The sequence below is a fragment of the Magnolia sinica genome, chromosome 18 (assembly GCF_029962835.1).
Source record: "Magnolia sinica isolate HGM2019 chromosome 18, MsV1, whole genome shotgun sequence".
Classification (NCBI taxonomy): Eukaryota; Viridiplantae; Streptophyta; class Magnoliopsida; order Magnoliales; family Magnoliaceae; genus Magnolia; species Magnolia sinica.
In genome coordinates this window covers 52,369,129-52,441,217 of record NC_080590.1, presented here as the reverse complement: position 1 = coordinate 52,441,217, position 72,089 = coordinate 52,369,129, and the positions used below count along the sequence as shown (strand labels likewise).

At 37.5% G+C, this 72,089-nt stretch overlaps 3 protein-coding genes across 4 annotated transcripts; 2 read left to right on the top strand and 1 right to left on the bottom strand.

Annotated features, from left to right (window-relative positions):
* Positions 1 to 1,627: 1,627 nt before the first annotated feature.
* Positions 1,628 to 7,874, top strand: LOC131233867 (protein tesmin/TSO1-like CXC 2). Of its 2 annotated transcripts, none has more exons than XM_058230691.1 (4): positions 1,628 to 2,555; positions 6,654 to 7,112; positions 7,206 to 7,373; positions 7,479 to 7,874. In XM_058230691.1, exons 1-4 carry the CDS (start codon positions 2,061 to 2,063, stop codon positions 7,569 to 7,571), a joined length of 1,215 nt encoding a protein of 404 aa, XP_058086674.1. In that variant the 5' UTR covers positions 1,628 to 2,060; the 3' UTR covers positions 7,572 to 7,874. The 2 variants fall into 2 exon arrangements, with proteins under 2 accessions (XP_058086674.1, XP_058086676.1); XM_058230693.1 differs by having other exon boundaries at positions 1,629 to 2,555; positions 6,669 to 7,112.
* A 4,909-nt stretch (positions 7,875 to 12,783) lies between these two features.
* On the bottom strand, positions 12,784 to 16,053 carry LOC131232399 (uncharacterized). The gene is made up of 2 exons (XM_058228624.1): positions 15,877 to 16,053; positions 12,784 to 13,233 (listed from the first exon to the last, which is right to left on the bottom strand). The coding sequence occupies exons 1-2, from the start codon at positions 16,051 to 16,053 to the stop codon at positions 12,784 to 12,786; spliced, it is 627 nt and encodes a 208-aa protein (XP_058084607.1).
* Positions 16,054 to 29,126: 13,073 nt separating this feature from the next.
* Positions 29,127 to 54,677, top strand: LOC131232974 (kinesin-like protein KIN-12G). Its single transcript, XM_058229516.1, has 21 exons — positions 29,127 to 29,608; positions 37,152 to 37,307; positions 37,407 to 37,490; positions 37,964 to 38,083; positions 38,958 to 39,071; positions 39,459 to 39,551; positions 40,351 to 40,440; positions 40,649 to 40,719; positions 41,346 to 41,420; positions 41,581 to 41,668; positions 43,523 to 43,581; positions 43,742 to 43,805; positions 43,922 to 43,987; positions 44,603 to 44,761; positions 45,310 to 45,414; positions 47,204 to 47,439; positions 47,628 to 47,697; positions 49,338 to 49,394; positions 50,685 to 50,744; positions 50,847 to 50,926; positions 52,414 to 54,677. The coding sequence occupies exons 1-21, from the start codon at positions 29,342 to 29,344 to the stop codon at positions 54,512 to 54,514; spliced, it is 4,215 nt and encodes a 1,404-aa protein (XP_058085499.1). The 5' UTR covers positions 29,127 to 29,341; the 3' UTR covers positions 54,515 to 54,677.
* The last annotated feature ends 17,412 nt before the right edge of the window (positions 54,678 to 72,089 follow it).

Here is a 72,089-nt window from a genome sequence, read left to right as displayed (position 1 = left end):
AGCAGGCGTAGCTGATTATATTTCTTTTTTGAGAGATCTCATCATGATTTTCACCAATCAACTTATTTTCGGATGTTCCATGTATCTCTTTTAATCACCATCTTAACTAGTCGTGCATTATCAAAGCTCTACTTATGGCGTTATTTATCATGAGAAGCATTATCATCAACTAAAACAATGGTTGTGACTTCTTTCTTAAGTCATTAGGGAGAATATGACATCTCCTGAGGTACCATGTGATGTGCAACAACTTCTACAACAACTTGGATGACGTGTCTCATAGCTACAACATTCCTTACACTTCACAATCTCAATCTCTTCTTGATATTTCCTTGTGTAAACACCAACATGGCACACTTCCATAAGATGCAAACCGCTCATCGGTCTTCGATGATCCATCTCAAAATATCACAAAATCTTCTCGTCAGGTGTACACGCCCAAAATAAACAGACGGTTAGAATAAATCAACCAATAATCTAAAATAACTGTACATATACATAGATTCTTTATTAAAATTTTATAATTTACATATTATTAAGTAATAATAATAAGTCCTACATGATGAACGGGTAGGATCCTACATCCGTACTCCAATATCTCACATGTGATCATCGAGTACATGAAAAGCACACGCGCACTTGCGTTGTACAATACGTTTTTCTATTCCCGCCCATTTCCCTTGCTTAAACAGATCATCGAAGCCTCTCTCTCTCTCTCTCTCTCTCTCACACACACACACACACACACAACTTGCATCATCTTCTACGGATTTCAGTCCGAAATGAAAGAAGACTAGGGTTTGGGTTAGGGTTTAAAGCATGGATTCTCGTCCACCTAATAAAACCGAAAAGAAAGAGAAAGAAAATGAAGTCATTCGGATCCATGGATCCTCGTCTGAGGTCTCTGTTTTCGATTTTTTCTTGTTTCCATTCTTTTAATTGGATTGATTTTTTTTTTCCTTTTTTCCTTTTCTTTTCTTTTTGAGGTTGATTTGATGCCTTTGTGTGGAATCTCTTGATTTTTGTCTGTTTATTTTTATTTCTTTATAGATTGGTAGATTGGAATATGGTGGATATGAGAATCGATTCCTGTTTTAGGGTTTATCATTTGGAATTTGATTTGGGGGATTGGATGATCCGTATTCAGAGAGAATTGTACAATGCACAGTCCACTTTCAGTGATCCAGACCGTTCATCTGGTGAACCGTACTACAGATGGGCGATGCTGTGTAGCACTCCCCAGAGATGCAATCCCAGCCATCTGATTGTTGGTTGGAAAATGGTGGATGGAAAACGGGTGTTACAGATAGAATGCTGTGGACTGTACTATCATCATTGGGCTAACCAGATGAATTGGCTGGATCACTCGGATGTTGGAATGTAAAATGGATTTGCAGAGTAATTGGGTTTGAAGTAAGCATGGAGTAGTCGATTCGCAGGAAACTGTGCTGCTGCTCTCATTTCTCATCTTGTTTCGGCTCTTGTCATTTATATGGCCATGCTGAAGTAGTGGATTTTAGATCTTGGTCACCGTTCTTGGGCATTGAAATGAAGCGGTCATCATATTGTCAGTCGCTTCTTGTTCTTCTCTCTCTCTCTCTCTCTCTCTCTCTCTCTCTCTCTCTCTCTCTCTCTTCATTTAATTTCCTTCGATTTCAAATGAACCAGTGGTAGTCTTGTGGATCCGTTTTAGTTTGTTTTGGGTATTTCATTTGGTACTGATTTCTGTCTACCATTCTGAAAAGAATTATGATCCAAGTTTTTTGCATTCAATTCCATTATTTCATAGGACTTTTTTTTCTCCAATTTACCTTAACCGTTCATTTCCTTGCCTTTCTAGAATTCTTTCCAAAATCACCATTTTGTGTCTGTGAAATCCATATAATCTTTTACAGAGTGTTGAGTCTCCAAGAGAATTAAGTCCCCTTGACAGATTACTGTTTGATCCCCCTACGCCGTCTGTTAGTTCTGCTGGGTCGCCTGAATTATGTCACACTGGTCCACCTCAAGCTTTTCTAGTAGAGCCGCTTTTTGATGATGATGATGATGTTTGGAGAGATATGAAGACTGAAGTGCCTGCAACTGTAACCTCTCCAGAGAAAGCAGAAGAAGATCCACTGAGCGAAAACTCACGTGTCCTCATAAAACCCGTTACTGATGGCTATGGGAAATTGGTCAATGGAGCAGCAGAAAAGAATGATGAAATGACACCCTATGAGCTGCCGGATTTGCCTCTTGGTCTTGAGTCTATTGATGCTCTTCTTGATGCCTATTTTAAATCTCCTTTGGGTGAGCAAGGTGACCAGCATTTAACAGATCAGGCTGCTACTGATTTTGCCCCTTCAGTGCTAAGCAGTGAGGAGTGCCGCATTCGAAAATGTGGGAAGGAAATGCCTGTCTCTTCACCGGGTCTTTATCAGCATGGAACACCAGATAAGCTTGAAGCTGAAGGAATGATGCAACATGGCAATTGTGATCACACCCCACTTCATTTGAATGACTTTAGCAATGATTACAACCAAACAATTGAGGACCAGATGCCATATGATTTCAAGGTACAAAGTAACATGTTGGACAGTTGCTGTGTTATGTTGATTTGTTTGTGTAGAAAGATGAGTACTATGTGCTTTTTTGTGATCCAAAAAAAGACAGATAAATTGGTAGGAAGAGGCATTGTTGATTATTTTATTTTTTTGGCTTTTTTAACTGTTTTCTTATTCTTGCGAGTTATCCCATGTGAAAAATGCATCTGGTGTTGCAAAGTTTTCATTCCTAAGCTACTGGATATAACTCATTAAAAATCATGGTCATTAATGTTTCTATTTCTTAGCATTAGCTAACTTGTCAAGATTTATGAACACCTTGCACATTTTGCAGAACACTTGCTATGTTACTTTGTAAAATGTAGTCTATCAAGATGATAAAATTGACAGTTTCTCATAGAAAATAATCCCTGGGCGCCTAAAAATGAGTTTATCTCATTTTAGATAACAGTAATTATGTCTCTAATGCATAATTACCGTTAAAATTAACTCATTATGTATTAGAGATCAAGATCCCTAATACATAATTACTGTTAACTAAAATGAGATCAACTCATTACTATGAAACAGGACCTTAGAGTTTTATAATTTAGAAGAAACCAATAAATATTAACTTTCAATTTGAGTTTAAAGCTGAATGTAAAATAATTGAAAATTGTTCTGAAGGAAAAAATGAGCTTTCATGGACTTAACAGACATAAGTCACTTATGGTTCTTGAGAAATATGGTATGATTCTTCTTGAAAGAAAAAATGAAAGAAAGGAAAAGAAAAGAAAAGAAAATAATAAGAGAAATATGGTATGATTCTCTCAGATTCTTCTAGATCTTATGTTCTTGTATTATGTGAGTCCTGGACACACGTAATTGAGAACAGGCCTGTATAGTGTACTTACTCTTTTTCTCTCTTTTCATTAGGGTTGAAAATGGGCAGGCCGGTGCCTACCATCTAATACTCAGTCCACCACTGTTAAGAAAGTTGGGCTGGTGCAGGCCTACTTGTTGGATCTCTAGGTAGATGCAAGCCCAGATCCTGCCCAATTAAATGTCTAGCCTAAACTCAGGCAGGGGTCTAGCCCATAAACCTCGTAGCTCCGCCCAAATCTGGCCCAAAGTGGGCTGGATTCAGTCCCAGATGGCCCGACCAGCCCATTTGCTACCCTACTTCTAGTAAACTGTTTTTGTTATAAAAGAAGTTTGGATTATTGACCAGATTGTGTGCTATTTTCCGTTTATCTTGTTTCTTTTTTTTGCTCTTCTTGATGACTTGAATTAGGGCCTCCTGTTTGTCAGAATCTACTTCTCTTTATGCCTCTATAAGAGAATTCACTATTCCATCCTCCTGCTAAGGAATTGGTTGTGGTTGGGCCTTTGTCAAAATAGGAATCTGTCTAGGGCATTGTTCTTTTGATTGAGTGTAGTATAGGTCTGAAAGTTGGCAATGTTCCTTGAGGTCTGATTATTCAATTTTGCAAATGCTCCTCCACGTTTTGATGAAAAGATCATGTGGTCTCTTGAGTATTGTTTCTAAGTACATGTCTAATTACCTGTGAATGTTTTTGTGTATGGATCTTGTATTATCGCTGTAGAGTTACATTTTCCAGAACATGGTTATCCTTAATGGTTCTATTCCTAATTTCTCGGGTATATTCTTCAAGAGATCTTATGAGATACATAATTCAATTAATATCCTGTCTCTATTCGTTTACTGAAACATTGAATCAGATGGAGCTCAATAACACGGTAATAATATTAATTTTAAAAGGAAGTCAATGAACACACCAGATCACCTTGTGTATGTTAGTCATTTCAATGTGTTGTATTCGTTTTGAATGATTCCAATACAAAGGATACGCTCTAATTTTATGAACCTGAAATTTTAGTGTTCCAAATGCTGTCTCATGTCATCGATACTTGTAAGCTGTAACTTTCTAGTCATCCGCTTAATATTCATTTGCAAGAGTTTTTCTTCTTCGTCTTCTTCTTCTTCTTCTTCTTCTTCTTCTTTTTTCCCTTACTAGTTATTTGGTTTTGTTACTTAGTACAATAACAGTGGGTGTACGGCCCAGACCATTACCATTACGCATAACCGCTGTAGGTTATGGCTGTTAGACCCTTGTAATGGTCAATTTATTTTAACAAAAAGTCCGAAAAATATCAGAAAATTTTAGGATATCAATAGGATTCCAAATATGTATTCTTTTGTGGTTTTAAACATGTTTATGATGGTGTAACGGTCAACTCTTTGGTAAGAATGTTGTCTTGGCCTGTATGATGATTTTATTAACCTGACATGCTTAGATTAACTCCAAATTGGCTCAAAATTCATGCAAGCTATAGAACCTATCCCACTAATGTATATCCTAAGTGATTGACATCATTACCCTCAAGTAATTTTAAGAAAAAAATGGAATTAAAATTCAGATCAATAGTGTCGTTGATTTGAGGGACCACTTGAATGCCTCCAAATTGACCCAAAATTCATGCAATCTATGGCACCCATCCCACTATTGCATATCCTTAAGGATTTGACATCATTCCCCCATTATAAGAAAAAAAATTTAAAAAAAAAACGAGATTAAATTTGGATGAATAGTGTCACCAATTTAATGGATCACTCGAATGCCCCCAAATCTGCCTGAAATTCATGCAATTTATGCCATTCATCCATTAATGCATATTCTTTAGGATCTTTAACATCATTTCTCTTAAGTAATTATAAGAAAAAATTGAAATTAAATTCGGATGAATAATGTTGCCAATTTGGGGGACCATTTGAATGCTCCCAAATTGGCTCCAAATTCATGCAATTTATGGCACTCATCCCACTAATGTACATCCTTAAGCATTTGAAATCATTCCCCCAAAAAATTTTAAGAAAATTTTGAAATTAAATCTGGATGAATGTTGTCGCTGATTTGAGGACTACTCAAATGCTCCTGAATCAGCCCGAAATTCATGCAATATATGGCATCCATCCCAATAATGCAATCAGTCCCAAATTATGCTAAGTCATCAACCACTATCAGATTGGTGACATTTATTTGACAATGGAGAATATTAAAAAAAAAAAATCCAGTGGTCATATTTCAACAAAGAAGTGTCCGCAAATCAACAATTAGGATAATTCGAACAATCTGGTTTTGGGATTATGACTTAGCAACAGTGGGTCCCACAATTTACGCAGGTATTTTGAGTTAATATATTTCAAGTGTACAATTTGTATGTGCAGGTGTATCAAGAATCATACACCACCAAAGTAACATATGGTCGACATCACTTTCCTTTTCTAAGAGGGGCTTTTCGCTCACCTTTCCAATGACTTTTCATTCACCTTTATTTTGAAAAGAAGAGAGAGAGAGAGAGAGAGAGAGAGAGAGAGATGTTGCACTTGCACATGAGAAAAAGAAGTTTGGAACCTTGGGCCTGTTTGGATAGCAAATTACGACTATAATGAGTTATAAAAGTGCAATGATTACAAATTACAACACCTCTCCTGTTCAACATGTAATTTGACTGAAAATTCCCTTGTTTAGATAGGCATGGTAAAATCATAATTATGATACTTTTACATTGTTGAGATGTCAAAGCAAGAGGAAAAATACATTGATTCATGTGTTTGGATATGAGATTTCTACTGCATTGTAGTGCAAATTTGTAATGATTACAAATTCTTTGACTTGTCTCCTGTTATATCTGCTTAAACAAATGTTGTAAAATTGTAATGATGGCGCTTTTACATTATAATGCTGTTGTAATTCCTAGCTTGAATGGCTGACATATCCCCATAACTGATTACTTTTAGAATCATGTTTCAAAATGGACAGTTTTTGTTTCCCCCTAGTAATCAGCTATCAAGAAGTATTTCCATATCAGAAGCCTTCTTTTCTGTTCCCTACAACCCTCATATTCAACATTCATAACAATAATACTGCTTGGGACCCATCCCTACTACATTGTGGAGCTGGTAGAGATCATTCTTTCTATCTTGAGAACGTCAAGGGCAGGAATACAGGCTAACATTTGATTTGATTTTATTACTACTACTATTATTTGGTTATCAATTTCTTTTTAAGATTCCTTGAAGTAGAATAATCTCAATTGACGATGTAGGAGGCCAATCAACAGCAACATTGCATATCTAGACGTCATCTTCAATTTGAAGCTTCAGAAGCTGTAGTGGACTCCAACACTTCAAGTACATCCCATGTGGAATCAACCAAGACCTCCAACAACAAGCAAGTGGTCAACTCCTTCCAGCCCGGTATTGGGTTACACTTGAACAGAATTGGTAATGCTGCTGCAGTCAACTGGCGTCCAAGTGCGCAAATAGCTAGAAATGATTATTTGAGTGCTCAAGGAGACAAGTCACTGTCTGAGAGTGATCCTCATTCACCAAAAGATTCCAGGGGTAAGTCAGTTCCTTCGATTGTAGTTTGCAACTTGTCAGCCAAGTTAAGTGAACTGGATCAGCTGGAATATCAAGCTTCAGTGCCAACCTCTGGAAGCTGTAAAAGAGGATGTAATTGCAAGGTTTCTGCATGCCTGTTGAAGTTCTGTACATGCTATCAGGTTTCTATCTTCAAACCCTTGCATGGTGTTTTTCCATGCCTACATTTTAATTGGGTTCTGATTTGAGATTGTTTTTTCTTCCCCATCTTGAAGGCTGGTGTTGGATGCTCTGAAGCATGCCAATGCAAGGGGTGTCAAAATTCTTTTGGGACTGCTGGTCAATTTGTTCCTTTCCAAACAAAGCCAGACTCAGGCAAGAATAAAAGATCATGCAGGTGCAAGATAGCAAGGTGTACCCTGAGGAGCTGTATGTGCTGTAAGGTTGTAAATTATATCCTTTGCATGGTTCTCTTTCATGCCTATATTTTTAATTTTGCTTTTTTCCAATGTATTCTGACTGGAGATTCTGTCTTCCCTTTCTTGAAGACTGGTTATGGATGCACTGATGAATGCCGATGTGAGGGATGTCAAAATATCTATGGAAGGCGGCCACCATACAATGCCAGCCTCATGCAATAGCATGTCTCCATGATGAGCAGCAGCAGACCTTTTGGCCTATGAAAAGTTGCTTGCAGGAATGAAGATAAACTGCAGACCTGAATTCTGCTGTTGAACATTTATATAATCATGGCTGTCCATATATACAGTTGTGACAAATTCTGTTGTTGCATATGTTGTAACTGTTTCAGGTGGTCTTTTCTGCTGTTGTATATGGTGATGATTGTCAAGAAGAAGCCTTTGTAATTGTTGCATTTGTTGTGATTACTGTATCAGTTCTTCATGAAAGACCAAATGTGAAATAAAATGGGTCGACCTATGCATCAATAATGGAGATTACACAAACGGAATCTTAAATGTGTACCTGGGTGAGAAGACATTCTCAATGCCACCAAGATGAGATGCTTGATCTTCCACACCTTGCAACCTTCTGAAAAGCTCTCAATGGTATGATGAGGGTTTTCTTTGTGTATAGGAGAGGGGATCAGGACCTATATTTATAGAAAGATGGGATGGAGTGACTTACCCATCACACTTCTCTCCATATTCATTTTAATTACCATGCATTGGGACCATTGTCCAAGCGCACCACCCAAACTTATTTGTATTGGTCATAACTTTAGTGGGCTGTTACGCTCAATCTGAATTCCAATGGTCAGATCAAAACCAATGATCATGTGTGGCCCACCCAATAGAAGTCTTACACTTCATACTTGGAACTGAATTTGCAAGTGGAAACTGTAAACTGTGAAGCCAAAAAGGTTTTCTGTATTTGAGACAACCCAATGAGGTTGAATATATAGAGATTACAACCATTTATACAAGGAAAACAATAAACTCAGAATCCTCTACCTATGGAAATAAACTATACAAGGTATACTAGTTATACAAGGTATGTGAGCTATCTAACATCCCCCCTCAAACTAATGCTGGTCATCGACAAGTAATAGTTTGCCAACCAAAAAGAGTGACGTGCAGAAGTGAGGGACTTGGTGAGAATGTCAGCAATCTGATCATGGGATGCAACATGTGGAAGAGAAATGAGCCCAGGCTGAAATTTCTCGCGAATAAAGTGACAGTCAACTTCAATATGCTTCGTCCGTTCATGAAAAACCGGGTTAGAGACAATCTGAATGGCACTGAAATTATCGACATGAAGTGGAGTAGGATTTTTTAGATGAATGCCCAAGTTTGAAAGAAGTCCACGTAATCAGATGAGCTCACTACACGTAGCGGACATCGCCCGATACTCGACTTCTGTGCTTGATTTGGAAATAGTGGCCTGCTTCTTACACTTCCAAGAGATGAGAGAAGTGCTGAGAAAGATACAATAGCCAGTGGTAGATCTTCGTGTGAGAGCGCAACCGGCCCAATCAGCATCCGAATAAGTACGAAGGTCCAGAGTCGCCGTGGAGGAGAAGAACAGGGATCGATTTAGAGTTCCATGAAGATACTATAGGATGCGCAACACCGCAGTCATATGAAGAGTCCGAGGAGTAGAAACAAATTGACTGACGACTTGGACAGCGTAGGCAATATCAGGGCGAGTCATAGTTAAGTAAACCAGATTCCCAACCAAACGGCGGTATAAGTCGGGCTGTGCAAGTAGATCACCATTGTCACGGCCATAGTGAACGTTAAGTTCTAAGGGAGTCTGAACTGTCTTCTGATCCGTCAATGATGCCAAGGCGAGAAGATCCTTGGTATATTTACGCTGGTTGACCAGGATCCCACGGTTGGAACGTGAAAATTTAAGTCCAAGAAAGTATGTTAGATAGCCGAGGTCTTTTATCTTGAAGGATGATTGCAGAACTTCCTTTAAAGCCGAAATGCCGGTAGCATCGCTACCAGTCAGGAGGAGGTCGTCAACATAGACCAGAACAATGACAATTCCGTGAGCAGTGGTGCGCAAAAATAAGGATGGGTCATGACCACTTTTAGTAAAGCCAGCACCCGTAACAACATCGTGAAAGCATTGGAACCATGCCTGAGGTGCTTGTTTGAGGCTATACAAGGCTTTCTTTAAGCGACATACCTTATCGTCAGGGATTAAAGAGCCAGGAGGAGGTTTTAAATATACGGTTTCTTGGAGGTCTACATGAAGAAAGGCATTTTTCACATTCATCTGAGCAAGTGGCCATGAGCGAACAGAAGATATAGCTAGAAGAGTACGAACAGTTTTTATCTTGGCCACGGGAGCGAAAGTCTCATCATAATTAATTCCGTATTCCTGTTTGTATCCCTGAGCGACAAGTAGAGCCTTATATCGATCCAATGATCCATCAGACTTGAGCTTGACAGAATAAATCCATTTGCTACCAATTAGCTATTGGTCAGCAGGTCGAGTGACAATGTCCCACGTATGATTATTATCCAATGCCGCAAGTTCTTCTACCATAGCCTTCTTCCAACAATCATGAGTGGCTGCCTGAGAGTATGAAGTGGGAATGGAAACAGTATCCAGAGTAGCATTCATGTCAGACATAGAGCATATCAAGCGATCAGGCGCTCGATGTTCACGAGCGGAACAACGTATTGAGGTAGGTTCGGGATCTGCAACAGGTACAGTAGGTTCGGGTTGAGTAATAGGTGGTGGATCTGTACATGGTTGACATGAGTAAACTTGCAATGGACGAGGGAGAGTACTTGAGGCAAATGGAATTTCTGGAAAGGCTGTTAGACCAGGAGAGTTTGGAGTGTGCGGAGGAGGAAGAGATGAATGAAAGGCAATGTGTTCAAGAAAAACAACATGTCGTGAAACACGAACACGACGAGAAACCGGATCATGACATCGAAAACCCTTCTGAGTTTCCCCAAATCTCAAGTACATACATTTGACTGATTTTGGAGATAGTTTGTTACGTTCACGTGAAGCCAGGTGAACATAACAGATACAACCAAAAACATGAAATGTGGAATATGTAGGAGGTAAGCCGGTGAGAAAAAAGTAGGGAGATTTACTGTTCAGAACCTTGGTTGGCATCCGGTTAATCAAGTAGACGGAATGTAACATTGCTTTCCCCCAGAAAGAGCGAGGAACACTCATAGTTGTCATCAGGGTGTTGGCAGTTTCAATAATATGACGATTTTTTTATTCAGCCACCCCGTTCTGTTGTGGAGTATCAGAACAGGTGGTCTGATGAATAATCCCATGACCTTGAAGAAATGTACGAAAATCGGTTGAGAGATATTCCCCCCCTGAGTCAGAGCGGAGAGTTTGAACTGGAACCCGAAATTGAGTCTCCACCATAGAGTGAAATAACTTGAATTTTTCAAAAACTTGTGACTTCGATTATAGAAAGTAAATCCAAGTGTGACGTGTGAAATCATTAATGAATATAACATAGTATCGTAACCCAGAGAGACATAATTGGTGAAGGACCTTAGACATCCGTATGCACAAGTTCATACATAAAAGATGATTTTGTAGTACTTAAGGAAAATGGAACACACTTACTTTTTGAAAGACAACAGGAAGAACAAGAATAATTCAAATCATTTTTATTAAGAGAAATATTCCCTAACATGCTAGACGAAATTAACTGAAGTAACCGATCGGAATGTGGATGACTCAGTCGAAAGTGTCATAGTTTCCACAATTTATTTGTCGAATAAATATCTGATGAAGATGGAAAAAAGAAACAACGAGCCGGAGTGACAGATGGATCAAAATCCAGCACGTACAGACGACCATGCCGCCTACCCCTCCCAAGTACCTTCCCTGTTGCCAGATCCTGCACAAAACAACAGTTGGAAAGAAATATAACTAAGTAGTTATTGGATGTAAGTTGACCAACTGAAATTAAATTAAATGAGAGGTTAGGGACATGAAACGCATCATGAAGAGTGAACTGGCGATGAGCAGAAGGAGAGAAAGTCAATGATCCAACAGACTGAATAGGTAGTCTAGTGCCATCCGCAGTAGAAATAGCCTGATTGCCGGTGTAGGGACAAATGTCACGAAGATAGGATACAACACCGGTCATATGATTAGAAGCACCCGAATCGAAGAACCATATAGAAGATGGGGATATACCTGACATACCGGCCGCAGAAAGGGCCTGAACGATTTGCTGGAGCATCGTAGGAGTCAACGGAGATGAAAGACCTTCAGTAGAAGTAGATGTAGAATCACTAACAGACGGCTCGGAAGAAATAGTAACAGCAGTAGCAGAAAGAGCACGACCACGACCACCACGTCCACAGCCGAAAGAAGATGCATAGGCACGTGTACGGCAGTCCTGAATACCATGACCAGTCCGTCGACAATAAGCGCACCATTCTTTGCATTAAGCGACAACATGACCCACCTTGTTGCAACCGCGACAAGTTAAAGGAGTGGAACCACGTGTTGGTGTAGTAGTGGACACAACAAGCACCATATCAGATGATCCCGGAGTTGAGGAAGGAAGAGAGAGAACTTTCAGTTGCTGTTCCTTTGCTAGTAAATCATTAATAACCGAATTCAATGAAGGAGTAGGGCTACGGTTCAAGAGAGCAGCCCGATAATGCTCAAATTCCGGACGCAGCTTCATAAGAAACTGTTGAACTTGCGCACTCTCACGCATAGTTTGGAATATCTTAAAGTCATGAGGAAATGTTAGATCCATCATAGTCATCTCAGTCCAAATTGTGACAATTTTGGAGTAAAATGATTGAATATTGTCGTCACCCTGAGTAAGGTTAATGAGATCCTGTTCCAGGCGGTATAACCGGGCTACATTACTCTGTTGATAAATTGTCTATAGATGATCCCATATTGCCTTAGCAGTGCGATGAGGTGTGAGGCCAACAGCAATGGACCGATCGATGGAATCGAGAATCTAAGTAATAATTCGTCCATTGTTCATTTCCTAATCAACTAATTTGTTGGCATCTGTGGAAGTGGGGATAGTAACAGATTCATCAATTAGTCCCCACAAACCACGACCCTTGAGGTAGTTCTGAAAATGGATGGCCCATAGAGAATAGTTGGTACCATCAAAACTACAACGTGGGGCCTTTGTACGTGATGAGTTCTTGTCCATTGATCTGAAGTAATGTAAAGCACGCAAGGAGTTGCAGCATAAGAAGGTCGTAGAAGTACCGTACAGCAGGAGATATCCAAGGGATTGCAGTTTCTGGATCTGGTGGAGGAGCTCTGGATCTGGAAAAGAGAGATGGGAAACAATCAGCAACAGAGGCAACAAGGGCGTTGGATCTTGACCTGGATCTGGAAAATCGAGCAGGGGCGCTAGATCTGGATCTGGAAAATTGAAAAATCGAGTAGGGGCACTGGATCTAGATTCAGAAAATCGAGCAGGGGCGTTGGATCTGGATCTAGAGTAGGAAAATCGAGTAGGGGCGCTAGATCTGGAGCAGGAAAAGCGAACAGGGGCGTCAGATCTTGATCTGGAGCAGGAAAACCGAGCAGGAGCGCTGGATCTGGAGCAGGAAAATCGAGCAGGGGCGCTGGATCTGGATCAGGAATATTGGAAAATCGAGCAGGGGGTGGCCGGACGACGCAGAATGGAGAAGGGATGGGGCCGGACGCAGCAGGGATGGTGGTCGGATGCAGTAGGGATGATGACCGGACGCAGGGATGGTCGGATCTGACAGGTGGTGGTGCCGGTGATGATGGGGTGGCCGGATTTGGCTCAGTAGGGCTCTGATACCATGTAAACTGTGAAGCCAAAAAGGTTTTCTGTATTTGAGACAACCCAATGAGGTTGAATATATAGAGATTACAACCATCTATACAAGGAAAACAATAAACTCAGAATCCTCTACCTATGAAAATAAACTATACAAGGTATACTAGTTATACAAGGTATGTGAGCTATCTAACAGAAACATGTTATTTCAGTTCTTAATGCTTGGATGCCATGCATTGAATCTGTATTTGAAAACATGCTGCAAGAGAAGTGTCAGGGTAATACCTTAGTCAATGAATCTGATCATTTGAGGACCCATTGTAAGGTTTTCGTGATGTTTATTTTCCATCCAACGTATTGATAATGTCGAGAAGACTTGGATGAAGGTAAAATATAAATATCAGCTTGATCGAAAACTTTTGTAGCCCTTAAAAAGTTTTTACTGATTATTCATCACTATTTCTTGTGGTGTGGTCCACCTGAGATTTGGATCTTGTTAAGGTTTGAGATCGCACACTAAGATGAGATGGAAAAACAGATGGACAACATGGATATATTAAAAAAATGCATCAAGGTGGGCCCACACGGTAAGGGTAACACCCACTAAGGTGTTCAGCTAATCCGCTTCCCTAGGGTGAGGCCCTGCACCTAATCCACTCTTGGGATGCGGATGGTCTCCATAAGGCTTGTGCATTATGTTTTTTTTAATTTTTTGGAAGGTAAACTTAGAATTTATTACTTACCAGAGGCAAAAAGCCTAAAAATACATAGAGGAGCTACTAGCACCAAGAAAAAAAGCAATGTAAAGATTTCTCCTAAAACACTGGGAGAGCAAGAAAGAAAAAGTGAAAGGCACCACATCCTGGGGAGGAGAACAACACTAGTAAAGGCCCACATCCCGGGTCAGGAGAAAGATCAAAACGAGATATAAACACCTAAAACACTGGAACAAAAGGGGAGCTCACAACAAAGCACCCTGCATACCTAAAGTCAAGCAGTTGCTGAAGATATGGTGACAATCTCAATGTCAGAATGAAGTTGAGCAATTGGTCCAAGACGATGCAATCTGATAAGGTTGGTGATAAGGCACCGATGACGCCACGAGGCAATGCAAACAGAAAAACATAGGCCAGTAAGGCGAGTGGAAATATATCTCGCGTATTGCCTCACTCTCCAAGAAGAGGCAGAAGAGTCTTCAATGTCTTTAAAAGCTTGAGCGTTATGCAATTCGTGGAAAATACCTAAAATATTTGTAGATGTCAATTTAGAAAGGTCAATATATAAAATTTTTAGACATTTATCAGGGGGATCAGGGTCCAAATGGGAAGAGGGGTGGAAACAAAGGAACCCTATGACACTGCCAATGAATAGACAAGCCAACACTTCCCAACCCAAGGAGGTTGGGATGAGATGAGGTAGGAGGAGCGAAATGCCTGGGACCCCTACAGAAGGTAGTAAGGAAATCCCAAAGGGCCGAAATAGAGTTAGGGGTCATTTGGCATCGTGGATTAGAGGGGATTGGAGGGGGTTTCGAATCCCCTTGGTTGTTTGGCAGCATAAAGTAACTGGGAGTTTCAAATCCAAGAGGCTTCTAATCTCCTCTTTGAGGGAGTTTGCAATCCATGGTGAGAGCTTGGATTACACCTAAAATCATTTCAATAGTTGTCGGTGTAACATGTGTGTCACTATACACTATCATTCTATTGGGCACATGACCCACTAATGATGATCAACATTGTCCAAACATTGTCCATGTAAATCAGCACCATCCAAACATTGTCCAGCACCGTCCAAACATTGTTCACATTAATCAACGATTAAAAATCGTTGTTTAGTCACTCAGACATGATCTTGTGCTTGCAGTCTATCCGAGACTTGGAATTTCATCATTTGCAGGCAAAGCATATATTTCAGTGGGCTTATCACAACCATAGTGTCAGAAATTATATATCTCACTAATTAGGGATATTAAAGTTGATTTAGTAATTAAATTCAAACCCCTATAAATATACCATGCATAGGTATTTTTGAATTAAAGTTGATTCACACTCCAGGGTGCCAAACACATAGAGAGGATTGCCAATCTAGGGGGTTTCCAATCTTGGGGGTTCCAAATCCATACTTCCAAACAGGCCCTTAAGTATACCTGAAATAATGGAAGAACCCATGATATATATAACTCTAACTCTAATATCCCCAAGAATAGAATGGAGGATGAACTCCTTAAAGGAAGACTCGCCTGGAAAAATATTTGAATTCCTCTCTTTCCAAATGCGTCAAACAAGGGTTAAGAACAAAAGGTTGGTTAACAAGTAACTTTCAAGTAAGCTAGGTGGAGCCTACCATAATGTTAATAGTAAATATTGGACGTAGACCAGTGGGGCCCACTGGTGAGCAATCACTAGTGGGTGCGTCTCATGTTTTAAGGTCTCTTCTGGCCTCTTCCTTTCAGTTAGTTTTCAAATTTAATTTTGAATTTGATTTTAGATGGGAGATATAGAGAAGACCGAATACTCTGGGCTCATCCATATTCCATCTTTTCCTATGTAAAGGAATGAGCTTCTCTCGTAAAGGCATCAATCATATGAAATACCGAGGGTATACAGAGATATATAGTGTGCACAGTAATCTGTTCATTTTGGCTTGTCCTTGGGACGATCTAATCCATAAATCGTGACCGGGGCCATCTGTACCATTGAATCAGAGGGGTGAATAGACCCATCTGCTCCAGTAGTAAATAGGCGGGCCGCTGGATCTGGAGTATTAATCTTCGGCTTCGTGAAAGTTTCAAAATTTGTGTACACCGTCAGATCTTGAGGACTCACACTTCTACGCTTCCCAAGAGTGGTATCAAAGCGACTCAAAGGCATATCTCCGATCTATTATTTTCATCACGAAAGGTAAGTGGCCCTTTTCTTTTTTCTTTTTTTCTTTTTTTTTAAGGAGAGAATTCCTTCCAGAAAATCTGCTTTGGATTGCTTTTGAATGTATCAGATCAGTGTGTGCACTGAGATTGTCGATGTGTACAAACGCACCGAGTTTCGACTCTTAGACGTGCATGTTGTGGACAGTACCCACTGACACGGCCTAAGAATTTGAATAATTCTGATGTTGTGTATATTTGAATAATTCTTGGTGTCGTAAGAATTTGAATAATAAGAATACACGTCAGTTCGAACCATTTGAATAACTCAGAATTATTCTATACACGTGAGCTATGAGTGGTTGAATAATCCTGAGAAATCCACTGTAGATGTCCACTGTAGATGTTTTGGAAAGTTTGGATTGAAGTACCGTACCATCTTCCCCCAACATGCCACTTGTTTACCACATCATTACCGGAAGATCATGAGTAGGGGAAAGCTATTGAGAACCACGTGATCCGCTTACTAAGATGGGCCACACCCATATCTTGAGCGGGACCATTGATTGTCCATTGATTCTAATAATGTGGCCCACCAATAGGATAGATTTGAGATACTTCAGATCTTTCTCCTAAAATAGAGATTGTTGGAATAGATTTTTTAAATTCATTTTTTTGGAAAGATTCTTCCAAATCTAGTTATAGATGCAATCTGGGCCTTTTCAATAAGTGTGGTCCACTTATCCTTGGAATGATCTCAACCGTTCATGTTCTCATTACTACCGTATGGAAGCTACGTCTTATTATCATGCTTCACTGAAGCATTGATGATCCTAACCTTTGAATCTTGAATTTGAATCCAAGCCATTTGATCAATTTCTTTTTACCGGTTCATTTCATATCAATGGTCAGGATCATTCTTACAAATTGATTATTGGACCATACCATCATATAACTGTCGTGAACGGTAGTTTGGTCATTGTACGAATGAAAGGATTATATTGTAGGGCAAGTTAAGGGGTAGATTAGACTCATCAACAGTACGTGGCATTGATTTGTAGTGATCCTCACCGTCTGAATTGTAGGGACGATTATGTATTAAAATCCATACTATTGTAATACATACGTCCAAGTTCAAAATTCATACACGGTCAACAACATCCCAAAAACATCTAATTGACATGTGAGATTGCCAATTCATCAATCTTGATTGTCCATTTATTTTTGTAAATCGAGACGATTCATATCCTGGATCTTGCTGTGGATGGGCCATATCTCAAATATCTAATCGATCCGACCATCCTGACCATCTGATCAGACGCCATTTATTTTTGTAAATCGAGACGATTCATATCCTGGATCTTGCTGTGGATGGGCCATATCTCAAATATCTAATCGATCGGACCATCCTGACCATCTGATCAGACGAACATCAAATGTGTGGTTAAGAAAGAGCTTTTATGGCTAAGTTCTTCATTTAAGCATTTGTAATGTGTCCCATGCACAGCCGTGTCCACATTTTGACGGTTTGGATTGATTTAAATGATCTCTCATCTGTCAAGGTAAATTGGGGGAAGTGTGGTCAACCGTCCTAATGGAAACCATCGGTTTAATGAGGTGGACCCACACTTTCCATCAACAGGAGATCGGCTGGAGAAGTACCGATCCGTACTTCAAACAGCCTATATGACCTTGGGATCCACTGGAATTAATTACTAAAGAGCCTCCTAAAGTGAGTGGTCTAAATTCAAAGTAAAAAATAATAAGGGTCATATTATCTTTTTAGTGCAAATTTTTGTTTTACAACATGTGATGATGTGAATAACTGGTATAATAAGCTTATTCTTCGAGGAACCGAGCTATGTATCTCTACCTCCAGGATGATTGTCCAGGTGACAGAGTTATTACTATCTAAATAGGAAGTGACTTAGACTGACTTATTTGATCTTGAGTTAAGTCATGACTCGGCCGAATTGGGTGAGTCCGAGCAAGGCCTGTATTGACACTCTAGCTTTTGATATACTTCAATCTTGGGCTCATGCCTATAATAAGCTAGCAACAATGATGGATGGTGTAAATAAAATCTACTTTGAGAATTAGTGATCTAGAAATCATTAGTAATCGAAACAATAATCAATCATGATGATAAATGTTGACGAAAGGATCTATCATCAACAATGATCATTAATGGTGATGATCGGATCTATCGCTAATGGACATGATCACTAGTGAAAATAGAACTCTCTTCATATCTTAGCACTTTTTTTTTTTTTTTTTTTTTCTGATGATGATGTTTATTTGTGTGATACAATTTGGCTTAATGTAATTAGATATAAGCCCATTTTTTATTTAAAAATAGAAAACTTAGTGCTTATGCTCCCTATAAATAAAGGTTGTGCATAACCTGAGTGAGAGTTTATTCTCTCCTATCAAATGATGTATGCAACTAAGTAATAGAAGGTTGCACGTTATACAAATTTATGCTTATAGAAGCATTAAACTCATCTTAAATAGAGAACTTGATTGATCTATACTGCTCATTTGGGTATGTGAACTTTCAGTTCTCGTTAAAATGTGTTGACTACTTTTATACTTTGAAAATTTGAATAACACGTAGAAATGCTGAAGATAAGAATTAATACCTTAGATCATATCTAAGTAGTGATACTTATGCAATGTAGAGATGACCACCAAAGCGTTAATCGCTGAACGGCTGAAAGGACAACATTTCGATGGTAACAACTACGAAGACCGGTCCCGCGCGGTACGAAGCCTTTTGGACGAGGACGACATATAGCACATACTCGATGAGGTTCAAGAAGAACCCATATTGGCTGAAAACGAAAATTTAGGAGAACATAGGGCTGCAATGACCTGCTACAATAAGTGGCGTAAATAGAATCGTTCAGCCCATAATGTCCTTATTAGCACTGTGCACAAAGAACACATACCTACGTATGAAGTGCATGACACTGCTAAGGGAATCTGGGAAGCACTGACAAATGCCTATGCGCAGAATTCAGATGCGAAAGTTCGGACAATGGAATTAGAATTCTAGGAGTATAGGATGCTAGTCGGCTGCCCTATCAAAGATCATATCCATAAGATGGAGCAGATGATAGGTGCCCTTATAAATGTTGGGTGTAAATTAACTGAAAATCAAAATATAATAGCAATGTATCATTCCTTGCCTGAATCTTGGGCCCCAATCAAACGAATTTTGAATCATACTGATTCCATCACTACGTTCAGAGACTTTTGTAACCACTTGGTATGTGAGGTTGAAATGAATACAATTCAGCCAGGTTCAGCCAAGGCCTTTATAGTAGAGACCCATAAGCGGAAAGCTAACAAGAAACGGTTCAAATCTCGCAAGAAGGCGAAAAAGAATAACCAAGAACAGAAGACCACAACACCTCCTCCAAATCTCAAGAAGGGGAATGGAAAGAAGAAGCAGAAAAAGACAAATATAGTCTTCTTTATTTGCGGAAATTTCGGTCACTATACTTGGCAGTGTGCCCATAAAAAGATGGTAATTCCTAAGTCACTAGATACTTTGTATGTAGGCGTTTGTTCTAAAATATTTTTCGTTGATACTATATCTAATGAGTAGATTTTGAATTCAGGCGTAACAAAGCACGTGACATGAAGTTGTCGAGGACTCGAGGAATTTCGGCCTGTAGCCAAAGAAAGTTACAAGGTGTATATGAGAAATAATGTTGTCGAAGACATATTAGAGATTGGTGTTTCCCATCTCCCTACGCGCATAGGGCGAACAATAATCCTCCGTGATACTCTTTATGCACCGGGGATGCGTCGGAATTTAATTTCTGTTTTTAGGTTATTATTTGATGGTTTTGATATTCGATTTTCCGGGACAAGAGTTTCTTTTTAAGTAAATAACTTCATCTTTGGATGGAAAATTTTAATTTCAGATTTATTTATTTTGGACATAAATAGTGATGATGCACCTCTTACTTTATCTGCTATATTGAATGAAACTATAGTATCTAAATCTCAAAAATGGCACACAAGATTAGGTCACATCGAAAAGGATCGTGTGACAAGACTAGTACGTTCTGGTCTGTTAGACTCCTTATCTAAAGTTGATTTGTCATTTTGTGAACATTGTGTGTTCGGGAAGACTTTAAAGAAACCATTTCCTAAAGCGGCTAGGTCTAAAGGCACACTAGAGATAATCCATTCAGATATCTGTAGACCCTTCAATGTACATGCTAGAAATGGATTTCAATACTTTCTCACTTTCATTGATGATTACTTGCGCTATGGATATGTGTATCTCATCTCACACAAATCTGAGGCTTTTGATTATTTTCTTAAATATAAAGCTGAGGTGGAAAATCAACTTGAGAAAAAAATTTAAAATTCTTCAATCTGATAGAGGTGGCGAGTATACATCTGAAACGTTTAAATCATATTGTGAAAACGTTGGCATAGTTTGGCAGTACACAATGACTTACACTCCACAACAAAAAGGTGTTGCAGAGAGAAGGAATAAGACACTATTGGACATGGTTAGATTGATAATGACACAAGCCAATCTCTCTACCACATTCCGAGGAGACGCACTGTTATCAGCCGTCTATATCTTTAATAGAGTCTCATCCAAATTCATTCCTAAGACTCCATATGAGATGTAGTCTGGGAGGATTCCTTCTCTAGCCAACCTACGCCCTTGGAGATCTTTGAGATATATTTTGCTGCTTACTCTGCATAGAGGTAAACTTGATAATAAAACCATTGAATATGTATTCGTAAGGTACCACATGCATTCAAGGGATACGTTCTAGTTTATGAGGACCATGGACGTTGGATTAAGATAAAATCTCGAGACGTGACCTTCGTTGAAGATAGATACTCCAGTTGAATGAAGCAAAAGTTTCTAATAATACTTTTTGAAATACCCGATGTATTTCAGTAGAGTGAAAGTTCTGCTTCTCAAAATGATGATGCTCCTATAGTTCGTCAGGACAATGGGAGGACATCTCAGCAGGCTCCTGAGTTACGTCGAAGTGAAAGTGGATTGATTCCCAAGGGTTTCAGATTTATCCCTTAAGAAGACTACCCAAGTGAATCTGGTAAAGTCATCAACTATTACCAAGATATACTTTTTCCCACCACGACTTTCTGTTCTGGTAGGTCCTATCAGATCCATGTGGAGAAGTTCGAGTGGTCTTGATGTGGTATTTGAATTCACCTTTTTGTGTGAGTTCTTTGTTTGTTTGCCTATCTGGCACTCACCACATATTTTATCTAATTTCTGAAGTTTGGGTAAACCTCTTACAAGTTCTCGTTTGCTCAATCTATATAAATTTCGATAATGTACATGTCCAAGACGTTTATGCCATAAATCAGTCTCGTCTGTATGGACCATGTAACATGTTTGATTAGATGAGCTGGATTCGCTAATAATATAGCAATTTTCAGACGTTCTACGTCCAGTTAATATTACAGAACCCTTATTGTTTAGAATCTCACAACTTTGATTAGAAAACCGAACATTATGGTTATTATCACATATTTGAGATATACTAAGCAAGTTATGTTTTAAGCCTTCAACGTATAAAACATTTTTAAATACAGGAAGATTAAAAAGTTGAACCGTACCTTGGCCTATAATCTTGCAGTTGCTACCATCACCAAATGTGACTGAACCATTAATCATATCTTTCAGATCCGTGAATAAAGCTTTGTCACCAGTCATATGCCTGGAGCATCCACTGTCTAGGTACCACTTTGAATGACTTGTTGCTTTGAAAGCAGTGTGAGCAACCAAGCAGGTGACTTTAGGACCCATTTCATAACTGTTTTAGGTTTAGGAACATAGTTGGTCTTCTTTTGTGTATATTTGTAGAAATGACCTGTAGAGTTAGATTTTAAGAGCTCCTTGAGTAAATCAACTATCTTCTCAGCTAGTGGATTTCGTTTCTGATTAAAGTTGACATGACTATTTCTAGGTTTTTGAAAAGTTTTTGAATTTCTAGAAAAATCTTGATAAGTACTTTTCCCTTTTGAGTTTGAGGACTCTCCTTGAACAAACATAGGAGGAGTATACTTTTGTTTAGGAGGTAGATATTTATCATAGCCCAACCCGGATCGATCGCCACATTTTTTTGATCCGGATGAAAGTTTCTCTAACTTTGGATCACCTTGGGCATATTTCCATGTGTCCTTTAAACTCAGAAGAGAAGATACTTCAGTTTTAAGTTTCTCAATTTCAGATTTTAAATCAATAATTAGGGAGTTTTTGAATTCCAAATCGTATTTTGATTTTTGAAAATAATCTGAAATTTGTGATTTTTCTAAGACAAGTGATTCAAAACAATTTTTGAGTTTAGAAAACTTTTCTTTTTGAAATTTAAGTTTGACGGCAATTTTACAACTTTCCTTATATAGGGCATTGTAAGCGTCTTGAAGATCATCTTCATTTTCACATTCACTATTCAGATTTTCTTCACTTGTAGAGTCATTATCTGAAAATGTGAATTTGGCTAGAGTCATGAGAGCTTTAACCTCATTGCCCGACTCAGTTTCAGAATCTTCTGATTCAGAAGAACCTTCAGAATCAGATGATTCATCCCATGTAGCCAACATACCCTTCTTCTTGGGTTTGTCCCTTTTAGGATATCTATTTGCTAAGTGCCCATATTCTTGACAGTTGTAACATTGACTATCTTTTAAAGATTTTCGAGATTTGGGTCTAAATTTCTTTTTATCATTTGACTTTTGAAAATCAACCCTTTTCTTGCTTTTGAAAATCTTGTAAAATTTCTTAGCTAAAAGAGCCATATCATCTTCTGAATCAGAATTTTCTTCTGAATTATATTTAGAAGATTTTAGTGCGATAGATTTACCTTTAGGAGCTTTAAAGTTTAACTCGTAGGTTTATAGTGAACCAACTAGTTCTTCTACCCTCATATTATCCGTATCACGAAGTTCCTGGATCGTGGTTACTTTAGAATTGAACCGTTCAGGAAGTGAGCGTAATATTTTTGCACACACTCTACTTTCTGGGATTTTATCGCCAAGACCCCACATTGAGTTTACAATGTCATTCAATCTAGTGTAAAAGTCCATAAACATTTCATTTTCCTCTATATGAATTTCTTCAAATTTAGTTGTGAGGAGTTGGACTTTAGAATTTTTGACAATTGTAGTACCCTCGTGTGTCATTTCTAATATATCCCAAACTTACTTTGCAGTATCACAGGAAATGATTCTTTTGAACTCATCCGGTGATAGTGCGCAAGTAATTGCATTTAGTGCTTTAGCATTTGCACTACTCTCACTTTTCTGAAGAGTGGTCCATTAATAATATGGTGTAACTTTCATAGATTTTGAATCATCAACCCCAGTAACTTCCATGATAGGAGGATTTCATTCAGTCACTGTGGCTTGCCACACATTTTTATCCATTGATTTGAGGAAGATCCTCATTCTGGCTTTCTAATAGGCATAGTTGGAGCCATCAAAGGGTGGAGGCCTTGTGACTAAAAGGCTATCAAAATTTGACATCTTAAATAGCTTAAATCGTTAGCTCAGGAATTAAATCCAAGAATTAAAAAAGAGCTATTAGGCTCTGATACCACTTGAAAAGGCCTAGCTATATGTCCTAGAGGGGGGGTGAATAGGACAATGCCAAATAAAACTTAAAACAACGGAATTAAAAAGAATATGATAGCCAAAGTAAATCACAATGTAGGAAAGTAAAATAACCTCAAAATTCAGATCTTGAGAGGTTGATACAAATGTTGTTCTAAGGACAACCTTACACCAAAAACCAGAGTTTATGGTAGGACAACCTTATTTCTAGAAAGATCTTTGTATCAAATCTCAAATCGAAGAGGAATGTAGAATTAAATACAAACTGAATTGAAATAACTTGTAATTACAAATGTATTGTTCTAGGGACAGGCATACACCATAAAAATGGCAGGGCAACTTTGCTGGAACAACTTTCAAAAGAAATTAAAATATCAAGCAATAAAGGAATAGCAGAAAATAAATTCTAAACTATTACAACATTCTCACAATGCTTGAATTAAATGATTACAACATTCACCACCATACATATATCCCACAAAAGAATAATTAAAGATCAGAAGAATAAATCATTCAACCACAACATAAGGGATTATAGTGGTTCGCCTGTGTGTTCACCAACTGTTAAACAACAGCCACACAAAATGCTACTCCACTCCTAATATCCTCACACAGGGGATATTAGCGTTCACTAAAAATAGGCTTTCCCAGGTTCACCCAAAACCTTTACAATTGTGTCTTTGTATGTGGGCTTACACAATTAAAAAAACCCCACTTCTGAGTTTTCCTGGCTCTCCTCAGATAACCAATACAACAAGATTTTTATGGCAAATCTTGAAAGAAACCAAAACAAAAAGGAATTTACAATTAAATGTAAAATACCTGATTATCTCCTTCGTTGTAGCAGCCCGGTAGAACCAAATCAGAGTAGATGATTGAATGTCCAAGTTCAATGTCCAATACTCAATTACAATGGTTCTAATTCTAATAGATTTTAAATTAAACCGAATAGGGCTTGCCTTAATTGATTTTGATTCCAAAGAAAGGGAATCATAATTCCTCTTATCAAATCAGATTGGACTAGCAGAAACAAAATCAATTAAATAAAGCTAAGGAAAGAGAATATTAAATAAGCACACGTAGCTTAGATGGAGCACAGAATTATCTCTCAGAAGTTCGACGAAGATTGGCTTGAATAGATTAATTAATTCGATAATTTCTTCTGAGATTCGTGCACTATTTATAGGTGAGCAGATCGTGTCTTCGACTGGTCTAGGGAGCTCTTCGACTAGTTGAAGCACTAACAGATATTTGAAAGATCCGGTGGGATAAGCTCTGACCGTTCTACGACTGGTCGAAGAACCTATAATACATCGCTGTATTTTGAGTCGAAGATTTATGACTGGTCGAAGATGCAGTCGATACTGTTCCTTCGACTGGTTGAACAGATTCCTGGACTAGTCGAAGCCTAATAGATTTCATCCGGAATTTGTAACAAACTCACTACTGATCGAGAAATTTCTTAGATTGGTCGAAGCAAGTCTAGGACTAGTCGAAGAAGGCCTAGGACTAGTCAAAGAACAGACCAAACTCATGTAAAATAAACATTCGACTTATGTATCCAAAATGACCTACTTATAAGGTCAACCTAAGGTCAGTCAAACCTCAACCATGAAGTAAGGACATTGAAACATTAGGAACAAGTGACCTTGAAGTCTTGATGTAGTTGAAATCTTGATATAGCTCAATTTTGAAAGAGTCTTGAGTTCTTTACAAACTGCCTTGTACTCTTCTTGAAGTCTTGCAGCTTGAGTCTTGTTTTGTGAGCAGTTCTTGCATTCAAAATTGATCCTTGTACTTGTGAGCTTTGCTTGTTGTGAGCTTTAGCTGATTATGAATGTTGATCCTTGAGAGAGCTTCACTTATGCAAGTTATATATAACAGAGTATAATAGTGATTTTGGCACCACAAATTTGACAACAAACAGGGATATAAACTATATCACTTACAATTGTTCGTGGGTTATGCTTTTGGTTATGCTCATTATGAATCAGACTGATGATTATAGATCCTCCTTGTAGTATCCTAGGATCGGAACCTGGTGAATGGGTGCCGGGAGCCGAGAATGGAGTTCTACGGAGGCTGTCGGTGTCGGATTCGGGGATTGGGAATTTTGTGAGCTCGGTTTCCGAGTTCGGGGCTTGACAATAAAGTAATTGGGAGTTTCAAATCCAAGGAGCTTCTAATCTTCTCTTTGAGGGAGTTTGCAATCCACGGTAAGAGCTTGGATTACACCTAAAATTATTTCAATAGTTGCAGGTGTAACATGTGTGTCACTGTACACTATATTCTATTGGGCGTATGACCCACTAATGATGATTAACACCGTCCAAACATTGTCCATGTAAATCAGCACCGTCCAAACATTGTCCATATTAATCAACGATTAAAAATTGTTGGTTAGTCACTCAAACATGATCTTGTGCTTGCGGTCTATCCGAGACTTGGAATTTCATCATTTTCAGGCAAAACATATATTTCAACGGGCTTAGCACAACTATAATGTCAAAAATTATATATCTCACTAATTAGGGATATTAAAGTTGATTTAGTAATTGAATTCAAACCCTTGTAAATATACCATGCATATGTATTTTTGAATTAAAGTTGATTCACACTCCAGGGTGCCAAACACATTGAGAGGATTGCCAATCCAGGGGGTTTCCAATCCTTGGGGTTCTAAATCCATGCCTCCAAACAGTCCCTTAGGTATATTTGAAATAATGGAAGAACCCATGATATATATAACTCTAACTCTAATATCTCCAAGAATAGAATGGAGGATGAACTCCTTAAAGGAAAGACTTGCCTGAAAAATATTTGAATTCCTCTCTTTTCAAATAGGCCAAACAAGGGTTGAGAACCAAAGGTTGGTTAGCAAGTAACTTGCAAGTAAGCTAGGTGGAGCCTACCATAATGTTAGTAATAAATCCACTCCGTTCATCTGTTTTTCCAGCTCATTTTGGACATGAATAAAAAATTGAGTGCATCCAAAACTCAAAGACGCCACACAAGAAGCAAAAGTAGGGAAATCAATGCCTACGGTTGAAACATTACTGGGATCTACCTTATGTTTATATACCATCCAAACTATAAGCTGATTTCCACTGGAACAGAAAATACAAAAGAACTTGTCTTTAAACAGAACTTTCACGGCCATACAAATATTTCAATGTGACTGTTCAATCCCCACAGTTTCCTCCCACGTGGCCCACTTTGAGTTTTGGATTCACTTCATTTTCAGTCTGATGTCCTAAAATAATCTGCAAGAATGGATGGACTGGATAAATTTCTCAAAAATATCACATGGGTTTGACGTAGCTTCCCATCACTAGTGTTGCAGACGGTTCCGGTCGGAATAAGACTATCAATCGAGTGAAGCGGGTTGCATTAATAAGAGAGCAGATTAGCTGTTACCGTGTAATAACTTAGTGTGCGTTACGCTAACTTTGTAGGGCCCACCTTGATTTATTTTTTGTATATCCCTATCGTTAATCTATTTTTCCATTTCATTTAAAGACACGATCTCAGACATTAATAAGATGCAAATCTCAAGTCGACCATAATACTAAAAACATTGATGAATGACCATTAAAAACTTTTTATGGGCCAAGAAGTTTGGATAAAGCTAGTTTTTATATTTTCCCTTCATCCAGATCTTATTGATATTATTAACAGGTTGGATTACCAACAGAAATTATGAAAACCTTACTATCGGCCCTTTGGAATTTTTAATGGTGAAGCAGTGAATAACCACTGTTTCCTTTGGTGTTTTGCCCCTGAGATTTGGATCTACATAATATTTGAGACATTGTCCTAACACGGTCTGGAGAAACGGATGGATGGTGTGGATATACAAAATATCATCAAGGTAGGCCCCACAGTAGGGATAACACCGACTAAGCGGTTACCCGGGCCACACCTAATCCACTGCATACTGACGCTAGAGATTGCTAGCAGCGACCTCGCTACCGAACGGTGCTACGTGGACCTTAACATGATGTATGTGTCTTATACGCACCGTCCATTCATTTTGCATATTATTTAACGGTTCTGTGAGCCTTACCATGATGTATATGTTTTACCACATGGTCCATTCATTTTGGATATTATTTCAGACCATGAGAAAGTAATAGGCAGATGCAAGTTTTAAATTTGCCACACCATAAAATTTAGTTATGATTGAACGGCCACCATTAAAAACTTCCTAAGACCCACTATAATGTTTATTTGCCATCCAACCAGTTGATTAAGTCTAAAGAACTGGATGACAGGAAAACGCAAATATCATCTTGATCCAAAACTTTTGTGCCCTCAAGAAGATTTTAATGTTGGGCTTTTAATCACCACTGTTACCTGTTGTGTAGTCGAACTGAGATTTGGATCTTTATAATTTACGATATCATGCCATAAAACAATCTTTAAACTGAATGGACGGTGTGGATAAAGCAGATGCATCATGGTGGGGGCCCACATAGCACCGTACAGTAGCAGTTTGTAGCGAGTCGCGACTGACGGTGACAGTAGGCAATGCGCGTACTTTGTAAACAAAGGCTATTTTTGTAATTTCAACTGTACATTCAAATTCTGACTGTTAAGTTCACTCACGCGTGTGCACTTTTTATCATCGCCACTCACATACTGCGAACACGATCATATTTTTAATAAATCCAATCCGTTAAATAAAAAAATAAAAACCATAATATATTAAAAAATTGGATAATCTAGTAAATAATTTTCTAGAAAAGCTAATGAGAATAGGAAATACCAGAATAAAATCACCAGCGGTTCAAAATCAATATATAATTACGGCCCACCATATGATCCTACTAGTCATATATAATTACCAAAACAATAAAATGATATAGGCCCGCATTATTATCGGAATAGATTTTCTCACTTCTAATAATTTGAAACGATACATATGCGTGTGGAAATAGTTGCACTCGTGAGAATGGGTGGCAATGCTCAACGTGTAAAAAAGGTCAACTTAATATATTAATTAAAAAGAAAAGTTGTTTGATACACTGGCTGCGTTTGAATCTTCATATACGGGCACTTAGAAATTGTATACATGGAAAATAATAACTCAAATAAAACCGACTACATTTTGGAATCCAATGCATTTAGTTTAAATTCTAAAATTCAGATTGTTTGATCATTGTTAACCTCCGATTTTTGGACACTTTTTTTCTGAAATAAGACTGTTGGAGTTTTCATTGTAACCGTCCAAAAAATAAATCTAACTTTTAGATAACCAAATAAGGTTAATTTTTTAGTATATGATAAATCTAAAATGATAAGCATAATTTGGACGGTCTATTTTGAATTATTTATATGAAAGATATGCAATTTCTCAATAATTTATAACGGCCTGCGTATCATCCGTCACACTGTCCGAGTATCATAAAGTATATTTCTCTATACCCAGCGAAAGTCCATAGCCAAAACGGTCTGCAAATTTGAATTGAAACGACCGTTCATCCCCAGAGACTCTCCACCGTCCGATCATTTCCATCTCAAATCCTCTTTTCAACCAAAACCCAAACGGCTCCTCTGTTTCTCTCTCCAAACACATTTCATTTCATCTTCATCTAACCCTAACTTCAGCTGCATTTCCCTGTCAGATTTACACACAGTCTGCCACTCTAGGGTTTCTCTTCTTCCAAAAAATGCCGACTTTCGCTGAGACAGCAAGCGCTTTCCGGAACAGATTCCGCTTTCAAGAACCGTCGGATCCTGCTTCCGATAGCGTGCGGAGTTCTCCCGCTCTGTTCAAATCAGCATCGAAGGATAACCTCGTGCAGTCTTCTGCTGCGGCAGTGGCGGCGATAGGGAGTCTTGGACAGAGCGATGATGTTGAGGTTTCGGGTGGGCCGTCGGATCGGACCTTCGAGTTGCAAGAAGATCCTTCGTTCTGGAAAGATCATAACGTTCAGGTAATTTCAGTGGAGATCGTCTCCTTTTTCATCTTTCAGTGGAGATCTGTTTAGTGCTGGCCTTTTGTTTGTTTTCTTCAGAAACTTTAGGGTTTGTCACTAGGGATTTTCGTTTTTTTTTCTTGATGGTTGCGGCTTTATTAAGAGGTGGATTAGATTTTGCAATAGACAAGCAATAGACTGCGGACTGTTCTCTTTTTTACCATCCATCCATTTGATCGATATTGATTGGATGGCTCAAATCATCTTGATATGTGTGATTTTTGGTGTTGCGTCGCATCCGCAATGGGGCCCACGATTTCGATGGTCTATATTGAGGTGCAATTTTTGCCCTCTACGGTAGATAAATTGCTCGATTATGGATGGAGTGTAGCCAGAAATCACACTGACTGGAGAATCTTAACCGTCTGATTTCACCCATTAAAATTGGATCTTTTGATTAGTGTGTGTTTCTTTTCTCTATCTGTAATGGGCTGTCATCTTCAAAATCTGGATTGATGCATATTCTTGTACATGTATGTGGATCAGTTGCTGAGATGTAGTAGTTGGTTGACAACACACGTTATACACTAGCCCTTAGAACATGTAAGGTTAAGAATTCTCATGGCTAGCTTTTGTAGTGTTGGATCCCTCCTAGTCGAGAGTCAACTCCATACATAGACCACCAATCAGTTGTGCAAATAAGTTTAAATTAGACATTTTTTCACTTAGACTTCTTATATTGTAAGTTGTAGGGTTTCATAGAATTGCATACTTGGCAATTTCATACTTTTATGCCTGATAACAATCTCTCTTAATCAAATCCCTACACTCTTCAGATAGAAGTCCAACTCCCTAGAAATTTTATCGTGTTCTTTGTTTGGAACCATTCTTTCTAAGGCGTCTAGAAATCCGACCATATGGAACACGACTGACATAGTTCGATCGGTGGACATAAAGAATACGACCGGATTTATGATGTAGGTAGCCGAATACAAAGGGGTGGACAATTGGTTGCCCCATCTACCATCTATAATATTTAGGATGAGGATAATCACATTCTTTATAGTTGACGTGTTCAATTATTTTGTTTCTAGCCCTTTCCATCGCATCATAGATATAACCCGTGGGTGGCTTTTCATCACCGTCCACCAATCACAACACACTTACTAAGAGTTCCAATGATTTTATGGCCTTTACCATTTGAGTCCAAAATTGAGCGGAAGGAATGGTTTGTTTGGACTAACTTTCCTTCAGTCTTCTTTAACCATGGTCCATTATGCCAATCGGCCGACACTACGAAGGACCTAAGTTCAGCTTTCTTTTGATGTAATCTTTGTAACGTTAAGAAAGTTGTTGCGAATCAGGTCACAGCTGGACGAAGCAAGTTGCACCCAAGGTGGCTTCTCATGTGATGGAAAAGAAGAGCATACTTGTACATAAAAACCATGATTCTCTTAACTCTAGCAATTACTTTAAGATATAACCTACGTATATCTTCTAACAGTAAATTGATACAATGTGTTGCCCATGGTGTTCAAAATAAACGTCGCCTCTTCTCCACAAGTTGGAGACCGGCAACTGCATAATTAGTTGTGTTGTCCGTGATAACTTGGACAACATATTCCTCTCCTAACTTTTCAACTACACTATTTTACAATTTAAATAAATAATCGGCCATGTGGGAATGGGCCGATGCATCCAAAGACTTTAAAAACAATGTCCCAGTTAGACAATTTACAATGAAGTTTATCAATGTACGGCCGAATCTATCGGTCCATCCATCGGCCATTAAAGAACAATCATATATTTTCCAACTTTCTTTATATTAAGAGATAAAGCTTCCAGTAAACTCCACATCCTTTTTAAGGCAATTCTCCCTCACTTCATGATAGGAATGGGGTTTCAACCAGGTCCAAATTGACCTATAGCTTCAATCATTACTTTAAAACTCTTCATCTTCAAAGTGTTAAAAGCTACACTAACTTGATACAACCACTTTGCAATGTATGGAATCATGATTTTTCTATCCTTCTTATACTGGTTTTCTAAAGTGGTTTGGGCAGGTCCTTTGCCCCTTTGGTCAATCATATCTTCCGGATGTGGTGTACACCACCTATCCATAGGCCCATGCCCACGGGCCCTTTTGACAGCCGGTCTAGATTGTGGATGTAGGTGGTGTAGATCATCCAAATTTACTACATTTATATCTTCATAAGCTTCTCTCTCCATAAATTCTTCTTATAAGGCCGATGTGTCGTGTCTTTTTCAAGCATGCTTGTCCATATACTCCATGATTTCCCTGCAAATTTCTGGAGTAACATTGGCACATGCTCCTGCATTTGCTCCCGATGCATGCACAAGGTGTTGTTTATGCCCGCGAATACCACGGAAACTTATGTATCCACATAAGTCGCACACTACATGGGATTTATCATTGGTATTTCGATAGTACCGTACATGGGACTTATCATTGGTATTTACTACATTTATATCTTCATAAGCTTCTCTCTCCATAAATTCTTCTTATAAGGCCGATGTGTCATGTCTTTTTCGAGCATGCTTGTCCATATACTCCATGATTTCCCTACGAATTTCTGGAGTAACATTGGCACATGCTCTTGCATTTGCTCCTGATGCATGCATATGGTGTTGTTTATGCCTGCCAATACCACCAAAACTTACGTATCCACATAAGTCGCACACTACATGGAACTTATCATTGGTATTTCAATAGTACCGTACATGGGACTTATCATTGGTATTTAGTACATTTATATCTTCATAAGCTTCTCTCTACATAAATTCTTCTTATAAGGCGGCCGATGTGTCATGTCTTTTTCGAGCATGCTTGTCCATATACTCCATGATTTCCCTACGAATTTCTGGAGTAACATTGGAACATGCTCCTGCATTTGCTCCCGATGCATGCACAAGGTGTTGTTTATGCCCGCCAATACCACCGAAACTTGTGTATCCACATAAGTCGCACACTACATGGGACTTATCATTGGTATTTCGTTAGTACCGTACTTCCAACCTGGGTCGTTTGACTTTGGCCCTCAAAGTAGAAGATTGGGAAGAAGACATGATGGCACTATGTAGTAGCCTAGTGGGGTAGAGTAGTTGACCATAGTGTGTATGAGACTACGAGTGTGTAATGTATTAGAGTCTAAGTACTAAACAAAGTAACTAAGTAGTATGTATTGCTAAGTACTATTTAGTATAGTAAGCAAGTAACCACTAAGTACTAAGTAAATACTATTAAATAAAGCAAATAGTAAAAATACTAGAGAGAGGGGGGGAGAGAGTGTCACTTGTTGGTTATGGAGTTACAATGGGAGAGAGTCTCTTGAGTCTTGACTCTTCTTTAGCCCTTTGAAGTTGAAACTTGAAAGTTGAAAACATTTCTTCTCTTGAAGTTGAAAGTTGAAAGTTGAAAACATTTCTTCTCTTGAACTTGAAAGTTAAACTTGAAACATGAGAGTTAAATATTAGAAACTTGAAATAAACTAGAAACTAAAAATAAACTAGAAATAAGCTAGAAAAAAATAGAAATAAACTAGAAATAAGCTAGAAAAAAAGACTCTTCTTTAGCCCTTTGAAGTTGAAACTTGAAAGTTGAAAACATTTCTTCTCTTGAAGTTGAAACTTGAAAGTTGAAAACATTTCTTCTCTTGAACTTGAAAGTTAAACTTGAAACATGAGAGTTAAATATTAGAAACTTGAAATAAACTAGAAACTAAAAATAAATTAGAAATAAGCTAGAAAAAAATAGAAAAAAATTAGAAAAAAGCTAGAAATAAACTAGAATTTAGAAACTAGAAACTACAAAGTACAAACTAGAAACTACTACTAGTCTACAATTACAATTTAGAAATTACAATGAGACACAAAATAGAAGACTTTATTGTTGGTTGACTGAATCTTGAGCACTTGAGAGTTGAGAGACTTGACTTGACTCTTGAGTTGTTGAGTCTCTTGAGTTGAGTCTTGATTCTTGACTCTTAATAAATGATAATCTAATGAAAGAAATCAAGAATAGATAACACAACACAAGTTAAAAACTTATAATAGAAATTAGAAATTAAAATTTTAAAATAAGATATTAGAATGGAGATTAGAATAAGAGAATAGAAGAGGGAAAGAGATACAATGAATAGTATAGAGTATTACAGTGATTCTTCTTCTTGTTTCTTGATCTTGAATCCTTGATTCTTGCCTTCAACTTGTTGAAAATAGTAAAAAAAGAATAAAAATAAGAGAAATTATGAAAGAGATTAAGAGAGAGAACGATGACTTTAGAATGATGTATGACAGCAAGAGAGTATGTATTGAGAGTTTTAGCGAGCATGTGTTGCAAATGGAGGGGGAAGTGCCTTTTTATAGGCAAAACTTTTGATTTTTATTTATTTATTTATTTTTAGTTTCAACGGTTAGACTTCTGACCATTGGAATGTATGCATGGCATGTGGCATATACGACCATCGCATATGCCATATGCATGGATTTATGCGATTATGCGATCGCATATGACCAGTGTTCGTATTGTCGGCGAAAAATCCATATTATCGCCGATAATTTCGGTATCACTGGACTTGTGATACCGAAAACCCAAAAAATCATTTCTCTTCCAAATATCGGTGATATATTGGCGATATATTGTCGATAACGTTGATGACAACGAAAATATCGACAATTCGACGATTATGTCTATATATAGCCTTAAATTCAAAAAAGAAAAAAGAAAAAAAGTGAGAGATATTAGATTAGATAGAGTAGGTAATCAAATTAGCCATACCTGTGCAAAGAGAATCGAACGGAGCTACCTGTGTTGCCGCAGCCGATTCAGAGGGAAAATGTGCGTCGACTTTTAGGGTTTTGAAGGAGGGGTCGAAGCTCTTTGCTTTTTTAACTTTACCTTTTTAAGTTTTTCTAAAATGTGCTTTTTCCACCATTTAAAAGCATATGTCACCATTGTTTTGAATGGAAATAAAACGAATAGTTTAAGTAACTTTTAAGTTACTTTTAGAGTGTGAGTTTCACATCATGTAATAAAAGTGGTTCACTACAACTTTAAGAACAAAAAAATGCAATTAAAAAAAAAACTAAAAAATTAAGTAGAATGGGATATTTAGGGTAGCCGATTAGGTGTGCTCGAGCCTACGCCTCACCCAAGATGGTGAGGCCCTTACTATGGGGCCCACCATGATCTATGTATTCTATATCCACGTTGTCCATCCATTTTGCCAAAACATTTTATGGCATGAGCCCAAAAATGAAGATCCAAATCTCATGTCACCACTGTTTTGAATGGAAATAAAACTAATAGTTTAAGTAACTTTTAGGTTACTTTTAGAGTGTGAGTTTCACATCATTAATAAAAGTGGTTCACTACAACTTTAAGAACAAAAAAAAATGCACTTAAAAAAAAAAAACTAAAAAACTAAATAGAATTGGGATATTTAGGGTAGCTGGTTAGGTGCGCTCTAGCCTACACCTCACCCAAGATGGTGAGGCCCTTACTATGGGGCCCACCATGATCTATGTATTCTATATCCACGTTGTCCATCCATTTTGCCAAAACATTTTATGGCATGAGCCCAAAAATGAAGACCCAAATCTCGTGGACCATACAACAATGGTGATTGAATGCCATACCATTAAAAACTTCCTAGGGCTCACCTTAATCTTTCCATAATATGTTATTTGTCATCCAACCTGATGCTAAGGTCACATTAACGTGGATGAAGGGAGAAAGGAAATATCAGCTTGATCCAAAACTTTTGTGGCCCATTTATGGTCAATCACCATTGTTTCCTATGATAAGGTTCACTTGAGAATTGGATCCACTTCATTTTTAGGTTCATGCCCTAAAAGGATCTTGTAAAATAGATGGATATAGAATACATAATTCAAGGTGGGGGCCACCCTCTTAGGTGAGGCCGAGGCCACACATCATCCACTCCCGATGGTTAGATGGTTGGATGCATGGATGGGATGGTTGGATGGATGTTTGGATTGATAGATGGGATGGTTGGATGGATGTTTGGATTGATAGATGGGATGGATGGATGGATGGATGTTTGGATGATTGAATGGGTTGGTTGGATAGATGTTTGGATGGATGGATGTATGGATGTTTGAATGATTGGATGGGATGGATGGATGGATGATTGGATGGGTTGATATGATGGATGGATGGATGGGATGGGATGGGATGGATGTTTGGATGATTGGATTGGATGGATGTGTGGATGTTTGGATGATTTGATGGCATGGATGGATGGGATGGTTGGGTGGTTGGATTATTGGATAGATGGGATGGATAGGGATGGATGGATAAATGTTTGGATGATTGGATGATTTGATGGGATGGATGGATGGTTAGATGGATAGATGGGATGGATGGATGGGATGGTTGGGTGGTTGGATGGTTGGATCATCATGCATATGTATTTTGTTTAATTTATATGCTTATTTATGCATGGTTGTAAAATGTATGAATGCATTATGCTTGTTAATTGGTTTAATGAGATTTGAGTGATTGTTGTGCTACTATTGGACTGATTTCTTATGACAGCATATGCTTTTAGGCCCTAATTAAATAGAAACTTATTATGTATGCATTCTTTTTATAATTTTTTTATTCCTAAACATATAAATATGTGTATTTAGACCTCTTCTGAAGTTTCATTGAAAAATTACATCGTTTTACCATGTTTTCCCCACATTTCCGGTTATTGGCGATATTATCAACGATAATGATATTATATCGTTATCTCCAACCAGCAAAACTTGTAGCGATACCGACAACTCGAACACTGCATATGACAACATTGGTGTAGCCTACACTACACGATAACTTGCATACTACACACTATGTAGTTATTTTTCACTACAATATTAAAATCAATCAATGTTTTCAATGATTTATTATATTTTTCTATTTTCAATAAAAGTTAAGAGTTAGATTATTTTACTAGATTCAATAATTCTATTTCATGACAATACTTCTAGTAAAATAATCTAAGTAATAGTTGTAAATTAGTTTTGTTGCTCTTTCTTTACCTTTATACTAAATCATTGCCCTTTCCTATCACTTTAGGTTGTGTTTGCTTGCACCAAATATCATGAAATTTCATTATTAATCAGTCTAATTTGATGCAAAATGTCTTGAAATTTGCATTAAATAAGCACAACCTTGATTGAAAAACTAGAAGTAGCGTGTAGCTTACACCTCATGCTTCAAAGGGGGGAATGCTATGCTACATGCTATTTGCTATGTTGTGTACTAACTATAAAATTCTATTCTATTATTTATATATATATATATATATATATATATATAAAATCTTTTCTTTATTATCAACTTATTTGAACTAATATCTTATAAAAGTGTGGATGTGCAGTGTTTCAACTTTTATCCTGTGTTATGGGTTCCATCATATGAATCCTTAAAGAACTGTCATAACACCACTTTCTTAATGGTTCTATAAAATTTATGTTCCAACACTGTTAACTGCCTGAAATCGTTCTTAGGTTCTATTGTTTCAATATGCAGGTTGTGATCCGCATCCGTCCCCTTAGCAATTCAGAGATATCCCTTAAAGGTTACAACAAATGTGTTAGGCAGGAAAGTTGTCAAACAATTACTTGGACTGGGCACCCAGAATCCCGCTTCACCTTTGATCTTGTTGCTGATGAGAATGTCAGCCAGGTACTTCAGTTTTCTTATGTTTATTTTTTTATTTTTTATTTTTTTTCTTTCTCTTTGCAATATCCATTCTATTGTGTACTCATTCTAGTTACTTGACAGGAAAAGCTGTTTAAATTGGCTGGATTACCAATGGTAGATAATTGCATGGGAGGCTATAATAGTTGTATGTTTGCATATGGCCAGGTGACTTTCAATTATACTCATTTTTCTTGGATCTTTTGTGTTGTTTTCTGTCAGATGTACTTCAAAAATAAAGTCATATATTTAGTTCAATGAACATTTCTAGACATATTCCTAGAATTAGTTGGAACTTTTGATTTATCTGATGGAAAATTTGTGAAGAATAGAGCCAGTTTGGTAATGGGTGCAAATACACATTATTCCCTATTTAAATGCTTTGACTTGCATGCAAAAAAATGCTTTTGTCTGGAAAGTGCGGAAACCCCTTATGAGAAATGGGGGATGCCTATCAAACTGGCTCAAAATGGCAAGTGAATTTGAGTGGCTCTATTTTTTTTGCATTTGGAACAGAGTATTGGCAAATTGAGATCAGAATTTGGAACTTAGTATTAGCAAGTTGAGATTAGAGTTTGATTTGAATTTGAATTTTGTTTCTTCTTTTAATCAAATTCATAAAAATTATGTGGTTTTTGTAGACTGGCAGTGGAAAGACCCATACAATGTTGGGGGACATTGAGGGAGGCACTCGAAGACATAGTGTTAATTGTGGGATAACCCCTCGAGTATTTGAATATTTGTTTTCAAGGATCCAAAAGGTAATCATCTTGTGATCTTTGGTTTAATGAGTGAATTAAGATCCCTTTGTAATTTATTGTGAAATAGGAGAACACCTTATAATTTGAAATGATCATAGTTCTTATAGTTTTTAATTGGTCAAATTAACCCTCATATTTTCTACATAATCTAAGAAAGCCTTCAAACAAGTCAATGTGTTACTTTTATTTTCTTGGAATGTGCAAGTTTTTATCGTGCTTCACTCATCATCATTATCTAATCCTTATGCCAATTGCTTGGGGTCGGCTACATGAATCTTGTTATGCAATTCCACTCTATCAAGAGCCATAACTTCAATTAGACCATATGTCATCAAATCTTTTCTTACTACCTCCATCATTTTGTTGTGCTTCATTATAATGTAAAATTATTATCTATTTTTTTTTTAGAGAGTAGTAAGCAAAGAAATTTTAGTTGTTTACACAATGTAAAAGGTTATATTCAAACTAGTATTGGTATATAAGGATCTCAATTTTGCAATTTGCAAAGAAGACTATCAAGACTTCTGTCAATTCTTACATTTTGATTCACTACGAATCATAGGACCAATCATATACTATAAAAATATTATGCAACTTGAAATTTTCTTTAGTTATTTATTTTTTGCCGTCTTGTAGCTTTCTTCTACTTCTGTGTTCGCTACAACAGCTTTTGGTCTTGTACAAAACTGTTTCCATTTATAGAAAAGACATGCACAATGTGTTTGTGGAGAACCTCCAATGTGTAAATGGCGGAAATTTGGGATTCTCATTTTAATGTCTTTTGCCATACCAGTGAGATGAGCTAGATATTCTTGTGGTTCGGACTTAATTTTTTGTTGAATCTCAAGTTGGTTAGGTAATTGTGGTGTGACAGGAAAAAGAGTCTCGTAGAGACGAAAAGCTGAAATATACTTGTAAATGCTCATTCTTGGAAATTTACAATGAACAAATTCTTGATCTTCTCGAGCCATCTTCGGTCAATTTACAAGTAAGTAATCATCAACTTGTTGAAAATCTGCTTTCTTGTCATTCAAGAGAATTTATACTCATTTCCCCACATCTAGATTTGACCTGTTTTTTAGCCTCTTTAAATTTTATTATTATTATTATTATTATTATTATTATTATTTTCCAATTAATAGAATGGAAGCACTCACTTTTAAAATTTTTATTAGTACATTATCATGGTGATTGTAAATTGACTTGACAAGAGTTTTTTTTTTTTTTTTGAAACTTAGGACTTGACGAAAGTTAATGGTTTGAAATTGTGTTTTCAATCATCCCTTGAATGTTCTGCTCATTTTTGTAATTTCCTTTTCTTCATTACTTTTTCACTTTCAATTGTGACCTAAAGGTTTTTGTTCGGGTTTGGCAGATCAGAGAAGATGCAAAGAAAGGTGTCCATGTGGAGAATCTAACAGAGTTTGAGGTGTCAAGTGCCCGGGATGTCATTCAACAACTTGTTCAGGTATATGGTATAGTCAATTATCCTAAAGTAGTCATTTATTAGGAAGATTGTTGGTCATTTGCATATCATGCTGTGCTGTCCATGCATCTGATAAGTTGGATGTTTCAAGGAGCCTGATATGGTGTAGACACAAATACATAGTAATCATATCCGTGATTCCACCATTGGCACCATTGGATTTAAGAGATCCAACTCTTAAAAGAACAATTAGAGTTAAATTTTTTCTTGTTCTTGTTCTTCTTTTTTTTGTATGTTTAAGAGTCGGTCTCTTCAAAATCCAACAGTTTATGGAATCCATGTTTCAACTTTTGTTGAGGTATATGGTATAGTCAATTACCCCAAATGAGTTGTTTATTAGGAAGATTGTTGGTCATTGGTATATCATGCTGTGCTGTACATGCATTTTATGAGATGGATGTTTCGAAGAGTCCACTATGGTGTAGACACAAATACATAGTAAATATGTCCCTGATTCCACCATCAGTACCATTGATTTACTAGATCCAACTCTTTAAAGAACAATTAGAGTAACCATTTTTTCTGCGTGGAAGTTTAAGAATTGGTCTCTTCCAAATCCAACAGTTGGTCATGAAATCACTAACACTGTTTTCCATATTTGTGTTTCATGTGGAATCCATGTTTCAAGTTGTTATTTATTTGATAGTTCTATTGGACAAATTTACTTCTGTTTCCATCAAAACTAACTTTTTTTAACCAATGGTCCTCGTTTATGATGAATAATGTTTGCCATTTTAGTTGGCCACTGTAGTGGCGAGTCTAAACCTTTCTAACCCTGCAGGGAGCAGCAAACAGAAAAGTGGCCGCCACCAATATGAATCGTGCTAGCAGCCGTTCTCATAGTGTTTTTACTTGTGTTATTGAGAGTAAGGTGGGTCTTATTTGCAAAACCTATTAAATTTATGTATGGAATTCCTCACATCTTTAACTATTTTCTGAGAAGATACTTTTTAATAGCTTGTTATTTGAGCGTTGGGAATTATGAGGTGATTGATGATAAACCTGAACATTTTTCTGTTATCACTTGTTAACTTGTTATAGAAGTTTTAGAATGACTTTAATTTTGGAATCCTTTTCAGTGGGAATGCCAAGGTGTAACTCATCACAGGTTTGCACGGCTAAATCTTGTAGATCTCGCTGGTTCAGAGAGGTATGATCTTGAGTTTTAGTTCCTTGTGATTTGTAATAAGAATTAAATCTTATCCAACAATGTCTCTAGTTTTTTTTCATTATTAATCCACAAAACTCAAGGGTTGATTTCACTTTTTTTTTAAAAAAAAATGCTAGGTCTCATATCTTGAAAATCTAAGTATCAAATGCCTTTATAATACAAGCAAATAATTTTTCCACATTGTACTCAAGTTGATCCTGTTTCGGTCACTAATTGAGTGTCTTGTATCAAGTGCCAAGTCATGAAAGTACACAAGTGTGATCTTGAGTTTTAGTTCCTTGTGATTTGTAATAAGAATTAAATCTTATCCAACAATGTCTCTAGTTTTTTTTCATTATTAATCCACAAAACTCAAGGGTTGATTTCACTTTTTTTTTAAAATGCTAGGTCTCATATCTTGAAAATCTAAGTATCACATGCCTTTATAATACAAGCAAATAATTTTTCCACATTGTACTCAAGTTGATCCTGTTGCGGTCACTAATTGAGTGTCTTGTATCAAGTGCCAAGTCATGAAAGTACACAAGTGCATTTGTTACTTGCTTTCAACTTTACCAATTTTTTCTTTTTAAATCATAGCTAGCAAATATAATTTTGAACAACAGGCAAAAGAGCTCTGGTGCTGAAGGTGAACGCCTTAAGGAAGCTACCAACATCAACAAGTCGCTTTCGACATTGGGGTTATTTCTCGAAATTTTGCACCTTTTTTTTTTTTAAAAAAAAAGTTGTCTATTTATTATTTTAAATATTAATTAATTTATTGCTTCTTAAGAACTTGTAAGTTTTTCATGTTCTTTTCAGGTGCAAATATTTCATTCATTTATTTTTTGAATTTTGCAGACTTGTTATCATGAATCTTGTAAATATTTCCAATGGAAAATCACAGCACGTTCCTTATCGTGATTCAAAGCTGACATTTCTACTTCAGGTAGAGACCTCCGTTTCTAGTTGTGGTGTTACAAATTGGTGTTTGGTTTTCTAGTGGATATAACTTGATATTACTTTCAGCGAAATCAACAAATTTCATGTGTATTCAAAAGTTGCAAATTATTGGGAAAGACATCAGGAACTGCCAAAAATAAGTGTGAAGACTCCAAAGGAAAACTATTGAGTTCTTTGTGCTAGATCAAAATACTAATGTTTCATGAAATAACAAAATACTAATGGCTTGTTTGAAAATCCAGGTCAGGATGAGAACTATTGAGCGAAATCTATATGAAAATAGCTTAACAACTTACAATAGCACCTTGCATAGGATAACTTTGCTGTATCCAGTGTTTTAAGTATCGACGATATTGGCTGATATATCCCACGATATATCTTGTATCCCGCGATTCGAAACACACTAGTGGGATATATCCCACATGTTCGATTTGGCAAGCATTTTCAAATTTTGATCCTTTTTTTTTTTCCTGTAAATCATGTTAAATCGGTGTTAAATTGTTACAAATTTACATGAAAAATCATGGATCGGTAGCTGCGATTTCAAAATTTGGAGGAAATGGGCCGAGTTGCGGAAAATTGGAAAAAATCAAAAATTCCAATTTCTCGCAAATCGGTTGCAATGTGTCCAAACATAAAATCAAACATGTATGTAACGTGATCTAGTGATTCTTCTATTGCTTTTGAATGTATTGCTTGTGTTTGTTTCCACACGTTGCCTTACATTTATAAATTATATGAATAGACTTTGAATATACTTGCATCAATTCAATTAGACAACGTATAGATTAGGATTCCATACAAAGAAAACCTATTATGTGCACTTGTTTTTTGTAATGTTTTGATTTATAAGTGTGTATTGATGTTTTTTTTAACAATCACTGAAGTTTCATTGAAAAATTCGACCAATTTCCCAATGTTTCCAACAACAACGATACATTTCACGATACAACCGATATATCCCATGCGATAACCGATAAGTATCTATATCCCAAGGGTGCGATATGTAATGCGATACTGATATTTCGAACACTGGCTGTATCTTGTTGTTTCGATCAAATATCAAAATATGGCACTTCCAGTGTTGTATGGAGAAAGGAACCATTTTGTCTGAAATAGAAATTGGAATCATAAAAGATAAAGAGTTATTGATGCCGGTGGAATTATTAACAAATTTTCTTGCATGCTGCTCATTCATCTGCTGGGAAGAAATATCTGCACACCTATTGAGAGTTTGCTATGCCCACACTGGCACACACACCTATGCCCACATGGCCACATGTGCCAGCCTGGCGGTTGTGTGGGATATCCAAGACATGCATCTGGTGGGCCCTGCCATACAAATGAACTTGGCTGAAAAAAAAATCAAGCCAGTTAACTATTTAGGCAGACAATTATGAAAACAATAGGTGGTGGCAGCAGTCTAGACACATACTTGTGTGAAGTTCCTGAAGAGTGGACCAGCCTTTTTCTAGGGCTATTCATTTGTGGTTCTCCACCTAATAAACTGTAATAAACTGTGGGGCAACCTGATGTGTGGTTCTGATGTCCATGCATCTTCCGAGTGTCCAGTGTAGACTGTAGAGGTGTGTTGCGAATAGTAAAAATCTTTTCTCAAAGCATGAAGTGTACATTACCATTAGTACCAGATTTCTTTATTTTTCTGGTATAGTTGCAAATCAAGTAACTAGCACAAGGTATTCATGAAATGTAGATCAAAGCCGAGTGAGTGGCTGTTCTTTGGATTATGCTCCTGAAAGTTATGGTCGCTTTTGCTTCCGTGTTCAAAAGTTTAACTTCTTGCTTGTTAAGATGACAATCATTTCTTTTTCTTATTCAGGACTCACTGGGAGGGAATTCAAAAACGACTATAATTGCAAATATAACCCCATCTAGTTGGTCAGTAATTCATTATAATCTGTGCTTCTTGCTTTAAATTCTGTTTTAACAGGTTTGAGGCTAAAAGGAGAGCTCCAAGCTCACTTTTTGTTAGGCATGTTTTCTTTCCTTGGCTCTATCTGATTTATCTGTTTAACATAATTTCTTTGGCTTCTCGCAGTTGTGCACTTGAAACACTTAGTACATTGAAATTTGCACAGCGTGCCAAGTTCATTAGGAACAATGTATGCCAATTGTACAGAGTTATTCTCCATATATCTTTATTTGTGGTTCCACTGGTTTTCCTTATATATCTGGATCTGTATTAAGTAGTGCCTTTTTTTAATCATTTGACTGTTAGGCAATTGTAAATGAAGATGCTTTAGGGGATGTTCTTAGCATGCGTGCACAGATTCAACAGCTCAAGGTATTGCGCAATCTTTGGTAAAACTGTCCTTTTTTCTTGAGATTTTTTCTCAAGTTATTAATTATAATAGTATCTCATTAGAAATTGCAAACAGTTCACATAACAGCTCTTTCAAGTCTCAACATTTTTTGAAGTAAAAACCCAGTGTGATTAAGAGGATATGTTGATGATCCAAGAAGTGTTGCTTTCTGCAATAAACTATGATGATTAGCCTCTTTTTTATTTTTATTTATTTATTTATTTATTTTTATTTTTAAGATCACTCAATTTGCAAAGGCTAACACTACTCACCAACTTCATAAGAATTGAAATGTGTTCATCTACTCACCAATTTCATAAGAAATTGAAATGTGTTCATCTACTCACCAATTTCATAAGAAATTGAAATGTGTTCATCTACAATTTCTGAACACTTGAAATTAAAGTTGCCCTTTGCATTTCGGTTCTCATAACCAAGGCAACATTTTGCCTAATTGAAAAGTATAAGGGGAATTTGTTAAACTATACTATTCATTAAGTGCTTAAAGTTTTGAATGCTAGTCTCATCGTTTATGAAACTTCCAAAGCTGGTTTCATCATATACACTAACTTTTCTTTTTTCCTTAATGTTTGCAGAAAGAGATAAACCGTTTACGAGGCTTGGTTAACGGAGGGGCTGAAAACCAGGAAAATGATAACTGGAATATCAGCTTCCCAGGTTCTCCAGGATCCTTTAAATGGGATGCAGGAGAGGGATCATTTAGTCCACTTACAACTGAAAAAAAGACAACTCAGGCATGTGTTTGCACTTTGTAAAGCTTGTGGTGTGTTGACTCATTGTCACTGCAAACACATCCTATCGAATCAGCAACAATCTGATCTGTTAATTACTCTTTGGCACGCTTTGCTTAGTTCACATGCATGTAGATAGCAGCCCATCCACAAGCGGCCATGTGTGCAAGATCCAAGCCATGCATCAGGTTGATCCTAATTTATAGATGTCCTGCCCAAAAATTAGGCCAGCCCAATCATATGGTGATCCACAAGTATAAATTGATTGTGGCCCATTGATCAGTTTTCTCTAGCCATGCATTATTTCATATGGTAAGCCAAATTGATGTGGGAGCTGCCTGATTTTTGGGCCAGGGCATCTCCGTGAAGGGGTCCACCATCAACAATGTGATGGATGCTTTCATCTCAAACAAACCTACATGTCAATGCGGGTGGATAGGGTGGGATTGGCACGTGTGGGCATTGCAGAGCTCTTAATCTTATTTCTTCTCTAGAGATTACAGTCTAGGACAGCCTATTATATACTTATTGTTATGATTTTGTATTTGCAGAAAAGACATTATGAAGCTGCTCTTGTTGGAGCTTTCAGAAGGGAACAAGATAAAGAAATTCAATTGAGGGCCTTGGCTGCAGAAAATGAGGCAACAATAGTGCTGGTACATGATTTCACTGTGTTTTCCTTTTCTTTGCTGTCCAATTAATTTAACAAAAAGTATCCTTAGCATCAGTTAGAGAAAATCTCCCACGACAATAGAAATTTAATAAATGAAAATTTGCCGAAATTTGTTTTTATTTTTTCCTTTTTGGTAACTGAAACCATCTGTAATTTGTATACATTTGAATGACATTGTATGAAGAAATCACGGTTGGTCGTCTAGATCAATTAGTATTTTCTACAGCCGTGTTTACTATTGAAAAAGGGTCGTAAAAGTGTGGTTGGATTGGAAAAGGACCTTGTTTCATTAAGAGTAGTTACATTGAGTTTTTTTTTTTTTTTTTTTTCTTTTTTTGTGAAAGGCAATACTTTTATTGATAAAAGGCCAAAGCCTAAAGAATTACATGGCAGATCAAGGAACATAAGAAAAGAAAAGAAAAAAACTCCTATCTTCAACATTTGATGATATTACCCATTCCAATAGATTTGATTTTGCCCTCTCAAGCACATTTCAGCCACATCTATTCCTGTTGCATTGAGTTTTCATAGTGAGTAAAAATAGACAAGGCATGCTTCAAGCACCACCAACAGAAAAAAAATAAAAAAAATAAAAATAAAAAAATAAATCTGTATTTGCAAATGAAGATCTACTTAGGAATCAAGAAATTCTAGTAGGTGGGTCTGTGGAACTTTTATTTAAGTAGGGCCTTGGGGCTACTGCTTCTCTGACTGCTATGCTGTGTCGGGAGAGTGGTACACTTCCAACTTGGATACCGTGTCATGTGTGGTTCTCTTGAACTTTGATACTCTTTCGAATTGGCTAGTCATGCATACTTTCCATGTAATGAGAAAAATACATTTCTTTCTTGTCCTTGTCTAATATACTGGTAGCTTAGATATTGAAATCTCACTGAAATGTTTGGAGGGACTTCAGCATTTGTGTTAGTTTGTAAGAACCCATTTGGGAATTCTAGTCTATATTGAGACTGTTTCCATTTTATAGTAAAATTGGTTGGTCATGACAAAAGATTTGGTTCATCTCCTATCTTACTTGGAGAAATTGTACAATTTTTTGCCAGAATTACTGGCATTCAGGCTAACACTCCTTACTTCTAAAGCTTGTTACCTTTCAATTATCCAAACTATTATCCTGGTGATTCCACACTAAATCATAGATGCTGCTTTAAACTCTACTGGGAAATCCCTATCTATGATACTTTATTCTTCAATTAAGTGATTACCTGAGTTGGATACTCAGTCAATGGATACTCCTTCCTTGGGACTTCACATCCATATCTATCCTCGTATTTTGGACTCTATAAAGTTGTGTTACTAATTTGGAACCAATTGTTGTTGTACCCGTATCCTTAGAATTTGGATTTCGAGGATCCACTCAACCCTAGCCTTTCCATACTTGATATTTGTACCTGTACTTGGGTAACATAGAATTCTATCTATCTGGACATTGGTGGCAAATTGATGGTTTAAAAGAAGATATGTCCAGTGTTCCACATGCAATGACAATAATACAAATAATAGGATTCTGGGATAGTTTGATAGTTTGTTCGTTGAAGACTCATTCTGAGGTTTACTGTGTTGATGATTTGTATCACTGAAATGTGGACCTATGTTTTCGGAATGCTTTTCCCGAATGAACTGATAATTTGGCCCATGGATCATATAATACCTCTTTTACTTGTCTTTAGGTTTGAATTATCATATGAATCATGAATGTTAAAACTTTTGAATTTTTATTTTATTTGTGATTTATATGTATATTTTTGGATCAGGCCAAACAAAGGGAACGAGAAATACAAAGCCTAAAAATGAGACTCCGATTCCGTGAAGCTGGAATAAAGAGGTTGGAGGCTCTTGTCTCTGGCAAGATCTCAGCTGAGACACATCTTTTAGAAGAAAAAAGTGAACTTTTGAAGGAAATCGAGGTTCTTCGCAACCAAGTGGATCGTAACCAAGAAGTAACTAGGTTTGCTATGGAAAATCTACGCCTGAAAGAAGAACTTAGAAGGCATGACCTTTACATTTGCTTACGATTTATACCCTCGTCATTTTTTTTTTTTTTGCATTTTTATTATTTTCTCGGATTGGGATATATGTAGTTTGCCAATAATAGCCAGTTTATAGTATATAGCTTTGCCTTTTTACAGAATTGGAAATTTTCTATTGCAGTCACTAATTCATGCTTCTTCGAATCAGATTGCAGTCATTCTGTGAGGATGGAGAACGAGAGATGATGAATGAACAGATAAAGACATTACAAAATAAGGTGCCAAGTGCCAACAGATTTTAATTTTGGATTGGGGAAATACACATATCCAATTGTGTGTTTCTTTGGTCTAACGAGTTTACACATGAGGGGAAGAGAGAGATTCCTAAAACCTCCCCATTAGATGATCTTACCTATCTTATTTGGCCACTGTTAAATGCTGACATTGGATGGGATTATCCTCTTCCATTAGATGGCAATGATAATCTTATGCAGAAGATATTAAGAAAATGATCAATGTAGTAAAAGGCGTATGCCTAGGCAGGTATTTTGGGCCACCTGGGTGCTGTCCTCAAACGTGCGCTTACATGCCACCTGAAAAGTTAAATTTAACGGTGGAAAAACTTAAGGGGGCTTTATAGTCCCTTTTGAACAAATTTTTCTTCCATTTATTTTAAGCTTTGATTTATGGAAATATCCCCTCCCAAATGTCTTTGGCCCGGTTTGGTTGGCACTTAAAAATGATTTCATCTTATTTTAGTTAACAATAATTGTGTATCAGAGATCATTGATCATATAAATCATGGTTATCAAGATTTTTTTTTTTATATAAATTTCTTACCAAAATCTCTAATGCATAATTACTGTTAACTAAAATGGGATGACCTCATTTTTAAGTGGTAACCAAAAGGACCTTAGATTTTTCATAAACTCATGAGCTCTTTTTCTAGATTTCTTTCTTCTATTAGTGTTTTAGACGCTACTCTGGACTTCCTGAAAGCAATCGAACTTGCGTTTGTGTTGCACAAGAGATTGAAGATGAATTATGTATTTTGGGGAAATTGGAAATTTTAGGTTAGATGATTTGGGAGATTTTGAAAATTTGGATTTAACTGGTTTAGAAAATTTAGGGAATTTTGGAAAATTATGATTTGGTTTTAGGAATTTGGTGAAGAAAATTGAGAAATTTAGGGTTCAGATTTGAGTTGCATGATCCTTCTAATTAGGTGTTGTTCCTTGCTTCACATCACGGTTTGGAATTGGGCTTCCCCCTTCAACGTCCTAGCTGTTTATACTCGCTAACATTTTGAAATAGACACTTCCTTGCTCCCACGCTCGAATATGTTGCTGCTTTTTCTTCAGGCTTCTTGCTACTACAGGTTAGGTTTGGGGAAATTTGGCATTAGGGTTTAGAATTGGTGGAATTGAGGGGAACATGGGGATCTGCGGTTTTGTTTTAAGAGGATTTGGGAATTCTATGAAATTACAATTTGTTCGTTTAGGAAATTGGGGGAATTAGAACTTCTAGGGTTTTGTGGACTCGGAATATTTGGGAGATGAAAGTTTTTTGAAGTGGTGTCGAACTATTAAAAAATCAACATGTATCTATATATGTAATATTCATGACATAAAATAAACTAAAAGAAAAAAGCTTGGATTCTCCCTAGGTGTGCATAGGCATTTTGGGCATTCTAAGGGCACTTGCACTTAGTGTGCGTCTAGTGCCTTTAACTACACTAGCTCCATCTCATGATGGCACTGCTAGATTAATGGATTACATTACCAAGGAGTGGTCCCAAGACTCCCAACCTGTATTATTGCTCATCGAAAAAAGAGCACCATTCTTTCAATGCTTCCTCTCAAAGATGTGCTTATTAGTACTTTTATGCTTATACCTTTGCACATCTTGTAATTTGCAGTTATTGGAAGCACTGGATTGGAAACTTATGCATGAGAAGGATCCAGCGATAGTTCAGGTGCATACAATGCCACCTTATGAATTCTTAAGTTGAATTGCTTTCACATATCTGCTATTACTGTCCATGACTTTTTTAGATACTTATTGTGCTTTAGAATGAAACGTGGGGGGTTTCATCAGTCTTGTGAGGATAATATACAGATTTCCAATCAAGAGAAGATGTAACTGGAAATTAACCGCTAAAAATTTTCCTTGGATATTTACTATAACCATCTTATGTTGGTTTACCTCTTGTAGGAGCGTAATTGTACTACTGTAAGGAGGCTACTTGTGTTGGTTTTGCTTCTCTTGGGAAACTGGATGTTATATCAAAACTTGCACGATCAGTGATTTGCTCAAGGGATTATGCTTCTTTGTCAATTATTTCTCCTAAACTAGCGAGCTCTTCTCTTTTCAATCTTTGAAAGTTCCACACATGTTCAAAAAAATTGTTGTAGCAGTTGTGACTTGTTATTGAAAAGTCTGTAAGGCCTACTTCAACCTTAAAGAACTCATTCAACCTTATACCAAGTTGCAATGCCAATATACTAAAATCCATTACTTGTAGGTATAGAACCCATCAAATATTCTCACATCAATCTAGGGTGCCTTGTATGAATACTAAGAGCTTGTTGTCTTCTCCAATAATTGAAGCTGCTGCTTCAAAAAATTAGGTCAAGTGTTCACTCTGACAATCAGGGGCATTCTCATCAATCAAACATCCCTTCACCTATATAATCCTATATTTATATCCTATTTACATGAGCATGAGCCTCTGCTGTGTGCCTGGTTCCAATAGCCCGGGTAAAAGAGGAAAATGTCTAGTGGGTCAAATCTTAGAACTTTTTGCTAATCCACCTTTAACAACCAACCACAAATTGCTGGGAGAAAGGTTTAAGATGATGATGATAATGATGACGGTCACATGAATATGGCATAGCTCAGGAAATACTATGTATCCAGCATTTTCTGGTTATGATATTCTCTTACCCATTTAGGTTACCACCACTGCAAGTATGAAGAGCTTCAGACAAGAACTGACACCATTCCTACCACTGCAAAACAAGCACTGACACCATTTTTAAACACTGTAAAATGTATCTATTGTTATTGGTTTCACCTGATGATGAAAAGAGGTACATGCTTTGGGTTTTAACTCAAAAGATTAGTTTCTGAGAGTTATCAGGCATGGTTTTTATACTTTTATTTTATTATTGGAGGTATATCATTTTAACAATAAATGAGGGACCCTCGGATAATTATAATCATTGTTTTGTGAAATTATCTTATGTGTATACTTTCAACACAGGATTCACCAATGCCTTGGGATTCTTCCATCAATGCGGAGAATGAGTTTCTCCGTATTCAGGTAGTGTTACTTCTTCAATCAAGAATTTGACCTGTTTCAGCTTGAAAATTTTCCTTGCAATTGCATCCTTACATATCCATTCATACCGGACATGTCTTGCAGGCTATTCAAAATCAGAAGGAAGTGGAAGCATTGCGCAAGAACTTGAATGCCTGCCTCGAAGCCAAAGAAAAGTTGGAGAGGTATGGATTCAGTGTTTTGGTTTATTATAAATCCCATGATCATCTCACTTTTTAAAAATTAACGTACTCCTGGTATCAAAGGAGTCATTTTCATATGCCTTTGGGTTTTATATACCAAGAGTATGTTACTCCATTTTAAGATTTAGCACAAACAACTGCTGATCCTTCACCAAGGTTGGCAATGTAATCCTTACATAGGGGCCAGCCTATCCAACTTTCAGGCAGCCAGATACCGAATCCATTCGATATCTGAAAAGGATTACAAATCCAAAGTTTCAAATGGGCGTGCTGGATTATGCATCTATCAATATAGACTTGCACCCGGAATGCTTTAGCTAGCATACGAAAGTGCATACCATGATTCTTTTGTCTGTCAATAACTGCATGCATTGTGTGATGGATATAAAGAAGTAGGCTGTTGTAGACGTACTTTTGGATTGAAAACTCAAAATTCATAGGGTATTTATTGAAAAAAAAAATGTTAAAGCTGAGTATGTTGTTTTACATGCTCATGGTCTTCACCACTGACTGATCTTCATTACAACATTTCTTTTAATAAAATACTCTATGAAGTTGGGGTTTTCAATCTGAAATTATCAGCATTATTCACCTTGGTGAAGGATCATCAATTGGTTGTGCAAAATTTTAAAACTGAAATTCAGCTAAAATTAGTTAAACAAGTTAATTAAAATGTAATAAGTAGGAGAGGTTTGCTAATTCTTTAGGTGCACATATCCAAATGTACCGATGCAGCATAGGTATGCCATGTCCAAGCTGTGGATTTTTTATTTGGTGATCCAAGTTGTTGACTGGATGGGCCCCACCATGGATAAGTTATGCCTTGATGGTTCCAGATCTTGAGATTCTAACCGTAGACGAGTGAACCCAAAATATTGACATTCTTCACCTTGGAGAAGGATCATCTGCTGATTATGCAAAATCTTAAACATTAAATTGAGCTAGGTGATGTTGGCTAATTCTATAGGCAGAATACACGTGGCCAAGTGTACCAATGCAGCAGAGGGATGCCATGTCCAAGCCATGGATTGATTTGGTGATCCAGGCTGTTGATTGGATGGACCACAAATTGGACAGGTGCTCCCTCTAAAGCTAGTGGCCTACAAAATTAATGGTAAAAAAAAAGCACATTGGTCCATGTTCAACAGAATTTAGTCAATGATGGAGGTTTGGGAACTTCCAACCCATAGAAATTTTGGGGCACCACAAAAAATAGGGGCCAAACAAATCAACAGATGGGTCACTGAATAGACCTGTGTGTACGGAGTGCAGCAACCCGTAACAAGTATTAATTTCATGGGCCTCATTACCCTCCAATTCCTCCTCTTTAATTTTTAGCTTTTTGGAGAAATCCATCACAATTCCTCCTCCAAATTGTGTATTCAATTAGCATACAAGTTGTAACTAGAAATTTAAAATGCTAATCTCATTGAAGTTTCTAATCATTTGCTGATTTGGCAAATATGCAGGCGTGTTGACGAATTGGTATCACAGCTAGAAGAAGAAACAAAATCTGCCAATATCCAGAAAGAAGCCGTGAGCCAGCATCTGCAAGTTGATCTTTCAGTTTCCCCTACAATTAAGGGCATGACATTTGATGCCTCAAACAATCAGATCGAACTTAAAACCATGGTAGATGCAATTGCAGCTGCAAGCCAGAGAGAAGCTGAAGCACATGAAACAACCATCACTTTGGCTAAGGAGAATGAAGAACTGCGGATGAAGCTAAAAGTCTTGATTGAGGATAATAACAAACTCATTGAACTGTATGAAGGTGTTGTCGCAGAAGGTAATACTAAGTCAGTCTTGATTGAGGATAATAACAAACTCATTGAACTGTATGAAGGGGTCGTCGCAGAAGGTAATACTAAGTCAGGAAATGCCTTTCAAGCAGTGAATGGCGATGAAGAATGTCATGAAAACACTGACCATGATGAAAACTATCATGTGGAAACGAAAGAGGTTGAAGGCCTGGAGCACCAGCTTAGTGAAATGCATGAAGAGAACGAGAGGCTAATGGGCTTGTATGAGAAAGCCATGCAGGAGAGGGATGAATTTAAGAAGATGCTTTGCTCCAACGAAAAGAACAATGTTGGAGAGAAAGAAGACTTCAACTGTCCAGAAAAGCTCGTTGAAGTGGACGAAGAAAGAGTTTATTGGAGTGAAGATGGCAAGGAAAACTCTGAATTGCGTAACACTTCTTCAAAATCTGATGAACCATCAGAGTTGGATTTCTCCGGATCAAATGAACTGGAAACATCCGTAATGGACAGGCTTGAAATCGCAATGGATGGACTTGAAATCGTACATCCAGAAGATCCTGTCGTTGATGAAGAAAAAAGAAATCCAATTGAAGAATGGGGAAACGTCATTGCTGATAATGAGAATTTCAAAATGGAATCAAATGCTGAACCTGCGGAAATTAAAGTATCTGAAGAAGAGCTGAATTTGGCTAGAATGAAGTTGGAAATGGCGCAAGATATGCTAGCAAATGCTGCAAAAGCCGTAAGTTTTTTTGGGTTGCTTGAGAAAGCCAACATCAACATAGACAAGCTTGTGAGAGAAATTGAAGCCGTGGAGAACAGTGTTCAGATCAAACATCAGGAGATTGCGGCCCTCAAACTCCTCTCTTTCGAAGCACATGAAAGAAAAACTGTAACAGATAACAAGCTAATCGCACTGAGATCTTCTCTATCCAGTATCTCTTCCTCGGTCAATTACTGGGAACAACGAGAAGCTCATGCAAGGGCGAGGCTGGACTCATCCTCCTGCTCTTTGGAACAAAAGAAAGAAGAAATGACACATCTTCAAGTCCGCAAGGAAGAAATAGAGGGAGCTCATATTAAGGCCCGAGAATCTGAAACCGCAATAAGAAACAACATTGAATGTTTAAAATCAAAACTCCAAGATGCTGAAAACCTAAGGAAGACAGAGAAGGTGCTGTTTGAAATCGATAATCTGGACAGAACAGACATTCCCGTGCAGAGAAACTGGCAGCTGAGTAAAGCTGGGGAGTTGCTCAAATCCGAGGAAGAGCGAACGAAGCTAAGAGATGAAATCAGGCAGTCACGTGAACGGCTAGGCGTCATACAAAAGGAAATGGGAGACTTGAGGCGGAAATCAGAGGCTTTAGATAATGAAATCCAGACCATTGAAGAGGAGATAACGAAATATTTGCGAACAGTAGAGGAGGCGAAACTTGGGCTAGAGAATGTCCTTGAAGAGAACGAGATGCTCTATAAGATGAGAGATGAAGGGAGGAGAGAGGTGGAGAGAATGATAATTGAATACCATCAGCGTTTTTACGAGTCAGCTTTGAAAGAGGAAGAGGCGAAGTTATGTGAGAGAGAAGTGAAGGCAGCAGTGAGCATCTTAGATGAGCTAAAAGCAGCAAGGACAGCAGCAACCCAAAACAAGATGAGATTGTTACATGACAACCAACATGTGTTTGCGCTTCCCAATGCAGATGATGACTCATGTTGTGTTTTCGCAAATGTAGAAGAAGAGCTTGGTAACATTCAGAGATCTGTATTCGATGCCAAGTCGTTGCTTGTTACTAATGATAGGTAGTTTGTTTTTGGACTTCCAATGCACAAACTGTTTTCGAATTTCATTCCAGCAGTAACATTCGAAGTGCTGGATTAATGAAATTGAGCTTTGGTTTTATACTCTTTTCTTGTATATAACAGCCTTTCTTGATTTGATTTGTTTATATGGATGATGTCCATCAGTTGGATAGAAGGTTGAAAAATTGGTTTCTGTATTTATCAGTAGCTATTTCAGATCGATACAGCTGAATAATTCATGGGCTTGTACAGGCGTGGTTTCAGATAGTATGCCAGCCAAACCATGGTTGGATAGCACTTGTGGTAGGATGGCTCATGAGAGCAAAATCCAATATTGTAGAGGTGAAAATCTGGCCACTCCAATCATTTGATGGGCCCACAGATTTTAGAAATGAGGCACTTTAATTAAAGATCATTTCTACATTGAAGCCTAGATGAACCATTGCTCTCAGCTTTTCACATTTTACGATTTTACTTGGATAGACCCACTCTCCACTGTCCAAGTTTTCCACTAATTTATGGAAATGGACGGTCCATAATTACTTTACTAGAAAAGGTCCCATCAGTGACCTCCTGGACAAGAAATGGATGGGATTGTCCATCAGGTATGTTCACTTTGATCCGTTGATCCTAACCACTTGACCAATGGACAAGAAATGGACAACCCATATTTATTAGAATAGAAAAAGGTCCGATCAATTGATCTAAACTGTCCATTAAATGGAACGAACCTTTGACTGATCATCCTAAACACCCGATGATGGATGGCTCATAGTGATTATAATAGAAAAGGTCCAGTCACTGAATTGGGGCCATCCATGATGATGTGGGGCCAAATCTGATTGCCCCATCCATCTCAAAGGCCACTTCGAGTAGATGATCCTAGCCATCCAACAAGAACACACTACGGAATGTGGGCGTATTTGATCAGCATCTCTTAGTGAAGGCAGCAGTGAGCATCTTAGATGAGCTGAAAGTAGCAAGGACAACAGCAACCCAAAACAAGATGAGATTGTTACATGACAACCAAAGTGTGTTTGCGCTTCCCAATGCAGATGATGACTTGTGTTTTCACAAATGTAGAAGAAGAGCTTGGTAACGTTTAGAGATCTGTATTCGATGCCAAGTCGTTGCTTGTTACTAATGATAGGTAGTTTGTTTTTGGACTTCCAATGCACAAACTGTTTTCGAATTTCATTCTAGCAGTAACATTCGAAGTGCTGGATTAATGAAATTGAGCTTGGGTTTTGTACTCTTTTCCTGTATATAACAGCCTTTCTTGATTTGATTTGTTTATATGGATGATGTCCATCAGTTGGATAGAAGGTTGAAAAATTGGTTTCTGTATCTATCAGTAGTTGTTTCAGATCGATACAGCTGTATAATTCATGGGCTTGTACAGGCGTGGTTTCAGATGGTATGCCAGCCAAACCATGGTTGGAAAGCACTTGTGGTGGGATGGCTCATGAGAGCTAAATCCAATAATGTAAAGGTGAAAATCTAGCCACTCCAATCATTTGATGGGCCCACAGGTTTTAGAAATGAGGCACTTTAATTAAAGATCGTTTCTACATTGAAGCCCAGATGAACCATTGCTCACAGCTTTTCACATTTTACGGTTTTACTTGGATAGACCCACTCCCCACTGTCCAAGTTTCCCACTAATTTATGGAAATGGACGGTCCATAATTACTTTACTAGAAAAGGTCCCATCAATTCCATCAGTGACCTCCTGGACAAGAAATGGACGGGATTGTCCATCAGGTATGTTCACTTTGATCCGTTGATCCTAACCACCTGACCAATGGACAAGAAATGGACAGCCCATATATATTAGACTAGAAAAAGGTCCGATCAATTGATCCAAACTGTCCATTAAATGGAACGAACCTTTGAATGATCATCCTAAACACCCGATGATGGATGGCTCATAGTGTTTATACTAGAAAAGGTCCAGTCACTGAATTGGGGCCATCCATGATGATGTGGGGCCAAATCTGATTGCCCCATCCATCTCAAAGGCCACTTCGAGTAGATGATCCTAATACCATTAGTGTTTTTACGAGTCAACTTTGAAAGAGGAAGAGGCTAAGTTATGTGAGGAAGAAGTGAAGGCAGCAGTGAGCATCTTAGATGAGCTGAAAGCAGCAAGGACAGCAGCAACCCAAAACAAGATGAGATTGTTACATGACAACCAACGTGTGTTTGCGCTTCCCAATGCAGATGATGACTTATGTTGTGTTTTCGCAAATGTAGAAGAAGAGCTTGGTAACGTTTAGAGATCTGTATTCGATGCCAAGTCGTTGCTTGTTACTAATGATAGGTAGTTTGTTTTTGGACTTCCAATGCACAAACTGTTTTCGAATTTCATTCCAGCAGTAACATTCGAAGTGCTGGATTAATGAAATTGAGCTTTGGTTTTGTACTCTTTTCCTGTATATAACAGCCTTTCTTGATTTGATTTGTTTATATGGATGATGTCCATCAGTTGGATAGAAGGTTGAAAAATTGGTTTCTGTATCTATCAGTAGCTGTTTCAGATCGATACAGCTGTATAATTCATGGGCTTGTACAGGCGTGGTTTCAGATGGTATGCCAGCCAAACCATGGTTGGATAGCACTTGTGGTAGGATGGCTCATGAGAGCAAAATCCAATAATGTAGAGGTGAAAATCTGGCCACTCCAATCATTTGATGGGCCCACAGGTTTTAGAAATGAGGCACTTTAATTAAAGATCATTTCTACATTGAAGCCCAGATGAACCATTGCTCTCAGCTTTTCACATTTTACGGTTTTACTTGGATAGACCCACTCCCCACTGTCCAAGTTTCCCACTAATTTATGGAAATGGACGGTCCATAATTACTTTACTAGAAAAGGTCCCATCAGTTCCATCATCAGTGACCCCTTGGACAAGAAATGGACGGGATTGTCCATCAACTATGTTCACTTTGATCAGTTGATCCTAACCACTTGACCAATGGACAAGAAATGGACAGAGCCCATATTTATTAGAATAGAAAAGGTCCGATCAATTGATCCAAACTGTTCATTAAATGGAACGAACCTTTGACTGATCATCCTAAACACCCGATGATGGATGGCTCATAGTGATTATAATAGAAAAGGTCCAATCACTGAATTGGGGCCATCCATGATGATGTGGGGCCAAATCTGATTGCCCCATCCATCTCAAAGGCCACTTCGAGTAGATGATCCTAGCCATCCAACAAGAACACACTACGGAATGTGGGCGTATTTGATCAGCATCTCTTAGTGAAGGCAGCAGTGAGCATCTTAGATGAGCTGAAAGCAGCAAGGACAGCAGCAACCCAAAACAAGATGAGATTGTTACATGACAACCAAAGTGTGTTTGCGCTTCCCAATGCAGATGATGACTTGTGTTTTCACAAATGTAGAAGAAGAGCTTGGTAACGTTTAGAGATCTGTATTCGATGCCAAGTCGTTGCTTGTTACTAATGATAGGTAGTTTGTTTTTGGACTTCCAATGCACAAACTGTTTTCGAATTTCATTCCAGCAGTAACATTTGAAGTGCTGGATTAATGAAATTGAGCTTTGGTTTTGTACTCTTTTCCTGTATATAACAGCCTTTCTTGATTTGATTTGTTTATATGGATGATGTCCATCAGTTGGATAGAAGGTTGAAAAATTGGTTTCTGTATCTATCAGTAGCTGTTTCAGATCGATACAGTTGTATAATTCATGGGCTTGTATAGGCGTGGTTTCAGATGGTATGCCAGCCAAACCATGGTTGGAAAGCACTTGTGGTGGGATGGCTCATTAGAGCTAAATCCAATAATGTAAAGGTGAAAATCTGGCCACTCGATCGTTTGATGGGCCCACAGGTTTTAGAAATGAGGCACTTTAATTAAAGATCGTTTCTACATTGAAGCCCAGATGAACCATTGCTCACAGCTTTTCACATTTTACGGTTTTACTTGGATAGACCCACTTCCCACTGTCCAAGTTTCCCACTAATTTATGGAAATGGACGGTCCATAATTACTTTACTAGAAATGGTCCCATCAAGTCCATCAGTGATCTCCTGGACAAGAAATGGACGGGATTGTCCATCAGGTATGTTCACTTTGATCCGTTGATCCTAACCACTTGACCAATGGACAAGAAATGGATAGCCCATATATATTAGACTAGAAAAAGGTCCGATTAATTGATCCAAACTGTCCATTAAATGGAACGAACCTTTGAATGATCATCCTAAACACCCGATGATGGATTGCTCATAGTGTTTATACTAGAAAAGGTCGAGTCACTGAATTAGAGCCATCCATGATGATGTGGGGCCAAATCTGATTGCCCCATCCATCTCAAAGGCCACTTCGAGTACATGATCCTAGCCATCCAACAAGAACACACTACGGAATGTGGGCGTATTTGATCAGCATCTCTTAGTGAAGGCAGCAATGAGCATCTTCGATGAGCTGAAAGCAGCAAGGACAACAGCAACCCAAAACAAGATGAGATTGTTACATGACAACCAAAGTGTGTTTGCGCTTCCCAATGCAGATGATGACTTGTGTTTTCACAGATGTAGAAGAAGAGCTTGGTAACGTTTAGAGATCTGTATTCGATGCCAAGTCGTTACTTGTTACTAATGATATGTAGTTTGTTTTTGGACTTCCAATGCACAAACTGTTTTCGAATTTAATTCTAGCAGTAACATTCGAAGTGTTAGATTAATGAAATTGAGCTTTGGTTTTGTACTCTTTTCCTGTATATAATGGCCTTTCTTGATTTGATTTGTTTATATGGATGACGTCCATCAATTGGATAGGCCTTTCTTGATTTGATTTGTTTATATTGATGATGTCCATCAGTTGGATAGAAGGTTGAAAAATTAGTTTGTGTATCATGTAACACTCTCATCTTGTTATGGGTTGCTGTTGTCCTTGCTGCTTTCAGCTCATCTAAGATGCTCACTACTGCCTTCACTTCCTCCTCACATAACTTAGCCTCTTCCTCTTTCAAAGCTGACTTGTAAAAACACTGATGGTATTCAATTATCATTCTCTCCATCTCTCTCCTCGCTTCTTCTCTAATCTTGGAGAGCATCTTGTTCTCTCCAAGGACATTCTCTAGCCCAAGTTTCGCCTTCTCTAATGATTGTAAGTGTTTCATTATCTCCTCTTCGATGGTCTGGATTTCGTTATCTAAAGCCTATCTGATTTTTGCCTCAAGTCTCCCATTTCCTTTTGTATGAGCCTAGCTGCTCACTTGACTGCCTGATTTCAACTCTTAGCTTCGTTCGCTCTTCCTTGGATTTGAGCTACTCCCCAGCTTTACTCAGCAGCCAGTTTCTCTGCACGGGAAGAGGTTAAGTTATGTGAGGAAGAAGTGAAGGCAGCAGTGAGCATCTTAGATGAGCTGAAAGTAGCAAGGACAGCAACAACCCAAAACAAGATGAGAGTGTTACATGATAACCAATGTGTGTTTGCACCTCCCAATACAGATGATGACTTATGTTGTGTTTTTGCAAATGTAGAAGAAGTGCTTGGTAACGTTCAGAGATCTGTATTTGATGCCAAGTCGTTGCTTGTTACTAATGATAGGTAGTTTATTTTTGGACTTCCAATGCACAAATTATTTTCGAATTTCATTCTAGCAGTAACATTTAAAGTGCTGGATTAATGAAATTGAGCTTTAGTTTTGTACTCTTTTCCTATATATAACAGCCTTTTTAATTTGATTTGTTTATATGGATGATGTCCATCGGTTGGATAGATGGTTGAAAAATTGGTTTTTGTATCTATCAGTAGCTGTTTCAGATCGATACAGCTGTATAATTCATGGGCTTGTACAGGCATGGTTTCAGATGGTATGCCAACCAAACCATGGTTGGATAGCACTTGTGGTAGGATGGCTCATGAGAGCAAAATCCAACAATGTTGAGGTGAAAATTTGCCCACTTCAATCATTTGATGGGGCCTCAGGTTTTAGAAATGAGGCACTTTAATTAAAGATCATTTCTACATTAAAGCCCAGATGAACCATTGATCACAGCGTTTCACATTTTACGGTTTTACTTGGATAGACCCACTCCTCACTGTCCAAGTTTCCCACTAATTTATGGAAATGGACGGTCCATAATTACTTTACTAGAAAAGGTCCCATCAATTCCATCAGTGACCTCCTGGACAAGAAATGGACGGGATTGTCCATCAGGTATGTTCACTTTGATCCGTTGATCCTAACCACCTGACCAATGGACAAGAAATGGACAAACCATATATATTAGACTAGAAAAAGGTCCGATTAATTGATCCAAACTATCCATTAAATGGAACGAACCTTTGAATGATCATCTTAAACACCCGATGATGGATGGCTCATAGTGTTTATACTAGAAAAGGTCTAGTCACTGAATTGGGGCCATCCATGATGATGTGGGGCCAAATCTGATTGCCCCATCCATCTTAAAGGCCACTTCGAGTAGATGATCCTAGCCATCCAACAAGAACACATTAAGGAATGTGGGCGTATTTGATCAACATCTCTTGATGGCAGTAGTGAGCATCTTTGATGAGCTGAAAACAGCAAGGATGACAACAACCCAATACAAGATGATATTGTTACATGACAACCAATGTGTGTTTGCGCTTCCCAATGCAGATGATGACTTATGTTGTGTTTTCACAAATGTAAAAGAAGAGCTTGGTTACGTTCAGAGATCTGTATTCGATGCCAAGTCATTGCTTTTACTAATGATAGGTAGTTTGTTTTTGGACTTTCAATGCACAAACTGTTTTCGAATTTCATTCCAACAGTAACATTCAAAGTGCTGGATTAATGAAATTGAGCTTGGGTTTTGTACTCTTTTCCTGTATATAATAGCCTTTCTTGATTTGATTTGTTTATATGGATGATGTCCATCAGTTGGATAAAAGGTTGAAAAATTGCTTTCTGTATCTATCAGTAGCTGTTTCAGATTGATATAGCTATATAATTCGTGGGCTTGTACAAGCGTGGTTTCAGATGGTATGCCAGCCAAACCATGGTTGGATAGCACTTGTGGTAGGATGGCTCGTGAGAACAAAATCCAATAATGTAGAGGTGAAAATCTGGCCACTCCAATCATTTGATGGGCCCACAGGTTTTATGTAAGACCTGTATCCTAGTCTGTACCGTTCCGTGGGCTTCCGCGGTCCTTCCGGTCGAATTCCGGCAATCCTCGACCCATATCCGACGTTTGCGCATGATCCTGAGCTGGGTCTCACATACCAACGTCGGCTCGATTCGAAACTTGCACCTTAGTGACCGCGCTGTCGCTGCGGTTCCAATGCTGCGTCTTATGCACCCATCCGATACCCTAACCAGAAGATGTGGGCCGACGTTTATTTCGAAGAAACACCACGTGTTTTCAATCCTAAGAGAATCTCTACAACATATCCCATCAATCAATCAATCTCATTAAGGGTCAAGTACACCATCACCTCACACCCATCCCCAAGCAACCTATAAGTCAAAAGTTTCTTACACACCCCATACCCTTCTTACATCATTTACCCCTGTAAGTCAACAAAAATCTTACACAAGCCATCCCTCTCACATCCATCACCCATCTCTCACATCTCCTTACAACCCTCTCTCTCTCTCTCTCTCTCTCTCTATCTCTCTCATTTCCCAAGCAATAAATCCCAAGCAAGAGAGGTGCACACGTCCAAGCTCCTCCATGTGAGAGAAAAGTGATTTTTGGTGTCCCACTTTCCCATCCCTTTAACCTTCATCCTAGCCATTCAAACCTCATCTCCCTCCATCAAAGTGAAGCACAAGGAGATCGGCTTTCCAACGGACCAAGAAGATCGACGGTGGGTGCTTTATAGGATATGTTTTTTTTAATTTTTTTTTCATATTTTGATGATGGGCCAAGTGAGGCCTACCGATTGATGGTATGGATCTCACTTTGGACCCTAGGTGTGGCCGATGGCCCACCTTGATTCTCATGATCATTCCATGATGGGGCCATTCTCCATGGACCCCATCATGATGTTTACTTTCCTAGCTTGAATAGGGGTCATCTGGACCGTTTATTTTAGTGGAGAAGAAATCCCCACCGTTGGATTTTGATTTAATGGGCCCACATGTATTGGGACCCACTTGATGTATGATCGATTTCAAGGGAGGGCCCATAGTGTCGGGGTCCCTCCATCACGCATGTCCCACTCTCTTTCTCTCTCTCTCCCTCTCTTTTTCATTTTCTTTTCATGTGATGATGATGTGGTTGTGTGGCCCATCAGGATGAACCCCACCATGAGGCATGACTTTTATCCAAGCCATCTATAAGTGGGGCCCACTTTATATACGTTGTACTCATACCATCCATCATGTGGTGGCCCACCTGAGCAGGGCCCACCTCACCTACGTGTGTACCCAACCCGTCCAGCGTCCAGGGATGCTGGACATGAACTAGGAAAAAACAAATATTAGCTTGTTTCCAAGCTTATGGGGTGGCCCACTCATATAGGCCCCACCTTGATGTATGTATTCAATCCACGCCGTTCATTCCTTTCCCAAGCTCATTTTAAGCGTTGAACCAAAAGATCCGGCCAATCCGACTTTCGGGCGGGCCATAGCATAGCAAACAATGGGTTTACCATTGAAATATCCCCCTGTCATTTCTATACCCCAAAATATATTGAATATTAGGCTTGTTTAGCTTGTCTTGAGATATGGGAAGCCATGGCGGGGTTGGATTCTTCCAATGCGGGACCCACGCGCGAAAAACCTGAGAAAAACCCATTTTCAAAAAAATAATAATAAGCAGCAGGCAGCGTTTACTGCTGTTGCTGGCAAGGACGCGGTACGTCCTGGTGCACTGGACGTCCATAGGCAGGGACCCACGGATCCAACTGTGGGCCCCACCATAGTGTGTGTATGTCATCCAAACTATTCATTAGGTGGACCCCTGCTTGAAGTGGGCTCCCTCCAAAAATTAGTCACATCCAACCCTCAGGTGGCCCACATCAGAGGAAACAGTGGGATTGAACGTTTGCCCTTGAAACCCTTTAATGGGCCACAAGTTTTGGATCAAGATGAAATTTGTCTTTCCTTTTCATCCAGGTCCGTGTGACCTTACCGACGGGTTGGATTGCAAATAAGCATTATGGTGGGCCCCACGTGGGACCCACAGTGATGTATGTGTTTTATTCACACTGTCCACTGACCGTGGACGGTGGAACCCCCCTGATTTATGTGTTCTATCCACACCGCCCACACTGGACGGTGGGACCCACCCCCCACGTGTGGGACGGTGTGTGTGTGTGTGTGTGTGTGTGTGTGTGTGTGTGTGTGTGTGTGTGTGTGTGTGTGTGTGTGTGTGTGTATAATATTGTATTATATTATATATAATATTGTATATATTATATATATTATATGTAGATTATATATTATGTTATATATTATATATACTTGATGATGGGCCTTCATGTGGACCCCCCACCATGATGCATGTGTTGCATCCAATCTGTCCAACCATTTTGAAAGCTTGTTTTAGGGCTTGAGGCTAAAAATAAGACAGATCTATAATTCAAGTGGACCCCACCTTGGTATACACTTATGGCCCATGTGATGTGGCCCACTTGTCATATTTACGGCCCATTGTTGAAGCCCACCTTGATGTGTATGAGGCCGTTGTTGAGGCCCACCTTATTATGAATGTAAGGCCCATATGGTTAAGCCCACTTTGATGTATTATAAGGCCTATGGGTTATGGCCCATTGCAATGTACATAAGGCCCATTGGTGCGGCCCATTGATGTGAACCACTTGATGAATATAAGGCCCATGTGATATGGCCCATTTGATGTATTTAAGGCCCAATGGGATGTACCTAAGGTCCATTGCAATGTGTGAACCTAACATGGTTTATGTAATGAGGTTTACGACAGGCTATGCCTAGGGAACAATAATGGTTTGACGCCCACATTGTGAGTACAATGTTAGTTAAATGTCCGCATTGTAAACTCTCCTTAAGGCCCATTGATAGACCCATACTTGTTGATAATTCATCACTTTATAACCTACTAAGTATAGCTCCATGATTCATGCCCATACGCATCATATGTATGCTTGATATGAGGAATGTTTGATCATAGCATAAGCCATTGGGCTGAAACATTTACGGGACTCCTTAGGAGATGAAGTGCCCTACATGATCATGTGGTACGCGCAGGATTACTGCATGATTATACGGTGTGATTCATACATCTCGCATATGTGTGACTTGATCACTGCACGCCCTAGCGACATCAGGGTCATGACCTCCACAGACACATCGTGGATGGTTGTATCGGATACCGAAAATATTGGTTCTAGCATTGTGGGCATTTAGGATGTCCTTGGGTGAAAATTTTAAAACCTTTTTGGTACCAGGAGATGCTCCAACGTCTAGACCGAGTGGATACACAAGCACCTGAGTGCCGAATACCAGTAGGCCGCTTCTCCCACTGTGTCGTGGTCGGTTGGAAGGGGGTGTGACCTTATCCGTCTGAGTGAGGGGGCTATAAGCTAGGCTGAGTTTGACCAGCTCACAAATGAGTTCGCTATTGACGAGCCGGGTAGGTATTGGTAGACTACTGGTCAGGCGGATAGTGAAGTCTCTTCCACTTGCTGGGCTGTGCGGCTAGGGAGGCGGCAGTCAGTGTAAAGTGCATTAGACCCAGTGATATCCCAGAGAGGAACTGTATTGATATGTGTACTTGATGACTACTGGCATGCTTGCTTTGCATCTCGCATATGACATTTGGCTACATAGGCCTCACATCGCATGACCTTGGTATGGCCGATAGCATTCATGCCTTGCATTATATCGTTTTGGTATAGCTGATTGCATTAATGGAGTTACCCGTATAATTCCGCATTACTCTGATATTGTACACTTGGCGCTTGCCTTGCGCACACACTTACACCACCCTCTAAGCTTTTGTAAGCTTATGCGCGACCGTTGCGTGCAGGTATCATTGGACAACAGTAGCGTTGAGGCAGGAGCGCGCATCTGATCATTTTGGAGTTTTTTTTATCACCCTGTATTTTCCCTTTCCGCATTGTACTTAAAGTTTTTGATATAGTGGATATGTGGTGATGTTGTTTTGTGACTTGGTGATGCTTGTGGTTATGCTCTATTACAAAAAAAAAATTCATACTGAAAATCCTCCTTGTAGGATCCCAGGATCGGAATCTGGCATGTGAGTGTCAGGATCCGAGAATGGGGCACTACGGAGGCTATCGGTGCCAGATTCGGCGATCGAGAATTTTGTGAGCCCGTTTTCCGAGTTTGGGGCGTGACATTTTAGAAATGAGGCACTTTAATTAAAGATCACTTCTACATTGAAGCCTAGATGAACCATTGCTCTCAGCTTTTCACATTTTACGGTTTTACTTGGATAGACCCACTCCCCACTGTCCAAGTTTCCCACTAATTTATGGAAATGGACGGTCCATAATTACTTTACTAGAAAAGGTCCCATCAGTTCCATCAGTGACCTCCTGGACAAGAAATGGACGGGATTGTCCATCAGGTATGTTCACTTTGATCCGTTGATCCTAACCACCTGAACAATGGACAAGATATGGACAACCCATATTTATTAGAATAGAAAAAGGTCCGATCAATTGATCCAAACTGTCCATTAAATGGAACGAACCTTTGACTGATCATCCTAAACACCCGATGATGGATGGCTCATAGTGATTATAATAGAAAAGGTCCAGTCACTGAATTGGGGCCATCCATGATGATGTGGGGCCAAATCTGATTGCCCCATCCATCTCAAAGGCCACTTCGAGTAGATGATCCATTCAAGGTGGGTCCCATGTGGACGTGGCCCACTTAGATCAATATGATATTGTATTTTCCCAAAATCAGGGGGGTAGGGCCCACATGGCTTGGATGGTTTGGATATGACATACATCAAGGTAGGGTCCATCCGAGTGGGCCACACGGCCACATCATCATACTCAAACAAATGAAAAAGGGAGGGAGAGAGAGATAGAGATAGAGAGATACATGTGATGGAGGGACCCCGATACTATGGGCCCTCCCTTCCGTGATTTACAACATGCATCAAGTGGGTCCCAATACATGTGGGCCCACCAAATCAAATCAATGGTGAAGATTACTTTTCCACCAAAATGGAAGGTCTAGATGACCCTTATCAAACTAGAAAGTAAACATCATGATGGGGTCCATTGAGAATGGCCCCATCATGAAATGATCCTGGTAATTAAGGTGGGCCATCGGCCACATCTAGGGTCCAAAATGAGATCCACACCATCAATCGGTAGGCCTCATTCGGCCCATTATACAAACATGAAAACTAGCCTATAGAAGCACTCACCGTTCGATCTTCTTGGTCTGTTGGAACGCCGGTCTCCTTGCGTCTCACTTTGATGGTGGAAGATGAGAAATGAATGGCTAGGATGAAAGATTTTGGGAGAGGAAGTGGGCCACACAAACTCACTTTTCTCTCACTTGAAAAACCATGGACGTCCACGCTCTTTCTCTCATTTGTTGCTTAGAAAATGGTGTAGAGAAAGAGAGAGAATGGGATGTAAGGAGAGAGAGTGATGGGTGATGGAGTGATGGATGTGAGGTGAGTGATGGGTGAGGTGAGAGATTGGTTGACTTTGGGGTTTGCTTGACTTGTGGAGAAAGAAAGCATGGGTTGCTCTTGTACTTGACATGAGGTGATTGATTGATTGATTTGAGTGATTGATTGATGTGACATGTTGTAGAGATTCTCTTGAGATTGCAAACGCGCAGCGTTTTCTTCGAAATAAACGTCAGCTCACATCTCTTAACTAGGGTATCGGATCAGTGCGTGAGATAAAAGAAAAAATTTTTTTAAAGATTTTTGGGGGAAAATGATTACCTTTCAAAAGGAAAGGAAAAAAAAATTTTTAAAAAAACCCCCTTTTTTTTGGAATTTTTTTTTTCCAAAAAAATTTTTTTTTAAATTTCCTTTTTTTTTTTTTTTTTTAAAACTTTTTTTTTTTTTTTTTTAAAAGGTTTAAAATTGGGTTTTTTTTTTTTTTTTTTTTTTTTTTTTGGGTTTTTTAAATTGGGTTTTTTTTGGGGTTTTTTTTTTTCCCCCCGGGTTTTTTTTGGGGGGTTTTTTAAATTAAAAAAAGGGGTTTTTTTTTTCCCCCCTTTTTTTAAAAAAGCCTTCCTTTTTAAAAAAATTTTTTTCCCTTTAAATTTTTTTTAAACAATTTTTTAAATATTTTTTTTTTTTGGGGCCCCCCCCCCCCCCCAAAAAAAAAGGCCCCCAAAACCCCCCCTTTTTTTTTTGGTTTGGCTGGAATTTCACATTTTTAATTTCCTTTTTCCCCCTTTTTTTTAATTTCCAAAACACCTTTTTTTTTCCCCCCCCCCAAATTTTATTGGGAAAAAAAAAAGGGGGTTTTTTTAAATAAAAAAAAAAAAAAATTTTGGAAAAAATTTTTCCCCAAAAAAATTTTTTTTTTTTGAAAAGGTAAAAATAAGGCACCGTACCCGATGGACGGGGGCCCAAAAATTTTTTTTTCCAAAAACCCTTTTTTTAAGAAATTTAAAAAAAAAAAATTTTTTTGGGTTTTTAAATTTTTTTTTTTTTTGGAAGGGAAAAGGGAAAATTTAAAAATTTTTTTTAAAAAGGAAAAAAAAAATTGTTTTTTGTTTTGGGGTTTCCCAAGGGGGTTTTTTGGTTTTTAAATTTGGGGGGGTTTAAAAAAAATTTGGGGAAAAGGGGTTTCTTTTTTTGGTGGGGTTTTTTTTTGGGGAAAAATTTTAAAATTTTTTAATTTAAAAAATTTTTTTTTTTTTTTTTTTTTTTAATAAAAAATTTTTTTAATTTTTCGCTTCCTGATGAATCAGGGTTTTTTTTTTTTATTAAAAATGGGGGGTTTTTTTTTTTTTAAAAAAAAAAAAATTTAAAAAAATTTTTTTTTTTTTTTAAAAAATAAAAAACCCCCAAACCCTTTTTTTCCCAAAAAATTTTTTCCCCTTTTTTTCCCCCCCAAAAAAAAAAGGGGGGAAAAAAAAAGGGAACCCTTTTTCCCCCGTTCCTTTAACCGGGAAAACCCCCCAAAAAAAAAACCCCAAAAAAAATTTTTCCCTTTTTTCCTTCCCTACAAAGATTTTTTTCCCAAATTAAAAATTTTTTTAAAACCCTTTTTGGGTTTTTTTTTTGAAAGGGTTTTTTTTAAATCCCAAAATTTGTTTTTTTTTTTTTTAAAAAATTTAAAAACCACTCTAAGTTTTTTCCTTCCTTTTTAAAAAATAATTTTTTTGGGGTTTGGGGGGTTTTTTTTTTTAAAAAAAAAAAAAAAAAATTTTTTTTAAAAAAATTTTTTTTCCTTAAAAATTTTTTTTTTTTTTTTTTTTTAAAAAAAAAAACCCCCTTTTAAAAATTTTTTTTTAAAATTTTTTATTTTAATTTAAAAAAAATTTTTTAATTTTATTCCTTTCCCCTTTCCCCTTTTTTTTTGGGGGTTTTTTCTTTTCCAAAAAACCCTTATTTTCCTTTTTTCGGCCTTTTTTTAAAAAATTTTTGGTTTTTTTTCCGTGTTTTTTTTCCCAATTTTTTTTTTTAAAATTTTTTCCCCCCTTTTTTTTTGGTTTTCCTTTTTTTTATTGCACTTTTAAAACCCCCAAACCCAAGCTACTCGAGTGAAAATGTGTATTAAGGGCCTTTTTAAAAAAAAAAAACCCCAAAACCCAAAATTTTTTTAAATTTTTTTTTGGAAACACGATCCTTTATTTTTTTTTTAAAAGGGGGCCTTTATGTTGGGGGGCCCTTTTTTTTTAAAAATTGGTTTTCTTTTTCCTTTTTAAAAATTTTTTGGTTTTTTTTGGGGAAAAATTAAAAAATTTTTTTTTTTTCCTTAATTTCCCTTTTTTTAAATTTGGGAAAATTTGATGCCATCCTTTAAAAAAGGTTGGAAAATTTTTTTTTTAAAAAAAGGTTTTCAAAGGGGTTTTTAAATTTGGGGAAATGGGCCCAACCAAACCCCAAAACCTTTTTGGCCCCAAAAAAACCCAAAAAGGGGGGTTTAAGGTCCTGCACTCCCGGTTTTTAAAACAAAAAAAAACCCAAAAATTAAAAAAACCCCCCTTTTTTCCTTTTCCCTTTAAATTTTTTTTTCCCCAAAAAAAATTTTTTTGGGGGTTTTTTTTTCCGAGGCTTACCCAAGTTTTTTTTTTTAAAATTAAAAGGGTTTTAATTACTCTAAATGCTTGTTAAGAAGCTAAAATTTTTCCCCTTTTTTTTAAAAAAAATTTCCCTTTTTTTTAAATTTTTTTTTGGGTTTTTTTAAAAAATTGGATGGAAATTTTAAAAAAAGGAAAATTGGTTTGGGGGTTTTTTTTTTAAATGGGTTTTTTGTTTTTTTTATTAAACCCCCCCCCCCAAAAAAACCTTTTTTTTTTAAAAACCCTTTTTTTAAAAAAACCCCCACCCCCCCGGGGCCAAAAAAAATTTTTTTAAAAACCCCCGGGCACGCCTTCCCCAAAATTTTTTTTTTTTTTTTGGGGGAAAAAAAACCCCCCCCCCAAGTCCCCTTTTTTTTTAAATGGGGTTTTTTTTTCTTCACGGTTTTTGTTTTTCCCCCCTTTTTTCCTTCTTCTGGTCTGGTTTTTTGAGGCCTCAATTAACTTCAAAAGACAAGGAAGGGGGAAAAAGGGGAAAAAAAAAAAAAAAACCTTGGGTTTTGGTTTTAAAAAATTTTTTTTTTTTTTTTAAAATTTTTCCCCTTTTGGGACCCACAACTTTTTAAAAAGGTTTTTTTTTTTTTAAAAAAAAACCGTTTTTTTTTCCCTTTTTTCCCCATTTTTTAAATTTGGGGTTTTTTTTTGGATTTGGGCCCCCCTTTTTTTTTTTATTGGATTAAATTTTTTTTTTGAAAAGGGGTTTTTTTTAAAACCTATTTCTTTTCCCCCAAATAGCCCATAAGGATGCTAAATTTTTCTTTCTCAAAATTTTTTTCCCTTTTTTGGTTTGGGGGCCCCCTTTAAAGGGGGAAACCGGCCCCCAAAAAAAAAAATTTTTTTTTTAAAAAAAAAAAAAAAGGGGCCCAAAAAAAAAAAAAAAAAAAAATTTTTTTTTGGGAAAATTGGAAAATTTTTTTTTTCCCAAATTTTTTTTCCCCCCCCTTTTGTCATACATTTTCTTTGCCCCCCTTTTTTTTTAAAAATTTCCCTTTATCATTGTAAATCTATGAAAAGGGGCCCTTTTTTAAATTTTTTAAAATTTAAAAAATTTTAAAAGGGTTTTTTTTTTTTAAAAAAATTTTTTTTTGAAAAAAAAAAAAAAAAAATTTTTTGGGAAAAAAAAAAAAAAAAAAAAAAAAAAAAAAAGGAAGGTTTTTAAAAAGGGTTTTTTTTTTTAAAAAAATTTTTTTTTTTTTTTTTTTTTTGGGGCCCCCCCCCCCGAATTTAGGAAATTTTGGGAAATTTTTTTTTTTTAAAAAATTTTCCCAATTTTTCCCCAAAACCCCAATATCCCCTAATTCCACAGTCCTACACAACTTTTTCCCTTTTTAAAAACCCCCAAATTTAAAAAAAAAATTTTTTTGGAATTTTTTAAAAAGGGTTTTCCCTTTTTTTTTTTTTAAATGGTTAACCCTGACCGTAAAAATTTTTTAAAAAAAAAGGGGGTTTTTTTAAAACCTTCCTTGGGGGCCCGGCCATTTAAGATGGGGCCCAAAACCCCAAAAAAAAAATTTTTTTTAAAGCCAACCCCCCTTTTTTTTTTTTTTTTTTTTCCCCCTTTTCAAAAAAAAAATTTTTTCCCCATGATGTGTGGGTTTTTTTAAAAGGTGGTTTTATTTTTTTAAAAAGGTTTTTTTTTAAAAATTTTAATTTTTTTTTCCTTTTGGTTTAACCTTTTTTTTTTTTTTTTTTTTTTTTTTTTTTTTAACCCTTTCCTTTACTTCATTTCAGTTCGCTTTAAAAATCCATTTGATAAGGTTTTTGGGGAAAAAAAAAAAAAGGGAAAAAAAAAGGGTTTTGAATGAAACCCCTTTTTTTTTTTAATCGGTTTGGTTTTTTTTTTAAAATGCCAAAATTTTTCCCTTTCTGTCTTTTTGATCAGTTTTCCTAAAAAATTTTTTTTAAAAACCCCCCCTTTTTTCCCTTTTTCCCTTTATCGCTGCCCTGTGTAGGGAAATTTCCTTTTTTTCCCTTTTTAATCCCTTTTTTTTTTTTTATTTGGGGTTTCCTTTTAAAATTTGAAATTTTGGGTTTTTCCCCTTTCTCATATACAAAACAGAATCTTGTTGAAAACCCATCTCGTTGGTTTCCCAAAAAAATTTTTTTGGGGGTTTTTGGGGAAAAAAAAGGTGAAAAACGAAGGAGGAAAAAATGGAAAAGAAAAGGGCAAAAAAAAAAAATTTTTGGCCAAAAAAAATTTTTTTTTCCCTTTTTTACTTTTTTTCCCCCCAAACCCAAAACCCAAAACTCGCAACATGTTCCAATTTAAAATTTTTTTTTAAAAAAAAAAAAAAAAAAAAAAAAGGGGGGTGTGGGGTTTTTTTTTGGAAAATTTTTATTTTTTTTTGGGTTT

Excerpts from the sequence above, each read along its gene's own strand:
- LOC131232974 (XM_058229516.1), top strand. The coding sequence starts at position 29,342 with ATGCCGACTTTCGCTGAGACAGCAAGCGCTTTCCGGAACAGATTCCGC. Across the intron at positions 37,308-37,406 it reads CTGATGAGAATGTCAGCCAG|GAAAAGCTGTTTAAATTGGC; the intron begins GTACTTCAGTTT and ends GTTACTTGACAG. Across the intron at positions 39,552-40,350 it reads TCATTCAACAACTTGTTCAG|GGAGCAGCAAACAGAAAAGT; the intron begins GTATATGGTATA and ends CTAACCCTGCAG.
- LOC131232399 (XM_058228624.1), bottom strand. The coding sequence starts at position 16,053 with ATGCCTTTGAGTCGCTTTGATACCACTCTTGGGAAGCGTAGAAGTGTG. Across the intron at positions 13,234-15,876 it reads TTCACCCCTCTGATTCAATG|AAAACCTTTTTGGCTTCACA; the intron begins GTACAGATGGCC and ends TCTCAAATACAG.
- LOC131233867 (XM_058230691.1), top strand. The coding sequence starts at position 2,061 with ATGAAGACTGAAGTGCCTGCAACTGTAACCTCTCCAGAGAAAGCAGAA. Across the intron at positions 2,556-6,653 it reads AGATGCCATATGATTTCAAG|GAGGCCAATCAACAGCAACA; the intron begins GTACAAAGTAAC and ends TTGACGATGTAG. Across the intron at positions 7,374-7,478 it reads GGAGCTGTATGTGCTGTAAG|ACTGGTTATGGATGCACTGA; the intron begins GTTGTAAATTAT and ends CCTTTCTTGAAG.